Source organism: Phyllostomus discolor, chromosome 2 (assembly GCF_004126475.2).
Source record: "Phyllostomus discolor isolate MPI-MPIP mPhyDis1 chromosome 2, mPhyDis1.pri.v3, whole genome shotgun sequence".
NCBI lineage: Eukaryota > Metazoa > Chordata > Mammalia > Chiroptera > Phyllostomidae > Phyllostomus > Phyllostomus discolor.
Window position 1 is genome coordinate 144,065,180 of NC_040904.2, and position 72,089 is coordinate 144,137,268.

At 40.6% G+C, this 72,089-nt stretch overlaps 1 pseudogene; it reads right to left on the reverse strand.

Moving 5' to 3' along the window:
• Window positions 1–19,528: 19,528 nt before the first annotated feature.
• Window positions 19,529–26,769, reverse strand: LOC114513971 (annotated as a pseudogene).
• Between the last annotated feature and the right edge of the window lie 45,320 nt (window positions 26,770–72,089).

Below are 72,089 nucleotides of genomic sequence, written 5' to 3' on the forward strand. Positions count from 1 at the left end.
ATCAGCCAGGGCTCAAGTCTGTTTGTTAAAATCCACAAATACTCTCTCATTTAATCCTTGCAAAAACTCTATGAGGTATTAAAATCTATGGTTCCTATTTTATATGACTGAACAAAATAAATAAAGTGATGGAGCGATTTACCAAAATGCCTGCCCTGGTAAGTAGTAGAACTGGAATGCAATCTGTCTGTTAGATTCTGGAGCTCAAGTTTTTAACCCTCTATTTTTAATTATCAGGGACCTTTCTCAGTAACCCAGGCAGGACACTGGCAAATACGGCTAAAGTACTTGGTTTATAGCTATGTGTTGAAGTCCTCTATCCACCTATAAAAAATGTACCCCAAGCTACTTTTCCTAATGCTCTGTGTGCCTGAAATCCTTTTAGATGGAGCTGTTAATGTTTACTGAGCACCTTCCATGTGCTGGTTCATTAAGAAAAGTTATTTTTAGCAAGAAGAAAAGATTCTTTTTCCCCGTGGGTCAGTTTCCTAAATGCAGCTTCTACTTCCTTCCATAGGATCCACAGCTTGAGTGAGCTGAAGGCACTGGGGTGGTAAGTTGAATGGGGGCTCTGTGCCAGTGACACCTAAGCCACAACCTCTGATACTCATCTCCAGGATCTCCTAAGAAGAAGAAGACCAGTAGGCCAAGTCACAGCAGGGATATGTGGACCCCAGCAACCAACAGATTGTTCACTGTATTTGAAAAATGGCATTCACCTGTGGGGGAAAATCTCCCTAAAAACAACTCTAAAGGACACATGGATGAAACCAAGGTGGGTTGGAATCAGGCGAAGGAGGTGGGGATGGTTGGGGTGGGGGTAGGGGTTGTAATGGGGGCAAAATGTAGACAATTACTAGAACAACAATTAGGAAAAAAAAAGTTCCTAAAAAAATCTTTTTAGTCTCTCCAGCTGCCAGAATTTACTCAGGTAGTTTTGTTGATTCAAGTCCAGCACTTGTTCCCTTTTACTTAAACTGCCTGTGGTTGCTTTTCATCAGTAAACCTTAGGCTCTATGTAATAACTCTATTGGCAGTGCAGAAGTCCAGAAGCTTTATAGAATGTGTGGTAGTAGTTACCATAGTAAAACATACTTTAGGGGTATTTATTCTCTTCTGTAACAGAAATATGTCTATAAATACTGGAATTTGCTAGAAGAAAAGGGGACTCTTATGGTGGCTGAATTGGAGGATTTTTATGTTTTTATATATCACTATCATTTTAACTTCAGTTTGCAAAGCATTAGAAATAGATGAACATATGCAGCAGAGAAAAAGAAGGAGCTCCTACCCTTTGCGACAGCGTGGATGGAACTGGAGAGCATTATGCTAAGTGAAATAAGCCAGGTGGTGAGGGACAAATACTATATGATCTCACCTTTAACTGGAACATAATCAACAACAACAAAAAAGCAAACAAAATATAACCAGAGACATTGAAATTAAGAACAATAGCCAGAGGGGAGGAGGGAGGGCACTGTTGGGGGAAGAGCTTTCAGGAACTACTATAAAGGACACATGAACAAAACCAAGGGGGAGGGCGGAAGCAAGGGAGGGAGGTGGGTTTGGCTCTGGTGGGGAAGGGAGTGGTGGGGAGAAAATGCAGACAACTGTAATTGAAAAACAGTAAAGTAATTAAAAAAAGAAACAGAAACAAAATTAAGATAAAAAACTTTTCTGTGAGCTAGAGAAGCATTTAGTATTCTAGTTTATTTTTAATTTCTCATCTATAAACTATGAAAGATATATTCTAAAACAAAAAGTACAAATGGCTGATAAACACCAAAAAAAGTGTTCTAATTATTGCAAAAGTTTTAAAAGGTCAATTTCAATTTTCTACCTGTGAATTAAAAATGAGAAAGAGAGAGGGAGACGTCAATGGTTGCAATGGTTTGGTTCCTATGCCATTAGTTAGTTTAATGGCAATTGAAACTATCTTTCTGACAAATTATTTAGCAAATTTTATAAAACTTTTAAAAAGGTTATATTCCCATATTATACCCAAAATATAGCTTCCAAAAATCCTCTCTAAGGAAACAATTGTAAATAGAATCAAAGATTTACCTAACAAATGCACTGAACACAGCCATGTCAGCAGAGGCAGGATCCAGCTGCTCACATCCCTGAGGTGTTTCATTGGTCTATCACCAAGTCCTGTGCTGACAGCCATCTTGCATAGCAGTCTGAAGAATATTTTGGGCATGGAATTAAAAATATATTTGCGGTCAAGTCTTCACTCTAACCCTGTCTACTGCCTGACTCTAGAAAATTACTTTTTTTGCCTCTGTCATTTAACATTTTCAAGTGTAGCATAAAATACTCTTTCAGATCATAGACTTTCAAGCTATATGGTGTTGATTCCCAGCTCTACTATTTAATAGCTAATTAAACTTGGGTAAGCTACTAAACCTTTGTGCTTTGATTTTTGTTTCTGTGAAATAGAGATAGTAATAATTCCCACCTATAGAGTTGTTTTGAGGACTGAGTTATTTAGAGAGCTGGCTTGTCAGTGTGCAGCACTCAGCAAGTACTTTCTTACACTGTGTTAAATGAATTTGCACAATGAGGATGATAACCCCTCTCTTACCACTTGATGGAAGGATTTGCAGGGGATGACATATGTGAAAGTATTCCATAAACTAAAATACGCCATGCCATTATTAATGAGTTAGTTAGAAGTAACTCATTTGTAAGTAACAATTAACTGCATGGAAGAAAATCTTCCCCCTCTACAAATCATATGCGTGGCTGGTAATTGACTTAGCAGACTAGAAGAAATTGAAATTGAAGTCTGCATAGCTCAGACAGCTACCAGTCCAGGCTGGAGAAGGAGGTAAGAGCAATATCATCAAAGAAAATGGGACTGGTAAATCATCAGATGTGTTTGGCCATGTCAGAGAGATTTTACAAACAAAAGATGTGGCAGAAAGGAAATGTAGTATGTCTATAGATCAGATGAGATTTATATTTATGGCCTCAATAATGTAATTATCTAGTGTTAATTGCATTATTACTAATAAATACTAATTTAATCTACTATAGCTTGTATAACTACATTTGAGGTATGGTAAGTATAAAAGCTGTATTTGTGTGTGGGGAGGGAAGGATGGTGAGATAGGGTTCAATTCTCATTTTTCATAATAGAAGGTGTTTGTAGGGTAAATGGAGGCAGCCTGGCTTCCTCACCCAGATGTCTGGACAACTAAGGGAAGCAGTTTCCCATAACCTTGAGATGAGTCCGATAAATGGTTCCCATATCCTTGAGTGGGCTCACGTGTGCAGAATGAAGCTCTGTTGTATAATCTGTTGCCTCTCTGCCAGCTTTATCTGTACTTGGTATATTAAGGGGTTAGGGACTTCCTGCTGGGAGAGAGGGGACAGGTGATATGCAGTGGCACATGCAGGGACATACAGGTTGCAGTGTGGGTGGATTGCCCACCCTTGAATAAAGGCATGTCAAGCAGTCCCATGGCTCCATGCATTTTCTTCCATCTGTCTGAATTCCGTGAACCTGTCTGGACTTGAATGGTTGCAACACAGTGGTTTAGTAAAACTTGGGAGACATATGTAAGAGTCAGACAGATGAAGATCAATGCCTCAGCTTCCCTACTGAGAGACAAGGTTTGGGTCTGGGAAGATTTCAGAGGAAGTGATCCTAGGAAGTACAGTGACAATGTGGGAAAGAGAGATAAGGAAGAGAGAAAAGCCAGTCAAACATGTGTCAATGAGCCCATTCCCCTGGGAGACCTTCTGAGAAACTATATGGAATCCACCTTAGAAATGTCCCACCAGAGAATGGGAAGGCTGGTCCCACTAGTTGAAGCCCTTCTGCTTCTGATTCTCATAGTAAAACTAAGAGCAGCCATGGGGCCCAAGAAATCCCTCATGTGGAGAAACAAAGAGATGTAGGGACAGTTGGCAGGATGGGAGCTGTCACTACCACCACAGGCAGGTGGCTTAAAGGTGGGTGCTAGTATGGAGTGGGGTGTTAACAGCTTCTGTCAAACAGAAGCTGAAGTGAAGCATGGGGAGTGAGTTTCCCAATATTTCAACCATGAGTTTGGCCACCTTAGCCACTCCATCACTGGTCTCAGGCACAGGGCAGACTCTGCCGCAGTACACTCACAGGTTGGAAGAGCAGAGCAGAGGACACCTTGCCTGAGGCAGGTGCTCCCAAGAGAAAAAGCAAGGAGCTGAGGTGAGACTTCTGGCTAGCCAGGTAAACCACTCCTCCCTGAGGAGGAGTGAGGGAGCACAGAGAGAGCAGGAGGGAGGGGTGGGGTTAACTGACATCATCCACATGGAAACAGAAGGGCAGGAAAGTGGATGGCCCCAATGGAAATCACATAAAAGCTAACATTGAAATTTTTAAAAAATAGTGGTATTCATGAGTTAGTTCAGAATATCAAGGTTTAAATACCCCAAATAGCTTAAAATTTTCAAAAGAAGTTACCTGTTGGAGAATCTGGACAAGGAGGAATAGAAGAGGGGCTGCTTTTTGTCATTGTAAAGTTAATCATACTTTGACTATTTAATCTACATACATGTATTACTTTGATAAAAATTTAAACAGTAAGTTTTAAAAAAATATATCACAGACCCACTGTGTTGAGGGGGAAAAAGGTTTTTTTTTTTAAATCTGTGTGACAAAATAATATTAATTTTAAAAATTCTACACACAGTTACTTTTATTATGAGGAAAATGCAAATACATATTAAAATACTTTGAAAAAATAAATAAAGCAGTGATGAGTTGGACTCACTATATATTGCTTCTATGTATTATATACTTATTATCAAATATTTGTTATTATTTCAATAATTAATCCTGAAAAACAACAGTGAAAATAAATTTAAGAATACAAGTACTATGCTAGTTCAAACACCCCACTTTATTAAAATGTCTAGGGCTTATTGGGATGTAAGTTATACTAGTGAGGTACCTATGTGAAATGCAAGAAACTCTGGATTTAGAGTTAAAAAAACTAGATTGGCATTCTGGCCCTGCCACCCACTAATGCTGTGAAGCTAGTTAAATTCCTCAATATCTCTAATCCTGCTTTCCCTCTATAACAAGGGAACTGGCCTCAGAGGATTATTGTGCAGGTGAAGTGAGATATGTATGAAAGCACTGTGAACAGCTATGTAAGCGTAGGTACTTATTTGAAAACTCTTCCTTAAGTATTAGATTTTAAAACCAAAAAGGAAATTACAGATAATCTCTTAAAAGAAAAGTGATAAGGAAACATTTAATAATTAAAATTTCCCAATGAAATACATCTTGACTTAAGGTGTAGCAGAGGATAAATGAACTGTAATTAGGTGCTGGCTAGTACCTTGGTTCATTTAATAGTCTTATGTTTTTCACCTTACAATTTTTTAAATCTGATTATAAAAGTAACACATGCTTATCAGTATGTCCTCAACTATATCTTCCACAGAATAACTTTTAATGGCCACAAAACATTTCATTAATCAGCTGCACAGTAATTTAACATCTCACTACTAAGATTTGTTGTTCCCAACCCTTCTGTGTCATCCTTCACCTGGGTTCAATAAGCCACTACATAAATTCTTGCACCCTGACTCATAAGGGCCTGTTTACTTGTCTGTTTTCCCCACTGGACAGTAAACTTTGTGAGGGACTATTCCTTTTTTCTCCATGTTACTTAGTGTCTAGTATTTGCCTGACACACAACGTCTGCATATATAAATATGTGCTGTGTGAATGAACAAAGGAATGAATTAATGAATACTAGTGTTTTCCCATAGAATTCAAGGGTATTTATTACAGGGGAGCCTAACAAAATGAGATAACCTTTATGAAAGTGCTCTGTGTGTTTTAAACTTTTTCTTTTAATCAGCATTATGCTTTCAGTTTTTATTGTTACCATAAACCAGAACAACAAGAAAGAGACGTTTGAGAGGCAGGTGTGGGTGTTTTGAGGGCATGGTATAGGAGAGAGGGGTGCAACACGCTCTTCCTCTCCTAGATGCTGGCAAGCAGGCCCTGTTCAGAGCCCTTTGTCTGTCTGCCTTGGCAGGGACAAAGCTTCATCTTGATAGAATCCTCTGCTGGCAGGGAAGTAAGTAGCTGTTTCAAAGCAGGAAGGAAAAAAAAAGGAATGGCTGTGTGTGGTGGTGGGAGGGGGGGTATTATGGAAGGAGAACATTTTTCTCAATTTCTACTTAAAGTATGAATGAGTGCTATACAAAGGGGGCTACATGGAAAGCAATGTGCAATGCAGCATTGACTTCCTTTGTATATGCTTGAGGTACATGTCCTCTGCTTGAAGTATGCTCATTAAAATCTGGATGCGGTGTGCTGTGCCAGAGTAGCCCACTGAAATCACTCTCGCAGTTAAAAAGCCTTGGAGGCAAGGTGAATATTTCAGGAATGTTATATTAGGGTAATTTCCGGTTTAAAATTGCATGGTGGTTACAAAGGTGTATACAATTGTTGTAACTTGACAAACTGAACAGTTAAATTTTCTGCATTTTTAAAAATATAAATTATACCTCAACTTAAAATTTTATTCAGGAACAGAGTTTTGTTCTGATTGCAAAAATAGCATGCACTCACTCATTCTAGAGTTTAGAAAACACAGATAAGCACAAAGAAGGAAATAAAATTTACCAGAATTTTACTGCCAGAGAAAATCACCCTTAACACCCGTTGGGCCACTGTTTCCGGTATCCCACCTTCTGGTTGTGAGGCTCCCCAGGAAAGCACTGGTTGTCATAGTATGGACCTATTTACCCAACGACCTGACCGCTTATAAAACTAGTCCCCACCCAAACCCCTCCAGCTTCCATCCCCACCAATCCTGTCAAAGGGCTTGTCAGGCAGCTGTTCCCCGAATGTCGGACGTGACATCCACACATATAATGGGCGATGAAAGTGAAGTAGACTTAATTAAAAAAAAAACAAGTTATCTTTCATAAGCTGAGCGAACAAAATATCAACATTTTTAAAAGTTAGTTCCCAAACATTTTTAAAACTATTTTTATAACACAGCTTTTCAAATACTAGTGTGTGTAGGAATCACCTGGAAATCTTGTTAAAATGTGGAGTGTGATTCATTTATGTTGGAGGAGGGCTCTAGAGTCTGCATTTCTAATAAGCTGATGTAGTCTGTCTTTGGACCTGTCTTTGAATAACGAGATGATAAAATTGTAATTTAGTAGAGTCACTTTAAATGGCCTTCATTCAAAACTAATTATCCTTCAGTATGAGAAATGTCTCTCTATCCTTTCAAATATTTATTTTTATTTTATTTTATTTATTTTTTCATCACCATTTATTCCCCCATATCCTCTTCCACCTCCACCCACCATTTCTAATTTAACTGTCCCATACATTTGTTATAAATAGTTATCAAATTATAAGCAAAAATCTCCTGGAGAGCTTGTTTAAACCCAGCTTCTTAGAACCCACCCCTGAAGTTTCAGTCTTGGTAAATCTGGGATGGTGGGAATTCTAAAATTTCTAGTTAGGAAATTTGCCTTTCTAACTAGATCCCAGGTGGTGCTGACCCTGCTGGTCCTGAGGCCTACCCTGAATCCCTGGCCTACCCGAATTATACATTCTGTAACATTTGCAAAACAAAGAGATGGAAAATAGAAATAGTACAGATCATATGAACAAACCCCAAACATGTAAGTATCTGAATGTTCCTGGTAGTTACTGAACTCCGAGACTCAACTCATTGCTGAGGGGTTCAGCTTTACTTTGTGTGTGTAGGTCAGAGGGTCCAACTGTTTTCCCTGCAAAATTATTTTTATTAATGATTTTCTGTCATTTTGTATATTATTACTTATATTTCCAGAGAGACCAATGAGACTACACATAATGGATTATCCATTGTGGCTGACAAAGGATTCCCTCACTACTTCACAAGTAGTGGCTCTGCCATCATCTTGTCAGTTGTGCTTACATTATTAGAGTCAGCAAATACATACACGTACATGTAACTGTAAACTGCTCACCACATGCAGTTTCTCCACGTGGATCCTTTAGGTAGTCCTCTCACTTTGAGAAGAACGCTTAATTAAAAGCAGATAATAGAACCTGTAAATTTATTCCCTGCATTTGTAACCTGCAAAACAACACAATAGGCAGAAAATGAACAACTAAAGCTTCACTACAAACCCTTTTCCTCTGAGGAATTTCCACTCAGTTTACTGCAAACATAGTCACTACTCTTGGTATTGTTATTCTGCAGACAATGTAGTCACCTAACAGTTCACCCAGCACACAGGTTTGCTGTTGGTCCAGGCTGCTATCCTGGAACTGTGTCAGACGCCTGGGAGGAAGCAGAGCTTGTAGTGGTTAAGCCCTCTGGCTCTGCAGCCAGGTAGTCCAGCTCAGACCCTTGCTCCACCACCCACTGTAAGCTCTGTGGTCTTGAACGAGTGATTCTGTGCTTCAGTTGCCTCATCTGTAAAATGAGAATGATAATAGAACATATTTCACAGTGTCGTTGTGAAACTCAAATAAATTAATATGGGTAAAAGATTTAGAACACAGCTCCTGGCACAAATTAACAATGCAGTAAACATTAGCTATTTTATACTCTAAACACTGAATTGAAAGATAGAAGATCTGGGTTCAAGTTCTGACAAGTTCTTTGTCACTAATTAGTTTTATAATGTTAGATAAGCCAATAAGCCTTTCTGAGCTTCATCGGCCCTCATACTCCCTGACTACCAAACTCATGGAGTTGTGATTTCAAATAAAATAGTGCATGTAAATGTGCTTTGAAAATCTGTAAAGCACTGTAATTTTATTCTCTTATATCTTAATGTACTTATAGAAAATGTTTCATAATATAGAACCATGATCAAAGCAGAAAATATTTTTGGTGAATACTTTCCTTTCTTACACTTTATAGCCAATCATTGGCAAATTTATTTTGATTTTTTTTGGAGATTTAAAATAAAACTTACTGGGTTAAAATTTCTATGGTATTCTTTTCTCCATTAAAAGAAAAAGTGAGCCCTGGCCGATGTGACTCAGTTGGTTGGACCGTTGTCCTATAAGCCAAAAGATCATGGTTCCATCCCTGGTCAGGATACATATGTAGGGTGTGGGTTCAATGCTCAATCAGGGTGCACATGAGAGGCAACCAATTAATGTTTCTCTTTGCATCAATGTTCTTCTCCCTCTCTCGCTCCATTTCCCTCACTCTAAAATCCTTGAGCATGACCTCGGGTAAGGATAAAATGTAAGTAAATAAAAAACTTTTTAAAAATGAAACATCTGGCTATCACTATTCTTCTAGCTGTTTGGTGTGGTATAAAGAGTGTGGGCTTTCAAGTGTCTGTCGGTAGAATGGAACACTAGTTGGCCATAAAAAAGAAGGAAGTCTTACCTTTTGTGACAGCATGGATGGACCTGGAGAACATTATGCTAATTGAGATAAGCCAGTCAGAGAAAGACAAATACCATATGGTATGACTTATATGTAGAATCTAATGAGCAAAATAAATAAACAAATGAACAAAAGAGTGTGGGTGTTGAGACAAAGGACCAACATGAACACTGTGCAATCTGTGTGACCTTATGTAAGTCGCTTAAGTGCAAACAAGGTTAATGGTGGCTGTCCAACTCCCCTTCCTTGCACAGGATGTGGAGAGGACCTAATGAAATACAAATTTTCACAGTTACTATGGATTAGAAATAATGTCCTATGTGTACCTTGTCTAGGAATTGGTGATTTTTTTTTTGGTAAAAGACAAAATAGTAACTATTTTAGGCTTTTCAGTCCATATATCTCTGTCACAACTACCCGACTCTGTCATTGTTTCATGAGTGCAGCCATAGAAAATACATAAATAGGCATGGCTGTGTTCTAATAAAACTTTATTTATGCACACTGAAATTTTATTTTTATATAATTTTCACATGTTATGAATACTCTTTATATTTCTTTTTTTTAAACTAATTAATTTACCATTCTTAGCACAAAAGCAGACAGCAGGCTGAAGTTGGCTTGTGGGTCATAATTTACAGGCCCTGGTCTAGTACAGTGCCTACCATGTTTATAGCAGGTAACAGTAGCTAATGTTAGGTATAAAATTGCTTTATCAACTATAAAAATCATCAGAGATCATCAGTTGGGAACTTTCTTGATCTCCATTATGCCTTAAAGACAATTATCTGTTGTCCCACAATAAGTTCCATCCCCTCTTAGTAACTTAGGATATAATTTGTTAGGAACTGTGGATTTCATATCACCTAAAGTAGAAGTGTCAAACTCACTTTCACCAGGGGCAACATCAGCTTCAAGGTTGCCTTCAAAGGGCTGAAATAATTCTAGGACTGTATAAATGTAACTACTCCTTAACTGTAAAGGAGTTGGAGTTCCATTCGGCCCTTTGAAGGCAACTGCAAGGCTGATATGGCCCCCAGTGAAAATGAGTTTGACACCCCTGATCAAAAGCATTGAGTCGTACTCTTACTAAATTTTTGACACATGTCAAATTTTAATTCTTCATTGTCAATAAAATATTAAGAACTTTTAAAGTAAAAAAAGTACTGCTTCTAAAACTTTTAGCAAATAGATAAAAATGGAGATGATAATAAGGAGGGTCTCATAATCATTATCATCCAAAGCAGTTCCTGCTTAGTTATGTTTTCAACCTCTCATTTTGATGATCATTTTCTTTATTTTAAAAAAAGTAACACAATCTGTCATCTATCAGCATTATATCATTTTCTTTTTCCAAAATTATTTTTTTTCCTGTAGTTGTTTTGTTATTTTCAGTTTCAGCTGGCCCCTCACTGTATCCTTCCTTAGCTTTTTCCTTCATATGTGTTCTTGGTTGTGCAAATCTTCTTGTGTCATTAGTACATATCTCAGTTCTCTTTAGCCACATGTGTTTGTTTAGTATTTTCTTCCTCATCAGCTTGATGTGATTGTAATTTCTTATAACCCATGTTTCCTAGCTTCACCAACCTATGTATAAAATGGAACCATATTAACAGTAATAAGTATACTTCTGATTTTTACTCCAAACATTTATCATGGGACTTCTAGCAAGCTGCAAAGTTTCATCCAGTTGTTTCCAGTAGCTTCTAAAGTGTTATGACACAGATGCTTATAAATGAGTCATTTCAGTCTTCATCTGTGTCTGCCATGATTCTCTCCTACCCCGCCCCCTTTGGTGCTCTCTGCTGCCGAAGCCTCTTGAAGTCATTAGATAATGCCCGACCACTGCCATTACCATAGGTAATGTCCATACTAAGGGTGTTGGCTCCTGAAGCTATGGACTATTAAAATCCTTCCCACTCTTGGAAGAAGTTCCCACGGCTACAGGGTGATGGCGGCTGGCCTCTGTTGCTGCCACATCTGTGAGGGCTGGAATCCATTGCAGACTCATCGAATGTTAAAGTTGAGGGGAGGCAATTTTTAAAATCATTAATACACTGAGGCCAAGCTGCCCCAAAACAGGATCAAGGCTTTTCTCCTTTGTGTGTTAGCATCAGCAGAGGAGTAACAAGTAGGATGTTTTTGTGATCCTAGTATTTTGCACAGTTTATTGAAATAGAGCTTTCATTTCTTGTATTACACTCTCTCTAGGACTGTAACATGGGTTTATAGAGTCTGGGCCAGAGGCTAAATCTGAGAGACAGACATCATGTTCTACTTACTAATTGCCCCTCCCCTTTGTCCAGGTATTGATCTAAACTTCTCTTCCTCAGCATGAATTCTTTCCCAGGAGACTCCTTTTCTCCTTAAGCACAATAATGGAGGGCTCCTGCCGTAACACTAACACCTGCAGGCATGTCTGAATGCCAATGGTGATTAAAAATTTAGATTTAAGGCAGAATCCTCCACTCCATCAGAACTTCACTCCTTGTGCTCTGTCATTCTCCTTAATCTGTTGTTCATTTTTAATAATGTTGGCCATAAAACCATAGTTATCTATACTGTGGGTTTTTAGAAATCTGTTTTTCTAAAATCTCCCATATGTTCTTGTAGTGAGCATCTGTTGTTTTTGCCTGTCTTGTCAAGAACATTACTTCTCAATTCTTCCTTTACTCTTGTACATCAGCACTTTCCCCTCTCCATTGGATCATTCTATCAATATATAAATTGTCCCATTAAAAAAACTTTTCTTGACATCCCTCTTCTAGTTACTGCCCCATTTCTCTGCTTCCTTTTATTGCAAACACACAGAAACAAACTGTGTTGTTGTTAGTTAATATTTGTAGTCTTCAAATTTCCTTCTTCTCACTTTCTCTTGAACAGACTCCAATGGGGTTTTCTTCCCCTTCATACCACTTAAACTGTTCTTGTCAAGGTCTCCACATAGTTAAACCCAAAGATCAGTCCTAATTTTTACTTGACTCTCTTTGTTTGGCAATATCTCAGTCTCTTAGATTGTCTTGTCTCGTTGGCTGATTCTTCTCAGCCTCCAGGCTCCTTTGCTGACTCTGTGACATATGCTGACATGTAAACTCTGAAGAACCTCATTCCTGAACTCTTATCTTCTGTATTCTCTCTCCTTCAACAATTTCATCCAGGCTCATAGCTTTGAATACCACGTACATACTAAGAACTCTCAAGTCAAGGAACCTCACCTGAATTCCAGACTTGCCTATAACGTCTCCACTTTGAGTCATAATAAATAGCTCAAATTTAACATTTCTAAATGGAACTCCTAGTTTTTCCCCTACAAACCAGTTTCTCCCACAGTTTTTTTTCATCTCAGTTAATAGTAACTCCATCCTTCCAATTCAATCATGGTGGTACTACCTTCAAGTCCACTGTTATCACTTTGATCTGAACTATTAACCCCTTACTCTGGGTTGTTGCACTAATCTCTTTCCTAATATTTTTTTTTCTTCAGTATACATCTTTAAATGTCAGCTAGATTAAGCCACTACTCTGCTCAAGTTCTTCAATGGCTTCTCCACTCAGAGTAAAATCAAAGTCAATAGCTGACAAGATGTTTTACACTCTTTGAACTCATCCCCTACTTTCCTCTGGCTCACTGTGCAAGGTACAAACCCACACACATATGCATTGCCATCTCTCCTTCCCCCTTATCCAGATATCTAGAGTTCATTCCCTAATCTCTTTTGGTTCAAATGTCCTCTTCTCCATACAGCCTTCTCTGATAACCTCACATACAATTATAGCACTCCCTCTCCCCAACTGTCTCTGTTTCCCTTTCCTGCTATTTTCTTTCACACCACATATCACCACCTGAAATATTATATATTTCATTAATGTAGCTGCTTATTTTCTCTTTCTCACATCAACTAGAATGCAAGGTCCAGTAGAACAAGGATTTTTGTCTATATTATTCATTGTTACATACCTGGAATCTAAAATAGGCCTACACATAGTAGTTACTCAGTAAGTATTTGTCAATGGAATGAATAAATGAGTAAACCCTCAGTACTTCTAATTCTTATATTAGCCCCTTGATTTTCCTTTGTGGAACTATTCTTTCCTTTTTAGTCCATGTGGTTTGATTACTGTTGACTTTCTCTCCTCAGTTTCAGATATAATATGTTCTTGGTATATTCCTACTCCCATCCCCCATACAGGTCACATAATTGGTTTAGGAATGGGCTCATAATGCAAGCCTGTCAAATGACTCTCAAATCCCAGAGTTTTGCTGAAACTATATAGGGAAGGAGAATCTCTCTTTTTAAATGAGGTTACTAACCTTGTAGAAGGTTACTAACCTTCAAGCTATTGGACGTCATCTTGCCACTGTGAGAGGTGAACCTGTCTTGAGAATGAAGCCAGCACACAGCAACACAATTAATACCAACACAGAACCACTGGCTCCTAATTATTTCATTTTAAAACATGGATCCAACTGTGCCTGAGTCAATTTGAAATTGGATTCCTGCCACTTACAACTGACACAATACTCACAGATACAGACTCTTCTCCCAGTGTTCAACTCTAACATGACACTGCCTCTTTTTCTTGATGTTCCTGTAGCTTTTGTATTCTTCACCAATTAGTGTTTCCTTATTAGTTAGAGTCAAGTCAATCTATAAGTTCTTGTACTTGCTTCCTCAGTCTTCTGAGTGATAAAATCATCAAGGAGACCATAAAGAATTTTTCAAATTCTCTTCTTTCAGTGGAATGGACCCTTTAATAGACATCGGAAGAGTTGCAGTTCCTTCTCAACAGCTTGCCCCTGTGCCAGTTTGGCAACTAGAATTAGAAGAGCAGCATCTAGAACATTTGTCTGCTTAGGTAACAGCATACTCTTGCAATAATGTCACTTCATTTTCCCCTTTTTATCCTGGATGAAATTGTTTTCATTATCTCTATGGTTGGTTTTCTAGATCTCCAAATACATGAACTTCATGAAGTCAAGAAGCATTTTTTGAGTGCGAACTCTGTGCCTGGTATTTTTGTAGGTGCTAGAAATATAAAGATGAAATATTTTGTTACCTAGCATTATCTTGTCACATAGTAGGTGTTCAGTGAACATTTGAATTAGTAAATAAGTGGATATATTGATATGTAGAACTACTTGAATATTCTTTGGATCTGTTTCTTTTGAACAAGTTTTACCTTTCTGTTGACATATTTTAGTCTACTCTAACAAGTCTTAGTGATGATTATTACCACTATGTATGATAATAATATAATTATCCTATCATTATTATTGTTAATAATATATATATTATTATATATGTTATTATTGTTAATAATGCATATGATCATTTGTAAATCAAAATCATTATCATTATTGTTATATATATTATTATCATGATTATATATATAAATTTTATTTGTATCATCACTATTCCAGTCAGTAATCTCTAGGTGGGTAGAAACAAAGACTCATTCAAGCTAACTTAAATAAAAAAGACTTGTAAATAGCAATAAAAGTGTTGTCATATCAATTCAAGAATCTCCATGAGTAAATGCTATAACAGGAAGTGCAGTTTTGGATTCAAGGCATTTCTGAAGACCTAACAGCAGGAATTCATAAACATGACCCTTTAGCTTTATTGTTATTTATTGTGACTGTGTGACGTTCCATATGCCCGTTTCTTTCTTTTATTCTCCCAGCAGTTGGCCACTCCTGGCTCAAGAAGCCTTTAGTCAGAGTCACAAGTGCATGACGTTAACTGGCAGTTGGTATTCAATGCAAAAAAGACTATTGACAGTGGTGAAGATGGGGTGAATTTAAGGAAATTTGTCTTATTTAAATGGAACTACCAATCGTTGTCATGTGGGAATACAGATCTATTTTTGCCACAATATATGACTTTTCACAAGAAGCTGAAAATCTTGTATGATGTGGACCCTGGCTGGCAAGGTCCATGTGTTGTGGCTGCAAAAAACAAATTCACACAGACTACAGATATCCTATGGAGAAAAAGGGATGGTATGGACACTCTCTGAGTGAGAGAGGACCTCAAACCTTGACTGGACAGGCTTTTATTGCTTTTCTGGGCACATTACATGGAGGATGGTCCTCATTTACTATGCACAGGTTCACTTTAGGTGGTTACCTTTTACAGATAACAAAACAGAGGATGCTTCTAATTATATCAGAGAAGAAGCATATTTGCAAATGCAAAGGGGAAAGTGGCTGAACTTGTTACACTTGTCCTTGGAAGGTTTAGCATAGATTTTAGGAAGTTACATTAAAGATATGCAGTAAACATTTGCTGCCTCAATTCAGGGTGAGGGCGTTTTAGCAAAAGCAAGCCTCAAAGCAGCCTAGCTACAATGCAGGCCTGATTCCCCATGGGAGAACCTATCTGTGGTGTGAGTCCTGTGTGCCAGACCTGGATCCCCACTGGCTTTTCTGAGTGGGAGCTGGGCTGCATTTCCCACTGGCACACAGAACGGTGCCCTATACCAAATGAAATGTCTTTATTTTTTTAAAAAAGGATAACAACTAAATAAAATAAATTTTAAAATCTGCATGGGCAAACCTTGTGCAGTCCCATGCAAAACAAACAAAACGAAACAAAACAGTTAACATAGCAGGCCTAACTGCTTATTCTTTTTATAAAATTGAATTCATTGGGATGACACTAGTTAACAAAACTATACAGGCTGCAGGTGCACAACTCTTTAACATCATCTGTAGACTGTATAGTGTCTAACTGCTTATTCTTAAAAAGCCCTTCTTACATGGTCAACCCTTGGCTGGTATCTGGGAACTTGAATTTGGAGAAGGTTCCCACCATTCCCAGAACTGATAAGAGTAACTCACAGGGCCTAAACTCTTTGCACAAACAACATGGTTTATACTGAGAACCTGTTTTCTTCTGGGAGTCTAGAGTTTCAGTATGTGCCAGGCAGAGGCTGCTCACATGGCCAGTCACCAATGAAAACCTGGGTGCTGAGTTTCTAACCAGCTTCTTGGTTGGCAGCATTCCACATATGTTGTCACTATCTATTGCTGGGGCAACTGATTCCACAGGACCCCTGAAAGCTTGCACCTGGTGTACCCTGGACTTTGCCTTATCTGCTTTTTCCTTTGACAATTTGGTTTCTTATCATTGCCAAAATAAATCTTAGCCATGAGTACAACTACATGTGTGGTCCTATAATTCCTCCTCATGAATCATTGAACTTGGGGACCCATGTTCACAGGACCAAACAAAACTTATCTTTGGGCCAAGTCCAGCTCACAGGTATTACTTTTCAACTTCTAATCTAAGAATGGTCATGGGTGGTATAGGCACCACCACCACCCAAAGTGGAACATTTTTGTAAGCCTTATCTTATTTAATCCTCACAACAGCCCTGCAAAATAAACATTTTATTAATCCTATTTTATACAGGAGGAAATTGAGACTCAGAGAGCTAAACTTGCTCAAAGCCATATAACCTGTTCGTGAGAGGCAGGACTCAAACAGAGCTAAGTCCCATTTTATTTCCACATTGCCTCTGTGACATTTATCCCCCACCCCACTATGTTAAAATTGTAGAATCACTTTATTTTCTATTTCTATGCACAGCATTTGTATCTCTGGAGCTAGAATTATTTCTGTTACTCCCCTTCTTTACACTATCTGCTTTTCTCTTATTCCATTCTAATCTTCCCTTTCTGTTAGCCACAAATGAGCCAGTAGTGAAAGAAGGGAATGAAGGCAGAAATGGACAAGGGAAGAATAACCCCACAGCTTGGCCAGATTTTGGTGATCTGGCCAGTAGTCCCAATAACAGGGTCTGTTGTGGGAAATGTAGGGTTAATCTGGGCTGGGGTCAGCATCAAAGAGTGGATGCAATGATTGTGGCCACCTTCCAGACTATAGAAGTGTTTGTCCGAGAGGTGGTGACAGGTGTTCCAGGGAATCAACAGGGTTTGAAGCAGAAGCTTGTCCAGCATCTGAGAGGTAGTAGCAGAGTCCAGGTGTCAGGATAAGAGAGTGAGAAATGGATAAGCAGGTTGTCAAGGTCCAGGACCAAGCTACATTGTTAAGGAAAGTTGACATGAAAACCGGGAAGGTGGACAGCAGCCCAACTGCAAGATCTGAACTTTTAGAGTCAAAATTAGGAAAGCAAAAATGCAGCTTGGTGGCTGAGCAAGTACTCCAGAGTTCCCCTCTAGTTCACTGATTATTAGAATAGCAAGACTAATTCCAGCCTCTCTCTAATTACATCCTGGTCATCTTAGTGACCATCTAGGTCAGGGTTGTCAAACTCATTATCTCTGGGGGCCACATTAGCTTTGAGGTTGCCTTCAAAGGGCCGAATGTAATTTTAGGACTGTATAAACATAACTGCTCCCTGACTGTTAAATAGTTGAAATTCCATTTGGCCCTTTGAAGGCAGTTGCGAGGCTGATGTGGCCCCTGGTGAAAATGAGTTTGACACCCCTGATCTAGGTAATGATAAAATTGAGTTCATAAAGTGGACGGTCTGTATTACCTATTTCTGGTCAGAGCTGAACATGGTAAGGACTAACATTTCCTAACTTTGCAATATTCATACAATACTTCTTTGGAAAAACTCAATGAAGTATACATCTAAATGAAAATCAGAGAGATACCATTTCAATGAGCTCTTGAGGTTTTTAAGGCAAAGAGTTATATCACCAATGTAAATTATTTTTACCTTCCCAATCACTTCTATGAATATTTTAATGCTGCCTAGTCCCTGGGTGATAAATATTAGGCTTGTGAGCATCTCGTCCAATTATGCAGTCACGGGTACCCATTGACATTGCACAAGCTAACTATGTGCATTGTGACCACTGTACCGAATTGTAATGGTTGGCATTTACTGAGCATTTACTCTGTAAGCTGCCTTGTTGGCATTTACTGGGCTGGCCAAAAAGTTTGTTTAGTTTTTTCCAGAAAATAAAATACACATTTTTCATTTCCAACAATAACTTTGATTTGGATACTTTGAGTATATATGCTATCTCCCACGTGTTGTAACATTGATTGTTCTCAATTAATGTCTCAGTTATATCACTATCAATCTCAACTGTTCTACTTGACCATGGGGCATCATCGTCCAGCAAGAAATATCCAGCACAAAACTTTGCAAACCACTTTTGACACCCTCTCTATACACTGCACAAATCTTTATTTGAATTTCAGTTGAGTTTTTACCTTTCTTTTGCAAGAATAAAGCATAATATGCTGAAAATGTTGCATATGAGATTAATGGGGGGAATGGGAACAACTGTAATTGAATAATAATTTAAAAAAAGAAAATGTTGCACATTTTCTTCCATCTTCAATAATAAAATGACTACACAAAAATTTGCCCATTTTGGTAAGTTTTTAAAATATGCACACTGATATGATAGCTGCCACAATACAACCTAACAAAATTGTTTAGAATGAAGTTAAAGACAACTAAGCACTATTAGAGCCATCTTATGGAAGAAACCAAATGAACTTTTTGGCCACCCCAATACATGTATTATTAGCTCATTATTGCTCACAATAACTCTATGAGGTGGGCATCACTACTATAATCATTTCACAGGAAGGAAACTAGGGCACAATAAAGTTGAGTGCAACTTGTACCTGGAAGTGTTTCTCACTTCAAGCAATTAACATTGTAGAAGAGAGATAATATATATTCAAATATAAACAACCACTCTCACCACCACCCCACATACTCACCCAAAGGCTGCCTTTATCCTGAATATTTATTTCCACCCTTTGTTCCATTTGGCATTCAAGCTACTTGAATGCCACCTGTTGACCAGCACAGGGAATGGGATCAGTACATTTGCTATAGTCTTATTTCTCCTTCTAAAGGAATTCTATCCTGCACCCTTTTTTCTCCCAATTTAAAAATGTCCAGTTTATTCCATATAACACTTAACACATATTATGTGTATCTGAAGAAGAGGTGGTTTATGAGATGTATCTAGAATACAACACTTACTCTAAGAAATGTAGTCTATCAATTGTGAATTCTAACAGTTGATTCCATACACATGAAGTATATTTCTTTATTGTACACATGAATATGTTTCTCTGCTATAGAGAATCCAAGTGGAATGAAAAATGGAGATGTGTAAAGGGGTTCTTGAAAAAAAAAAGGATGACACTCTATATACATTTAGTTTTCTGTTCCTTCTGCACCTCACGTTCATCTCCTGCATCGTCTGATGTCTATGATGTTGTTTTCTTTAAGCTACTGCAGGATATGGGTACTGTCATTGTATGAGTCTTCACTCAGTGCACAAAGTTCTGTGGTGGCTTCATCAAAAATGGTTTCAGCCAATGTGCAAGCAAGCTCTGGGTTGTTAAGTATCTCATAGTAAAGTATACAAAAGCTAAGACACAGCCCAAAGTGGACTGGGGGTGTGGGTTGCATCTCTTTCATGTTTATAGCAAATGCTATTTGGGAAGCTCCATGGGAATGATCTACAGTTTGTTTTTGATCATCATCCCATGCAACAAAGGTACCAGAAGTAACCTCCATTTCCAGATAAAATTTTCTGGATTCTTTGCATTGGTTATCCAAAATCTCAGGATGGTGGTGCAGAAAGATCACAGTTTAGACTCTACTTTCTCCAGATAGTTCTTAATCAGATGTAACTTCTTGTTGGAGGTGTTGGTTTTCTGCTTGAAGCTCCAGATGACCCTCCAGGTGACCTGTGGTCCCTGACAATGTTCCTGTAGGCCACCGAGAGCAGACTATGCTCTCATTGGACAACTCTAGTGGGTCTTCATCTTGGTTTCAGCCAGAGCTGTGGTTTCTTCAGGCGTAAAACAATTTCAGCTGGGTGTCCAGCGGTCTCCACACAGAAAGAAGGTTGTGTCCATTTTCATTTACCACACAGCCGTGGCTGTAGCTAGAAATAGGAAAACAGCTCTGCTGTTGCTCACCAGTTGCCAAAGGGGTAACTCTAATGGGGCTGGAATTCCAGCTTCACTCTTTGCCAGTTCCAGGAACAATTACTTTGTTTTTTCTCTCTTTTTAAAAAATATATATTATTCATTATGTTCTTACAGTTGTCCCATTTCCCCCACTTCCTTCCCCTCCACCCTGCACACACCCTCCCACCCACATTCCCCCCTTTAGTTCATGTCCATGTGTCATAAGTTCTTTAGCTTCTACATTTCCCATACTATTCTTACCCTCCTCCTATTTTCTACCTACCATCTATGCTATTTATTCTCCATACCTTTTCCCCCTCTCTCCTCCTCCCACTTCCCTGTTGCTAACCTTCCATGTGATCTCCATTTCTGTGATTCTGTCCCTGTTCTAGTTGTTTACTTAGTTTGGTTTTCTTTTTGTTTTAGGTGCAGTTGTTAATAATTGTGAGTTTGCTGTCATTTTACTGTACATATTTTTAGATCTTTTGCTTAGATAAGTCCCTTTAACATTTCATATAATAAGGGCTTGGTGATGATGAACTCATTCAACTTGACCTTATCTGAGAAGCACTTTATCTGCTCTTCCATTCTAAATGAAAGCTTTGCTGGAAAGAGCAATCTTAGATGTAGGTCCTTGCCTTTCATGACTTGGAATATTTCTTTCCAGCCCCTCCTTGCCTGCAAGGTCTCTTTTGAGAAATCAGCTAACAGCCTGATGGGAACTTCTTTGTAGGTAACTGTCTCCTTATCTCTTGCTGCTTCCAGGATTCTCTCCTTCATTTTAATCTTGGGCAATGTAATTATGGTGTGCCTTGCTGTGTTCCTCCTTGAGTCCAACTTCTTTGGGATTCTCTGAGCTCCCTGAACTTCCTGGAAGTCTATTTCCTTTGCCAGATTGGGGAAGTTCTCCTTTATGATTTGTTCAAATAACTTTTCCACTTGCTCTTCCTCTTGTCTTTCGGGCACCCCTATAATTTGGATGTTAGAACAACTAAAGGTGTCCTGAAAGTTCCAAAACCTCTCCTAATTTTTTTTGAACTCTTGTTTCTTCATTCTTTTCTGTTTGGTTGTTTCTTTCTTCCTTCTGGTCCACTCCATTGATTTCAGTCCCAGTTTCCTTCCCATCACTATTGATTTCCTGTACATTTTCCTTTATTTCACTTAGTGTAGCCTTCATTTCTTCATCTAATTTGTGACGAAATTCAGTCAATTCTGTGAGCATCCTGATCACCAGTGCTTTGAACTGTGCATCTGATAGGTTGGCTATCTCTTCATTGCTTAGTTGTATTTGTTCTGGAGCTTTGATCTGTTCTTCTGTTTGGACCACTTTTTTTCTTGACACGCCTGTTATGTAGTGAGGGGTGGAGCCTTAGGTGTTCACCAGGGTGGGGCAACCCAGTTGCTGGATTGTGATGCTATATGTGGGGCAGCAGTCTGAGAGGGAATACTCGCGCTTGCTCCGCTCTCTCCTGGATTTCAGTCACTTCCCTGGCTTCCCCCAAGGAAACTGGGCCCTTCTGGTGTTGATTCCGGGTGGGTGTGCTTGTATAACTTCTAGGACCCTGTGGGTCTCTCCAGGGAACTCTCCTGTGAGGCTGGGAGTCTCTCCCAGCACCTCACCCCCCACAGGTGTTTTCAATCAGTGTTTTGAGGCTTTATTTCCCCAAGCTGGAGCTCTGGGTTGCACAGTCTGTCTCACTCCCCAGTTTCATTTGATTTATCTGCACATGAATGTGGGACTGCCCGGTCTGCCAGCCTCCTTATGCACCACACCCCTCCACAATCCACCACCTCACTGGGTCTGCCAGCCATCAATTTTTTGGCTGTGATCCCTCTCTGCCCAGCCGCCCAACTTTGCCCCTCCTACTGGTCTGGATGAATATGTCTACTTTAACTCCTTGGTTGTTGGACTTCCATACAGTTCAATTTTCTGTCAGTACTGGTTGTTTTTGTGTTTCTAAATTTTTGTTGTCTTTATTTTGGTTGTACGAGGAGGCACAGTATGTCTACCTATGCCTCCATCTTGGCCAGAAGTCAAGAACAATTATTTTGTTGAGTCATGCCAAAACCCGCAAAACTCTCTTATCCAGACATTTGATGGGGATTAACAATGAGACTGGTTAAGTGCTAGGCTTTTGTGGTCCCAGTTCTCTACTCCTCTGTCACAGTAGGGACACCACGTGAGATAGAAAAGATGGCACAGCTGTCAGCTGCTCTGAGCTTGGAGCTTCAGTGTGTTCTCACTACCACCCTCCAAGTAGTTTTTAAGAAGAAAAAAAAGTTTCTCCTTTACTGAGGGCTATCTTTTCCTGTCCCATTATTTTTGGCAATGGCAGAGCCAAGGCGTACTTAGGGGTTGCTGCCCCAGTAATTTCATCAGTGTTCCCTCCTTAGTTCTTCGATAGTGACCTTTGACATTACCTCCATCTAATGTAAAGTATTTTGCAAAATCAGTGTTATGGCTTCTCTTCTAGCTAGTTTGAAGCCTCTAATCCATCCTAAATAGAATTTCTGGACATGTTCTTATGCCGTAGAGAACTTTAGCAGAAAAATGACTCAAAACAGGGTTTTTTTTTCTAAAGCTCACCCATCCTTTGAAGACTTCATTTCTCTAAAGTGAATAGAATTAGAGATGCCTCAGTCTCATTTCCATGCTTTGCATGCATCCAGGAGCCAGGGAACCCTGTGTCAGAGCCTGGCTTTTCGGTTTGCTTACTTCAAGTGGCGTTCTTTGCTGATGTTCTTCAGAGTGTGTTGTTTGAGGTTAGGGCCTTTCTTAGTTTCAGGATTGAGCTTCCTTCTCTAGTGAGCTTCCTTCAGTTCCTCTTAGTGGGTTTAGGAATGGGAAGGACATTTTTTATAATGTTTTTACCAAACTTTTCCTACTGTTTCCTTTTACACATAAAGAAATTGAGGGCTGGAGAGGTAAATGATGTGGTCAGATCCATACAACAGAGCAGAGGACTGAATGTCAGGCTCCTGTTTCATAAACTAGTGATTTATTTTTCCTGTTTTGTTTAAAAAACAATATTGCAGGCCCTGGCTGGTGTAGCTCAGTGGATTGAGTGTGGACTGCAAACCAAAGCATTGCAGGTTCAATTCCCAGTCAGGGCACATACCTGGGTTACAGGCCATGGCCCCCAGCAACCGCACACTGATGTTTCTCTCTCTCTCTCTCTCTCTCTATCTATCTATCTCTATCTCTCTCTTTCTCCCTCCATTCCCTCTCCAAAAACAAATAAATAAATGATTAATTAAAATCTTAAAAAAACAATATTGCAAGTTTCAAACATTCTTTTCCATTTAAAAATATTTGATATTTAAACTACATTACAGATTCAGTTAATGGCTTCCCCTCAGAAGTAAATTATTATTTAAATCAGGTTTTCTATTAGAAATGCATTTCTAAATACAAATGTTTAATTTCCTTATTGTCTTAGTCAATTTGTAACATTAAAATACCACAGACTGAGTGGCTTAAACAACAGACATTTATTTTTCACTGTTCTGGAAGCTGGGAAGTCTGAGATCAAGGTGCCAGCAGACTTGGCATCTGGTGTGGACCCTCCGATGGGCAGATGGTTATTTTCTTACCACATCCTTATATGGAGATTGAGGGAGGGAAGCTTTCTGGTCTCTTCTTATGAGGGCTCTAATCTCATCATGAGAACCCCACCTCAGGACCTCATCTAAACCTAATTATCTCCCAAAGGACACCTCTCCAAATATCATCACATTGGGGGTTACGCCTTTAACACAGGAATTTTGGAGGGGCACAGACATTCAGTTCATAGCACTTACAAATCCTTGGAATAGCATGTAACACCTTGCAAAGATTTCAGGACAACAGTTGAATATTGTAAAATTCTTACATGGAAACAAAGAAGTTCCAGGCTTTCCTCTGAAGGGATAATGCATGCACAACAGGTGAGGAAATTCAGTGGATGGAGAATAACCTGCTCCAATCTGCCCACAGTTTTTTTGTTTGTCTTTTTCAGTCCATGGTTTTTCTTTCTTTTTTTGTGTGTGCAAACACTTCTACAGTATTTATTTTATTTTTATATTTCTCTCTCTCTTTTTAATTGTTATTCAAGTATAATTGTCTCCATTTTTGCCCCCCCACGCCCCCCCACCACACCCATCCTCACCTCCCACTCTTGAACCCTTTGGCTTTGTCCATGGGTCCTTTACACATGTTCCTTGATGGCCTTACCCTTATTTTCCCCCATTACCCCTCTACCCCATTATCTCTGGTTACTGTCAGTTTGTTCTTAATTTCAATGTCTCCAGTTATATTTTGCTTGCTTGTTTGTTTTGTTGATTAGATGAGATCATATGGTATTTGTCTTTCAGTTATAGGTGAGATCATATGGTATTTGTGTTTCACTGCCTGGCTTATTTCACTTAACATAATGTTCTCCAGTTCCATCCATGCTGTCACGAAGGGCAGGAGCTCCTTCTTTCTTTCTGCTGCATAGTATTCCATGGTGTAAATGTATCATAGTTTTACTGTATCACTCATTTACTGATGGGCACTTAGGTTGCTTCAAGCACTTGGCTATTGTAAATTGTGCTGCTATGAACATTGGGGTGCATAGGTTCTTTCGGATTGGTGTTTCAAGGTTCTTAGGGTATAGTCCCAGCAGTGGGATAGCTGGGTCAAAAGGCAGTTCCATTTTTAGTTTTCTAAGGAAATTTCATACTGTTTTCCATAGTGGCTGCACCAGCCCGCATTCCCACCAACAGTGCACTAGGGTTCCCCTTTCTCCACATCCTCTGCAACACTTGTTGGTTGTTGATTTGTTTATGATGGCCATTCTCACCAGTGTAAAGTGATATCTCATTGTGGTTTTAATTTGCATCTGTCTGATGACTAGTGATATTGAGCATCCTTTCATATGTCTCTGTGCCCTCTGTATGTCCTCCTTGGAGAAGTGTCTGTTCAGGTCCTTTGCCCATTTTTTAAGTGGGTTGTTTGTCTTCCTAGTGTGGAGTCATGTGAGTTCTTTAGATATTTTAGAGATCAAACCCCTGTCTGAGATATAATTTGTAAATATATTTTTCCATGGGGTTGTTTCCCTTTTCATTTTACTGCTGGTTTTTTTTTTGCCATGCAGAAGCTTTTTATTTTGATGAGGTCCCATTTGTTTAATCTTTTATTTATGTCCTTTGCTCAGTGGGATTTATTGGTGAAGATATTGCTGTGTGGAATATCTGAGATTTTCCTGCCTATATTCTCCTCTAGGACTTTTATGGTGTCATGACTTATATTTTAATCTTTTATCTACCTTGAATTTATTTTTGTGTATGGTGTAGGTTGGTGATCAAGTTTCACTTTTTTGTATGTAGCTGTCCAAATCTCCCAGTGCTATTTTTACTCCATCTTACACTTCTGTGCTCTTTGTTAATTGATTGTAGAGACTTGGGTTTATTTCTGGGCTCTCTATTCTGTTCCATTGGTCTATGTGTCTGTTCTTATGCCAGTACCAGACTGTTTTGACTACAGTGGCCTTCTAATACAGTTTGATATAAGGTATTGTGATCCCTCCTACTTTGTTCTTCTTTCTCAAAATGGCTGTGACTATTTGGGGTCCTTTATGGTTCCAGATAAATTCTTGAAATGTTTGTTCTATATCTGTGAAATATGTCATTGGTATTTTAATATGCATTGTGTTGAATCTGTACACTGCTTTAGGTAATATGGACATTTTGATGATGTTAATTCTTCCAATCCATGAATACAGTATATGCTTCCATTTGTTTGTGTCTTTCTTAATTTCTTTCTTCAGTATTGTGTAGTTTTCTGAGTACAGGTCTTTTACCTCCTTGGTAAGGTTTATTCCATGGTACTTTATTTTTCTTGTTGCTATAGCAAATGGGATTTTTTACCTGATTTCTGACTTTGATATTTCACCATTAGTATATAAAAATGCCTTCAACTTCTGAGCATTGACTTTGAATCCTTCTATTTTGCCAAATTCACTTATTAGGTCAAATACTTTTTTTGATGGAATCTATGGGGTTTTCCATGAACACTATCCTATCATCTGCAAACAGTGACAGTTTTATTTCCTCCTTCATATTTGGGTGCCTTTTATTTCCTTCATTGTCTGATTGCTGTGGCTAAGACTTCTAATACTATGTTGAATAGAAGTGGTGAAAGTGGACATCTGTGTCTTGTTTTGATCTTAGTGGGAAAACTTTTAGTTTTTGCCTGTTGAGTATGATTTTGGCTGTAGTTTTCTCATATATGGCCTTTATTATGCTGAGGTATGCTCCTTCTACTCCCACTTTTGCTGAGTGTTTTTATCATATATGGCTGCTGAATTTTATCAAATGCCTTTTCATCATCTATTGATATGATCTTGTGATTTTTGTCTTTCCTATAGTTTATGTGATGTATTACATTTATTGATTTGCAAATATTGTACATCCTTGCACTCCTGGGAAGAATCCCACTTGGTCATGGTGTATGATTTTTTTAATGTATTGCTGGATGCAGTTTGCCAATATTTTGTTGAGGATTTGTCTCTACATTTATCAGTGACATTGGCCTGTAGTTTTCTTTCTTTTTTTGTCTTGATCTGATTTTGTGTTTAGGATGATGTTGGATCATAAAAAGAATTGGGAGTTTTCCTTCTTCTTGGATTTTTTGGAATAGTCTGAGAAGGACAGGGTTTAGCTTTTCCTTAAATGTTTTGTAAAATTCTCCTATGAAATCATCCTGTCCAAGGCTTTTGTGCTGGGAGTGTGCTGGGAGTTTTTTGATTATTGCTTCGATTTTGTCAGCTATTATTGGTCTGTTCAGCGCTTTTCTGCTTCTTCTTCATTCAGTTTTGGGAGATTATATTTTCTAGAAATGTGTCCATTTCACCTTGGTTTTCAAATTGCTTGGCATATAGTTTTTCTTAGTAATTTCTTACAATCCTGTGTATTTTTGTGGTATTAATTGTATTCTCTCCTCCTTTATTTCTAATTGTGTTTATTTGGGTCCTCTCTCCTTTTTTCTTGATGAGTCTACTTAAAGACCTGTTGATTTCATTTATCTTTTTGAATAACCAGCTCTTGGATTTATTGATCCTTTGGATTGTTCTTTTAGTCTCTATTTTAATTAATTCTCTTCTGATCTTGGTTATTTCCTGCCTTCTACTCATCCTGGGCTTTGTTTATTGTTGTTTTTTCAGTTCTTGTAGATGTAGGGTTAGGTTGTGCATTTGAAATGTTTCTGTCTTTTTTAGGTAGACCTGTGCTGCTGCGAACTTCCCTCTCAGGACTGCCTTCACTGTGTCCCATAAGTTTTGGACTGTTGTGTGTTCATTTTCATTTGTTTCCAGAAACTTTTTGATTTCTTCCTTAATCTCATTCTTAACTCATTCATTGTTTAATAGCATGCTGTTCAATCTCCATGAGTTTGAGTGTTTTTGAGTTTTTTCCTTGAGGTTGGTTTGTATTTTCAGGCCCTTGGGGTCCAAGATAATGCTTGATATGATCTCAGTTTTCTTGAATTTTTTGAGGATTATTTTGTGTCTTATCATGTGGTCTATCTTTGAAAATGTTCCATGTGCATTTGAAAAGAATGTGTACTTTGTTTCTTTGGGATAAAACTTTCTGTATATACATGTGAATTCCCTTTGATCTAGGGATTGTTCAGTGCTGCAGTATCCTTGTTGATATTTTATTTGGAAGATCTATCCATTTTTGACAGCGGTGTGTTAAAATTCCATTGTATAAGTGTGTTGCTGTCTAGGTCTTTCTTGAAGTCTTCCAAGATTTTCCTTATATATTTGGGTGCTCCTATTTGGGTGCATATATGTTTACAATGTTTATGTTTTCTTAATGGATGCTTCCCTTGAGTATTATGAAATATCCTTCAGTGTCTCTTTTTATGGCTTTTGTTTTGAAGTCAATTTTGTCAGATGTAAGTATTGCTACCCCAGCTTTTTTTTCCTGTCTGTTTACTTGGAATATTTCTTTCCAACCCCTCACTTTCAGTCTGTGTAGATCTTTTTTTCTACAGTGAGTCTCTTGTGAGCAGCATATGTGCAGGTCATGTTTCCTTATCCATTCGGCTACCTTATGTCTTTTGATTGGAGTATTTAATCCATTGACATTTAAGGCTATGATTGATAGGTACTTATTCATTGCCATTTTACTCCCTTTGTACCTTTGTTCCTTTCTCTCTGACTGTTTTTCTTCCTCTTCCTAAAGCAGTCCCTTTCAATCATCTTGCAGTGCTGGTTTGGTGGAAGTGTATTCTTTTATCCTTCTTTTGTCTGGGAAGCTCCTTTTTTGGCCTTCCATTTTAATTGAGAACCTTGCTCGATAGAGTAATCTTGCTTGCAGGTCTTTGCTTTTCGTTACTTGGAATATTCTTGCCATTGTCTTCTGGATTGTAATGTATTTGTTGAGAAATCAGCTCCTAGCCTTATTAGGGTTCCCTTGTATGTTACTTCTTGTTTTTCCCTTGCTGCTTTTAGGATTTTCTCTTTGTCTTTAAAACTTAGCATTTTAATTATTATGTTTCTTAGAGTGGGCCTCTTTGGGTTCATCTTGTCAGCCCATTGTTTTAGTTCAGCATTCAGATCCATATTCTGAGTAACTCAAATTACTCATTTCATTAATATGCTTTTCTAATCATGCTCTCCTTATTTCTATTTTGTTGTAGCACCTATCTTCTATCAGGAGAGGTATTAAAGTTACAAATAAATTATTGTTCAGTCATTTGATAATATTAAATTATATGAATGCTAATTAATAATAACCAGGACAAAAGTGCACAGGTTGGGAGACATTTGTCCAATGTGATGCTGTGGAGAAGGGGGTGAAGCTCATCTTCAAACACTTGGGGGTTTCCATGGAAATAATAATAAGAGCTACCAAAGCTAACATTTGCCAAGTACTTTCTTTATGCCAGCTACTGCTTTACACCATTTCACAAACATGCTATTTCATCTTCACAATGAGCCTATGAGGTAGGCATAATTTTGCAGGTGAGAAAACAGAATCTGGGAGAGGTTAGCATATTCCTGAGGTCACATAGCTAGTGGGAAGAAGTCCTGGAATTTAAATCCAAGTCAATCCAATGGCACAGCTGGAACATTTAACCATCATCTGTCCTAGAATTTGGTGCTTTCTATTTCCTAAACTTGAGGTCCATATGCTTCCTATTCCTTACAAATCTATTTCTTAGTCTTCTAAGAAATTAGCAATTGGCTACTGGATCACTGCCTCTTCTGCCAACTCAGAGTGATACAGACTTTGGTGTGAGTCACTCCTGTGTTTTCACCCTCAGCCTTTCATGATTTTCTTATTTCCATTCTGAGTCTGGGTCCCGTTGTCCCAGGTCTATGTGAAGTCCATTCTTCATTCCATCTCTCCAACTGAACCACTCACTTAAAGGAAACCTTAAAGACACACCACCCAGCAGAGGTTTCTGACTAACTGTTCCGTAAACCGCTCTTCCCTTCAGCACTTATTCATCAATGGGCCTCTGCTTCATCTTTCCCTTGTGTATTTCACTCCTGTTTCTTTGGAACCATCAATGCCTTGAATATAATTATTATTGTATTACTGGCTTTTTGGGTAGTTTTGGTAAAAACATGTAAGATTATTAAAAATAAAATAAAGTTTAAAACTTGTTAGAATTTACATTTTAAAAAATTGATTGAAATTTGAAAAGAAAGTCAACGTAAATAAGAAACTTATTTTTAGAGATTAATTAGCCATTGTATCAGGGGAGTGGACTATGTGACCTTTAAGTTTTTGTTTTGGGGGGGGTGTTGGTACCTAGTATTCCATCATTACTTTAGTACCAACTGAGAGGCAGAAAACAGTGTGATAGAACATCTGAGCAGGCTTCAGACCAGCTTATAACCAACAGGATACCCCTGAGGCTAAGTCATTAAAGGTGATGCAGCTACTGTTTCCTTGGCTGGAAAGGAAGCCTCTCCCTTACAGCCCTGAGCCACCATGTAAGGTATCTGAATATCCTGAGACCATAATGCTATGAGAACACCCAAACTAACTCATACAGAAAGGCTGCATGAGGAACCCTGAGACTCCAAGAAGAGGGAGAGATGCCCATCCAGCCCCCAGCTGCAGCAGTGCTCCACCCCCTGGCCTGATCTGCTGTTACAGCTTCAGTAAGCCTGATGGTCCCAGGAACCTGACTCATGAAGTAGAAACCATAAGAATATTCAAATGATTGTTGTTGTTTTACTCCACTAAGTTGGAGGTAGTTTTTTGCAGAGCAATTGTAACTGCAATGGTACCTACGTGAGTATTATTAAACAAAATAAGCAAGGACTGGGAAGACCTGGGAAGGAAAGATCTGAAAAGGAGAAAATTTTGTGCTTTGGTAGTTTTTACAGAGCTAATTACAGTGTGTCTCATACAGAAAATGGATTTCTGTGTGTGTGTGTGTGTGTGTGTGTGTGTGCGCGCGCGCGCGCGCGCGCGCGAGCGTGCACGAGTGCACGTGTGCTTGAGAGTGTGCCAAACTGAGGAGGGGTTGCCGATCTGCATGCTCTACTTTGGGAACTTTAGAAAAATAGGTTACCTAGGAATTCTAGTTTTACTAGAACTCAAAGGCCTAGAGGAAGAAAGTGTAAAAACAATTTTGCATTGACATTGAAGTACATAACATACTATGTTTACTACTTACTACAAGACAGTGAGGAAACAAAAACCATATCCATCCTGCCCGTGGTTTTGTTTCGTTTCTTTAAAGCCAGCCTGACTGTATCGCCCACTTGTTACAGGACAGACCCAAGGTGGGGTACCGATATACTATTACCCTCCATAGGTTTGCTATGCCCATCACCAGAGGAAAGATGTCTCCCAATGTCAGATATTTGTGAAAAGGAAGGGAAATATTTATTTAAAGCTATACAGACTAAACTCCTTTAGAATACCCACAGACACACACAGTTCTTCCTTCTCCCTCTGCCCTAATTTGGGGTACCTTATCTCAAGAAAAGAAGTAGACATCCATGATTCAGGCTCCTGACACCATCAGCCGTGTCGCTGCCAGGATCTCCAGTTAGTCTAAAGCCCTGTGCCACCTTCTCAGGGCCCACCAGCAAGACTCCTTTCACCCCTTTTCTTCCAGGCAAAGTCTCTCCTGCTTCCTAAGCCATGTGGCAAAATGGAGCACCCCAAATCCATGTGGTTCTCACTCGCCAAAGCTGTGGGGTCCCCACTCTGCCAAAGTTGTGAAGTTCTCCCCTTGAGTGGCTGCCGCATCTGGGTTTAAATCCTCATGCCAATCTTCCTCTGCAGCCCCATTTCTGACTCCTCCTACAATCAGTTACACCTGCCAGCATTCCCATATCCTTCTACATTTACTGGGCTGCCATAGTGAGTCTGGGCAGGCGTGGCACCATAGTGTGGAGCCAATCACCTCCAAGCTGTCACGCAGGCGCCATAACCAGGGGGCGTTGCCTCCCAGTTACACCTTGGGTGGAAATCACTTCCATCACCCCCCCCCCCCCCCCCCCCCCCCCGCGGCTCAAAGCATGGCCACGGATGTTTAACATATCTATGAAACCAGTTAAAGGTTATAGGTATGTTAAATGACCATTCCTGGGGTTATCTGCAAAACTGTTGGTATGCAAAACAACTCTCAATGGCCCTGCTCCATGTGTCCCATCCCCCAGTTCAGACTTGTGGGGGTGAGGATATTATATATACGTGTGTGTGCACACGCATGTATAATTATATAATATTTCCTGGACAACTTGAGTTCTGCACCCCATTAGAAATCCCTATTTGGGGCCCCCCTTTTGGCTGTACCGTTACACACCCGCTCTCAAAAGCAGCCTTGAACCAGAGTTTGCAACCACTGCGCTGGCACCGCCCTCCCCCACAGGCCTAGGTCTTGTCTCTCCCCAGGCTCCTTCTTTAGAAACACGCCGCAGGGAATAGCAGTACGGCCTCTAGAAAGAGACTTCCTGGTTTTGAACTGTTGCCTCCTCATCTACTATGGATGTGTCCTTGAGGATCCAACAACTGGGAAATTCTTTTTAAAAAGGAAAAATATAAAGAGAATTATCCAGAGCCCACAGGCCCAGGAAAATGAGGAAATGATTAAGAGGAGCTTCAGTGAGTGAGAGAGTAAAAGGATATAAACATACAGGAGCTTACAAGCTGTCATAAAATAAACTTCATTCTGAACCCGCAAGTTAACCTAGAAAAACAATGAAGGAAAGAAATCTCACTTCCTACGAAATCAGGAAAAGAGAGTTCTCTACACGGACTGGAGGAAAATGAAGAAATTAGAGTCTGTGAATCCAATTTTGTGTGTGTAATGCGTGCACCAAGATTCACCCACAGCCATCAGCTTTGTGCCTTAAAAGCCTGGCTGAAATGTGATAGACGGATGACCCAGTATCGGTCAAGGGTAATGAAGAAAAGAGAAGGCAAAGCCCACTTTCTGACAAATATGGCAAAAAAAAAAAGTAAGACTTAAGAAACCCTAGGCAGCTTTAGTGGAAGGGACACGCCGGCCCAAGTTCATCAAAGGCCATGACCTCAGCTCACCAGCAGCGGGTCAGCCCCCTTCTCCACATCGTGTGTCCAGGCCTGGACTGTGTATCCAATGCCCACAGAACCAAGCAGATCTCTCAGATTCAAGAGGTGCCATTCAAGCACACAAGAGAAGATAAATATTACTTGAAAATGCACCCAAAATTGAGCTTGCTTTTCTCACAAATGATTTCACAGGGCATTTTCTGCTTCCCTAAGAGATCACAGAAATCAAATTATTTTTCTTCCACCAGCACTCATGCTTAGGCCCCCAGGATTTTGATAAGCAGTGAGTTTATACTACAGAAATGAAAACCCCCAACTTTTAATACTGTTTGGGAAGCAATAGAAATAAATACCCGTAGAATTAAAATGCTTTTGCCAGTATCAGAGGATCAGTTCATTCAAATACATTGAGTGACAGCAATGAGAATGGGTTTGGGACAGAAAGCAGTGGCAGCCCTGACCGGGCCCTGTCTGTGAAGGAGACAAAAGCTTTTGCCTAGTTGTTTGAATAAAGAAACCAGGAGTGGTGGGTGCGCTATTCACTTGTGTACAAAGCGGGTAAAGAACATTCTAAAATTCTTCTTTGGCTTAACAAAGGAATCTCACAAACAGATAATTGCCTTCTAAAATGTAGATCTGTCAATTTTGATATAATTACTAGAGAATCGCAGACTGTTGTAGGAGCTTTTCAGACTACACAGCAACAATCTCTCCTCCAGTCTGGCTGTTTTTAAGACTCCTTTTTGCAAAGACCTTTCAAAGGGAATTTTGTTGTATAGTAACAGAAAACAATGCAGGTTACAATATTTCTCCAAGCGTATTAAAAATACCTTTACTCTGCTGAACACTCTCTGCTTCTCTGTAAGGGAAAAAGAAAGCCTCCTCTGCTTTTCTGAAAATGTTCAGGGACAGTTAGAAAGAAAAGGGTGGACCTGAGAAGCCTAAGCTTCTAAAGAAAAGCATGCCTGTTAGAACCTTTGGTGGGAATTGATAGAGACCCGACAGAGCCTCATGAAGAGGGAACAAAGGAACTCATTGGGAGGAATGAGACTGCCTCCCAGAACCCAAGGGCAGACATACAGCAGGACCTCGCTAGTCAACTGCAACCAGCTTCTGGAGCACCCCTGGGAAATCAGGAGAAACTCTCCGTCCCGGTCTCTGCTTCCTCTCCAAGTCTCCATTCTTCTCCTCCTTGCACAATGGCTGTCTCTGTTCTCCAGAACTAAGGGTAGAAAATATCCACCACCAAGGAATCACTTTTTAGGTTATCTTTCTCTCTGTTCTAGACTGTTGAAATCTTCTGTCCCTGATTCCAAATCTCCAAGGGAGGAGCATTGTTGGTCCAGCCCGATCCCCAGGTTAAGTGTCTGTCCCTGAAAGAGGGCAAGAGCATCACAGTTTAGGAAAAATGTGCCTCTCTATGGTGTGGGAAAGCAAGCCCCAGATTCTCAGAATATGGAGGAAGAGGACAGTTCCCAGGAAGCTGGAGGGCTGGGCACGGCAGATATCCTATGGATGCCCCTCCAACTCATAGGCAGATTCTTGCAAATTGACTCTCTCGCAGGTGATTACATTTCTACCTTCTATGGGCAAAGTCACCCTAGCACATACATAATATATCTGTATCGAAGCATCTCAGGCTTATCATCAGTACTTATTTGTGATGGTTTAGTTTTTAGCTGAGCATGGACAGCCCCACTCAAATAAATTAATGTTCACATTTCAACTGATTTATTTGGAAAATACAAGTTCATGAACTAATGTGTAATTCTGACCCACATGAACTCTCACTAAAAAATTAAAAGTGTGTTTTCAAGCTGATAAGCACTGGGAGGGAAGGGGCAGGGGAGGAGTGGAGGAGGGAAGGGGAAGAGGACAGAAGAAACACTTAATATTATTGTCTTCAGATCTGACCATCATCCCTAAATTCCTTTCACAATTCCTCTCAAGAGACTTTTACATCTTCAAAATAAAATCCTAGGTTGTGCCTTTAACCTCTTTGAGGTGGACAAGCAGATAATTTCCCTGTGGGAGGTGGATGGTAGATTATGATTTTGAGGGCACTAAGTTTCAACTTATTTTCTGTTGAAAGCATCCCCACTCTGCTAATGAACTAAGTAGCTGTATCCAGTGGGCTAGTGAAGTCTATTGCTTTTCTTTTATCTACTCACATTTGCTAGTTTATTCTGAGACTCTGCCTCAAGAAGTAACATGTTAATTACTTTAAAAATAAAGTCAAAGAAAACCACTGAAGGATTTAAGCAAAAGAATAACATGTTCTGGTTTACATTTTAGAATAATGCTGTTTCTGTGGTGTAGAAAATAGAAGGGCGAGGAGTTGGGAGGCTATGGTGCAATAATCCCAAGGAAAGACGGTAGACAAGAATCAATAGGATCTGATGATGGATGAGCTATGAAAAGTAAGAACAGTAAAATTAAAGATGAGTTCCATGTTTCTGGGACGAGCAGCTGGAAGTAAAGGCTGAACGAGAAGTGGAACTGGAGGGGAGGGAAAGATCAAAAGTTCAGTTGTAGCCATGTTCAAATGCAGATGTTTCCTGATGAAAACGTTGGGAAAGCGCAGTCGGATAAAGCCCTCTAGAACCCCAGAGAGAGGTGTGTGCTGAAGAGGGAACAAAAATGAGAGTGCACTTTTGAGTTGTAACTGTGCTTCTGCCTTTGCTGTTGTTTAACCAGATGTGCTTTTGTTTCCTCCTGCATCTTCAGAAGTCACTGTTCAGCCACAGAACTCCTGTGCTTCATTTAAGGCTGCTGTGGAATGTCTGCCATCTGGTGGACAGTCACGGAGAGCACTATACATTTACCTCATCCAATGGGATAGAAACGTGACTGCCAAGAGGAATAACACAAATCTTTTTAATATCTGCCTTACCAGCAAACACTTACATCTTGATCTATATCTCTCATTAAGGAAAACTGATTGCCACATCAAAATGTGCAGCATTGAGAAGGTTTACAAAAGGAATCTGTACTTTTATAGTTATAAAATCAAATGTAAGTATAATTTGAAAAACTGGATTTTCTGGGAACTACATCAGAGAGGATGCAGCCTTTGGGCTCTTTAACAGGAAACCTCCCCCCACCCGCCGCCCCCAACCACCCCAGCAGCAGCCAGTCTGCCAGGGAACTGGCTCACACTGGCTCATGAGAGCACATCTCCTCCCAAACCTGAGTTCAGTGAGTTCGGGTTGATAGCTTGAAATTGGCCACGGTAGAAGTATTTATACTAAAGCAAATCAACAAAAATTTCAAACTAGAGCTTTTTTGTTCAGAAGATCAGTTTACCAGCACACCATGCATATATCTCTTTTCTCAAAATCCCACCAATTAAAAAAAAAATACATCCCATGAAATACTTGTTTAAAAAATTACTTTACTTAAACACACATTTCAAAATTTAGGATACCATGAAATCTTTTAGGAAAAGCTATTTTAGTTTTCTATATTTTTTCTTTTAATTGGAGGAGCCCAACTGAATTTTAAGATTATTCGTTATTAAAATTAGTACATAAAAGTAAGATATCTCAAATTGTGGCAATTTTAGTAGAACTATTACCAGTCCTGGCATTTGGATTTCTTGTAATGATGATTGTCAGCTAATAGTTTTGAGCAATGATTATACAGCTCCAAAATTAGGACCCAGGAATCTAAAAGCTTTATATATACTTCAATGGAGAAATACATGCTTGGAGACTTTTCTAGTCTGTTTTTAAAGAGGTGGACTGCAGAGATGTAAGTTCTTCTGGTATTTGTCTGATGACTCAGAAATATTTCCTCTGATGATTTTTGAGGGCAGGGTGATCAGCTTACTTTTCCCTTTAGTTACATTGCCATAAAGATGCCTAAAGGATAAATGTGAGGGAATTCATGTTTTAAAATCCAAATCTCTTGTTAACACTGAAGGATAAGTCCTAGACATAAAGCTCTCTACTGTGCCACATTCTAAAACAGGATTTTCAGATGTCATGGGTTCCATAAACCCTCAGATCAAAGAAAATGCAGCCCTCTGCTTTCTGAAACAGGAATGAATTGGCCTGTTTCACATCAGCTGAGGTTCAATATGGCCGAGAAATTCCGTTTAGTGGAAGAATTCACAGGCTCCTTTGATTGGTCTTCAGACCTAAGAAGTGATAGTATTCTGTCATTGGTGCAGGTGGATTGAGATGGGGATTCCAACAGAAAGGGGGTATGAGTTGAATCATGTTAGGAGGTGAAGGAGACACATTATGAGGTATTAAAGGTGACAGCTGGACACGTTTGATGCTAATGTAATACATTACAGCCAGGTAGATTCAACTTGCACTTCTTGAGAATGGCTCTTTTTGTATCTCCTGCACCTAGCATATAATACCTTAAAAATATTTCTTCATTTTTTACAAAGTGATACAGGTAAAAATGAATGCAATTATTTATTTAATGCTTGTTTTCCCCAGGAGACTATAAGTGCATAAAGTCAAGAATTGTGCCTGCCTTATAAATACTATATCCCCAAGTGCCTGGCATAGAGTAGGGGTACATAAATATTTATTCAATGAGCAAGTATAATATAGACATTAGGTATGATATACAGATATTAATAGATATGACCTTTTAAATTTGTTTTGCAGATAGCCTGGCTTACCTAGAATGCCATTCTGTTTTTTATTGGTAATTAAAGGAGACGAAGATGCCTTATTCAATCATCTCATAGTATTCAAGGTTTTGATTTTGTAAGAGTCTGAATTTAGTATATAGTAGGGACATTTTCCTAGTTTCTAGGATTCTTGCCAGACACTAACTGAGGGGAGAACAATTCACCTATACTGCTTAGGGTGTTATTCTCCCTACTCTTCTTTGGAGAACATGAGGTCTATGGTTCTCCTGAGTTACTCCGTCATTGATTCCCCCTGCCTTCCCTTTTCACAGAGTGAAGGAGACTGAAATAAAGGCAGAAGAATATGTCTTAGGCAAGGTTATGTAGCTGTACTTGTAAATAGTTTCTTCCCTTCTTAATAACCGAATGTTTCTTAACTGGGTTATAGTCAAAATTTATCAACTGCTTGCTCAATATCCCCTATTACCTGAACTTTGAGGATCAAGTTAAGCTTATCTCCTTCCTGTTCCCTTCACACTATCAGCAGACTGGTCTCCTTTGTGTGACATAATCCTACCATGTTTTTGCTTTTCTGCATGTCTGATAAATGTTTAAAATTTTTTCCACCTATATGAATGTTGTCAGTTATAGGATCTCTACCTCATGTCTGAGATTTTCCATGAGACTTTCTTGAAAACCTTTGTCAAATTAAACAAGTGGCGTGTGTCTGCAAAACAAAATGTCCCCATTCAACCATGGGGATAAAGAGATTAACAGCAGTGCCCTCAGCTGCTGCAGGAGGGAAATTCAGTGGGATTACAGAGAAAGTGTCACAAATCTTTCCTTCTGTGGGGTCTGCACTTAGTTCAGACTTCAAACAAGAAGACTTTACCTATCACAATGATGTTCTCTTATCATCTCAGCTGGATGTTCATAGAAACACATGGCCAATTTCTACAGGGGTATTGAAGACCCAGAACATTCAGGTTAGAGTGACTGTGCTGCAGAATTATCCAGTCATTCTCAGCCTCCATTAGTAAAGATTCTTATGTACCAATACAATGAGAATGATAACAGTTCATTCTTTGGGATTTTCCATTTAATCTATGTAAGCTAAGCCATTATCTCATACACCTTAAATTTACACAGTGATGTATGCCAATTATATCTCAATAAATCTTGGGGGTGGGGAGGAAAGCTCCAAGCCCAAACTTTTCTTAAGATAGATTTAAGCATCTAAGCAGGCATTAAGTCAATCTCTGAATGCAATCATATAGTAAAGATTAAAGTAAAGTTTACATTAAAAGGAATTCTTACATATAGTAAAGATTAAAGTAAAGTTCACATTAAAAGGAATTCTGCCTTGGCAGTTTTGGCTCAGTGGATTGAGCTCTGGCCCAAGAACTGAAAGGTCACAGGTTCAATTCCCAGTCAGAACACATGCCTAGGTTTTGGGCCAGGTCCCAGTTGGGGATGTGCAAGAGACAATTAATTGATGTCTTTCTTTATTTCTTTCTCCCTCACTTCCCCTCTCTCTAAAATTAAATAAATAAAATCTTTAAAAAATAAAATAAAAGGCATTCTTTCATTTTCAGTCTGTGAAAAGAAAAAGAGAGGAAGGCAAATAAATACTTTAGCCATATAGAGTAGAACAACGACTTTGAAACTAACCTCACAGAATCTGATTTCAAATGCCATTCCATCACTTCCTTTTTGACCTTGGGGAAAGTTGCTTCACCTATTTGCAACTTGATTTTTCTTTTGAAAATCCAGATAATAATTTCTAAAGGCTGTTGTGAGGATTAATTGATGTAAAATTTAGCATAATAAATAACCCAGACAAATCATTCAAAAAATATATATCAATTTATAAGAGCTATACTTGTGATACATGGACCACAGAAAACCTACAGATCCCTGCTAGTTTTGTCCAGAGAGAAACTCTACAGATATTTAAAATACTGACTGCATTTTTCATTTTCTCCTTTGCATTTTATTGTAGAGAAAATACAAAGCCAATCCAGCTATGAGCACAATCTTCTAATATTTGTTAGCTTCTGGTTTTTGTAAGTCCTGCAAAATTAGTTCCTCCTTGGTTATAGACACTTACATGCCTAGCTATGGAGAATTGAATCCACCATCTTGCCTTACTCAAGTCTTTATTTTTTTGACTTCCTAATTTCTTTGAATAGTATCACCAGTCTCCCACTAACTGACACTTGAAACTCAATCATTTTTGACAACCACTTCTCCCTCACCACCACCTACTGACCTTCCTCATTGTTATCATAATCTATCTCCAGGCATCTCCATTTCTAGGGCCACTGCCCTAGTTCACACCTCCAACCTAGTTTTCTTGCCCCAAGTCTTTTTTCTCCTCTAAACTCTTTTCATTTATAGTTGCTAAATAAATATTAAGTTAGTAGTGTTTGATTACTTAGCCTTTTTCACTCAATTACCTTGGCCTCTGCTCAAACATTTCTAGTAGCTCCCCATTGCTCACCAAATGAAATCCAGACATGCAACACCTTCCACAAGGTGGCTCTATATTGCCTTCCTGGCGTTGTCTACCATCTGCAACCCCTTTATCTTTCCCCAAGAAGTTCCCCTTATTGTTTTGAACCCTACAAATCTATTATTATTTCTTATACTTTGAGAAACTGAAACTCTTATTTCATTTGTCCAAATCATGTCACCCTTTAAGGTCAAAAGCAAATGTCATCTCTGTAGAAAATAAAATAGTAGATTTGTAGAAAATTCATTTTAAATTCAATGAACTTATTTATTTCATTGATTAAATGGACTAATCAATGAATGTATGAATGAAATAAAATTCTGCCCTGCCTCCAGGGTGATTGCTTGCGACAAGATCAAGAATTAAAATGGTTGTTTCATTGGTCCAGAGATTGTTCAAATATATATTTTGCTGACATAGCAGAGAATCTGAGAGTCAGATGAAGTTGGATTTACCTGCACCCTCTGGTTTATTGATGTCTGATGCAAACCATAGCTTTATTGGATCAGACTTCTGATGCCCCCTCCTCTAGGTAGCCTCTAGAAGATAGACTGGGGCCTGGGCTTCATAGCAATAGAGTCTCCCAGACTAGTTGCAATGTATATATTTGAGTGCTAAGGGCCTAGTATTGTTCTTCTAACCATATCCTTTCTAGTTAATAAAACTACAAGTATCTTCACTATAGTTAGATATTAGATGGCCTAAACTCACAATCTATATCATTCACCAGAATGGGAGTAAAGAATATGCACTGCAAGAAACTGGGGTGCTTTTTGTTGTTGTTTGTTTTTTGTTTTTGCTTTAGAAGAGGAGACACTGATGAAATATGGGACAGCTGTAGAAAATGGAGAGGAAATGCAGTTTTGTGATCTTGGTGGTGGGAAGGAGGCCCAAGAAGAGACTGGATAATGTTTAGAGCACAGGTGGCAAACACAAGGCCCGCAGGCCGAATTCGGCTCTCCACATTGTTTTATCTGGCCCAGCACCTTGTTTCTACCCAGTGGCAGTGCTGAGCTCCTTGCTCCTAGTTAAGGAGTGTTACATTTACACAATCCTAAAATTACATTTGGCCCTTTGAATGCAACCACAAAGCTGATGTAGTCCCTGGTGAAAATGAGTTTGACACCCCTGGTTTAGATGGTATTAGGAATGAGATATAATAAAGAGCCCCAAATATAGTGTCCTGTCTGCAAGACTTTCCCATATTTCAGTTGGATTAGACCTTAGGGACTGCTTTATTTGATGACTGAGCATTTGTACATCTATAAATTTGAGCATTTATAGACTCCCAAATTAGTCCTGCATGACAAAATGCAGTGAAGGAAGTAAGGACATGTAAAATAAAAAACATAGTCTATGGGAAAGGGAAGTTTGACATTGGAAAGCCCACAGCTCTGTTATTGTTATAAGGGGGTTCAGTAATGAAAAGGAAAAATGGTCTAGTTATTTGTCTTGATGATAGGTGATGGTCCTCTCAATTAGACAAAGTTAATAAAGGAAAAGCAAGTGTTGGCTGATGAAAGAGGTAAAAGGACACCATGAAGAAATGGATTTAAATGGGAAGAAGGAATCAATCTTTCTGAAGAGAAATAAATCAAATTAGGGCTGAGTTGCACCAAATTTCTAGGTGTCAAAAGCATTCTAAGGTCAGACTGTGGTGGTCATTAGCCAATTTGCTGTGAGATCCATTATTCCAAGCCCTTTCCTTGCTTTACTCCGAATCACAGAACAGGTCTAGGTTAAATTATATTTCTCATTATGCTTTGCCAATTGGCTTCTGTTTAGGTTCAGGCAATAGAAAGTACTGGTGGAGACTGGAGGGGAGGATGAAAGGAAAAGCATCCTGCCACTAGGAAGGCACAGTGAACCATCACATACAACACTTTGAGTGACTTGGAAGGCTGCCAGTTTTGACTGAATTCAGAAAAAGATTTTGCTCCTGGGTACAATTACTCTTCATCTCTAGACCTGTGAAAATAAAGAAACAAGTTGTCTGCCTCTGACATATTCGAAATCCAGTGGTGAGACTGATGCAGGATAACAGCTATAGACATTCCAATTCAAAAAGGGGGGAAATGGAGGTAAACCCTGACTAGTGTGGCTCAGGGGGGCTGGGTGCTGTTCCGCTAACTGAAAGGTCAGGGGGTCTATTTTTGGTCAGAGCACGTGCCTGGGTTTCAGATCAGGTTCCCAGTTAGGGGTGTGCAAGAGGCAATCAAATGATGTTTCTCTCCCTCTCTTTCTCCTTCCCTTCCCCCTCTCTAAAAATAAATAAATAAAATCTTTTAAAAATTAAAGTAAAAGGAGTCTCTGGTCCACAACAGTTTTGAAGTACAGTTGGGTGAATGTTGGAAGTTCCATAATTAGTTTCTTTGACTTGGAAATAGAACTCCATTGCTCTTGGCTCTGCCCTCTGGGTTCTTGGCTCAGCCCTGAGTCATGGAGTCATCCTTCCTTTTCATGGAAGGTAGCATGTATTCAAAGATGAGTAGGTTTATCAGCCTGCTTCCTGCGAGTAAAACCGGAGAGTCTGACAGCCTTCTTTTGTTTTGTATCTCTCTGTCCTTCCAATTTCAATTGGCATCATTTCTGCTAATACATTTCTTAAGAACTTTATGTGTCTTCATATAGTTCAACTGGCTCCAGTCCATTAAGAAAAACACACAATCCAACCACTTCCAGCCAAGATGGAGGTGTAGGTAGACACACTGCCTCCTCACACAACCAAAATAAGGATAACTAAAATTTAGAAAAAAAAATAAAACAACCAGTACTGAGAGAAAATTGAAATGTATGGAAGTTTGACAACCAAGGAGTTAATGTAGACATATTCATCCTGACCAGTAGGAGGGGAAGAGTTGCGCAGTCAGGCGGAGAGGAGTTGTGGCAAAAAAACCCTCCAGTGGTGGCTGGAGGACCCAGGGGGCAAGGTGGCAGCAGGTGGACCCAGCGAGGCAGTGGATTATGGATGGGTGCGGTGCTCAAGGTGGCTGGTGGACTCGGCAGTCCCACATTCACGCACCGATAAACTTGGTGAAACTGGGAAGCAAGACAGACTGTGCAACCCAGGGTCCCAGCGAGGGGGAATAAGATTCAAAACACTGATTGAAAACACCTGTGGTCCTTCACACCAGTCAGAATGGCCATCATAAACAAAGCAACAAACAACAAGTGTTGGAGAGGTTGTGGAGAAAAGGGGACCCTAGTGCACTGCTGGTGGGGCTGCAGACTGGTACAACCACTATGGAAAGCAGTATGGAACTTCCTCAGAAAAATAAAAATGGATCTGCCTTTTGACCCAGCAATTCCACTGCTGGGACTCTATCCTAAGAATACTAAAACACCAATTCAAAAGAACCTATGCATCCCAATGTTCATAGCAGCACAATTTACAATAGCTAGATGCTGGAAGCAACCAAGATGCCCATCAGTAAATGAATGGATCAAAAAACTATGGTACATTTACACAATGGAATTCTATGCAGCAGAAAGAAAGAAGGAGCTCCTACCCTTTGCAACAGTGTGGATGGGGCTGGAAAACATTATGCTTAGCGAAACAAGCCAGGCAGTGAAAGACAAATACCATATGATCTCCCCTTTAACAGGAACCTAAATAACAAAACAAAGAAGCAAGCAAAATATAACCAAAGACACTGAAATAGAGGACAGGCTCACGGTGACCAGAGGGGAGAGAAGAGGTAATTTAAGGGGTCAGTGGGAAGGGCTCACAGGAACAAACTTAAAGGGCACATGGTCATAAACTAAGGGGAGGGTGGTAATGGGAGGGAAGTGGGAAGGGTGGGAGAGGGGAATGGATTGGGAGTAAAAAGGAGACAACTGTATTTGAACAATGATTAAAATATAATAAAAAAAGAAAAATTATTGTAAATATAGTAAGATAATGTAGCATTTGTGTATTCAATTAAAAATACTTCCCAATAAAAGAACATAGGTTTATAAAGTATCCTTTTAGATAACTCTGGCTATAAATGGAAATAATTCAGACATACCATTTTTAAATTTAAAAATGAAGGTACTTAAGAGACTCTCCACTAGAAGATTATATACCTACATGATCTTCAAATTCTCATATTGGAAAGAAATAAACCATTGAAAATTTATATGATGGTAATTGATGTCCAAAAATAATTTTCATAAAGAAAAGATGAAATCATACTTTAAGTTTTTTACACTGTAAAATTTTTTAAAGGATTTTCACTTATTTATATTAGACAGAAGGGAAGGGAGGGAGAAAAAAAAAGAAATCTTCAGCACAAAACTTTGCAAAACACTTTCGATATGTTTGATCAGTTACAGCACTTTCCATACACTACACAAATCTTTTTTTTGCATTTTGGTTGTGTTTTTACATTTCTTGAAATAATAAAGCATACTATGCCAAAAATGTTGTGTATTTCCTCTATTTCAGTATTAAAATGGCTATACAAAAATTCACCAATTTTGATAATTTAAAAAAATGTACAGTGATATGACAGCTGTCACAATAAAATCTAAAAAAAATTGTCTCAAATTAAGTTAAGGACAACTAAGTGCTACTGGAACCATCTTATGGAAAAAAAAACTAACTTTTGGCCAACCCAATACAATAATTATAGTATTTGTTTCATAGGAAAGATTAAGAAAGTAATTGTAAAATATTTCACGCAGTATTTCACATAGTGTTTGATAATGTTTAATAAACATCATGTATTCTTATCATCCTTAAAAAAAAAAAAAGAAAGAAAGAAAACACCTGTGGTCATTGAGGTGTCGGGAGAGACTCCCAGCCTCACAGGAGAGTTCCCTGGAGAGACCCACAGGGTCCTAGAAGTTACACAAAGCACCTACATGGGAATCAGCACCAGGAGGGCCCAGTTTGCTTGGGGAAAGCTGGGGAAGTGACTGAAATCCGACAAAGAGCAGAGCAAGCGCCAGTGTTCCCTCTCAGACCCTCCTCCACATACAGTGTCATAACCTAATGATTGGGTTGCCCTGCTCTGGTGAACACCTAAAGCTCCACCCCTCACTACATAACAGGCACATCAAGAAGAAAAGGGGCCCAAACAAAAGAACAGATCAAAGCTCCAGAACAAATACAACTAAGCAATGAAGAGATAGCCAACCTATCAGATGCACACTTCAAACAAAGCACTGGTGATCAGGATGCTCACAGAATTGACTGAATTTCGTCACAAATTAGATGAAGAAATGAAGGCTACACTAAGTGAAATAAAGGAAAATGTACAGGAAATCAATAGTGATGGGAAGGAAACTGGGACTGAAATCAATGGAGTGGACCAGAAGGAAGAAAGAAACAACCAAACAGAAAAGAATGAAGAAACAAGAATTCAAAAAAATGAGGAGAGGTTTTGGAACCTCCAGGACATCTTTAGATATGGGCATCCAAATTTTATGGGTGCCCGAAGGAGAAGAGGAAGAGCAAGTGGTAAAGTTATTTGAACAAATCATAAAGGAGAACTTCCCCAATCTGGCAAAGGAAATAGACTTCCAGGAAGTTCAGGGAGCTCAGAGAATCCCAAAGAAGTTGGACTCAAGGAGGAACACAGCAAGGCACACCATAATTGCATTGCCCAAGATTAAAATGAAGGAGAGAATCCTGGAAGCAGCAAGAGATAAGGAGACAGTTACCTACAAAGAAGTTCCCATCAGTCTGTTAGCTGATTTCTCAAAAGAGACCTTGCAGGCAAGGAGGGGCTGGAAAGAAATATTCCAAGCCATGAAAGGCAAGGACCTACATCCAAGATTGCTCTATCCAGCAAAGCTATCACATAGAATGGAAGGGCAGATAAAGTACTTCTCAGATAAGGTCAAGTTAAAGGAATTCATCATCACCGAGCCCTCACTGTATGAAATGTTAAAGGGACTTATCTACGAAAAAGAAGATGAAAAACATGTACAGTAAAATGACAGCAAACTCACAATTATTAACAACCACACCTAAAACAAAACAAAACAAAAAAAAACTAAGAAAACAGCTAGAACAGAAGCAGAATCACAGAAATGGAGATCACATGGAGGGTTATCAACAGGGGAATGGGAAGAGTAGAGGTGGGGGGAAAGTACAGAGAATAAGTAGCATAGATGATAGGTAGAAAATAGACAGGAGGAGGGTAAGAATAGTATGGGAAATGTAGAAGCTAAAGAACTTATAAGTATGACACATGGACATGAACTAAAGGGGGGGATGTGGGTGGGAGGGGGTGTGCAGGGTGGAGGGGAGTGAAGGGGGGAAAATGGGACAACTGTAATAGCATAATCAATAAAATATTTTTTTAAAAAATACAACACACAATCCACAGATTGTTTTGAAATAATCCAGTCTATATCTTTAGCTCCTGCTGAGAACCTAAAGCTAAGGAAAGCACTTTTAAATTTCTTAGAGGGCCAATGGTTTGGTTGAGAGTATTTGAGGCACATCCTTAATCTCTTGAAATGTCCCTTTGTATAAATAACTAAGCTGCCTGACCTTTGAATCAGTTTTGAATTTTTACAAGAGGTAATGGAGTTAACTCCCTGGACACTTTCTTTAGAGCAGGATTCCTGACAGTGCTCAGAAGCCATCTCCTAGTGTAAGTATTTTTATACTACCTGGGGAAGATGATTTTCAAAACCATAAAGTCCTGATCCCTTTTTTCTTAACAGTTCTTTCCTTAAGTTGTCTCTCTTTTCTTTCATTTCACTATAAGTAGCCAGAATAAACCAGTTATCACCTTCAGCACTTCACTTGGAAATCTCCTTACCTAAATAACCAAGTTCATTACTTAAAAGTTCTACTTTCAATAGAACTGCAGAAGACGTCACTAGGTTTCTGACAGTACATAACAAGAATTGCCTTTCTTCTAGTCCCCAACGAACATGTTCTCCCTTTTCTTTTTGAGTCTTCCATAGCGGTGTCCTCAGTGTCCATCATCCTATTGATGATCTGGGCATGGTGATTTAGGCCTCCTCCATCACACACTTCACCTTCTTCCTGCCCCACCTTCTTCCTGCCCCACCTTCTTCCTGCTCCACTTCCTGCTCCGTTCCATAACCGCAGACACACATTTTAGGTGTTTGTTGTAATAGCACCCCACTTCTAGGTACCAAAACCTGCATTAGTTTTCTATTTCTGTGTGACAAATCCCATAACCATAGCAGCATAAAACAACACACACACTTATTACCTCTGTTTCTGTGGGTAAAGAGTCTGGGTACAGCTTAGTTGGGGTTTCCACTTTTGGACTTCCCCAGGCTACATTAAATGTGTTGGCTGGACTGTGCTCCCATCTGGAGTCTTGACTGAAAGAAGAATCTGCTTCCAGGCTCTTTCAGGTTGTTGGCACAATTAATTTTCTTGCAGTTACGCAGCTGAGAGCTTCAGAGATTTTTGCTGGCTGTCATCCAGATGCTGTCCTCAGCTTCTAGAGGCCATCTGAGTTCCTTGCCCCATGTCTCTCCATAAGCAGTTCACAATACAGTGGCTTGCTTCTTCAAAGCCAGCAGGAAAGTGAAACAGAACAATTCCACCAGCAGGATGGACTTTTAGGTAATGTAGCATAATGATGGGAGTAATGGATCCCACCCCATCAGGCATATAATGTAATGTAATTATGGTAGTAACATCCCATTACTTTTGCTATATTCTGTTGGTTGGAAACAATTCACAGGCTCTACCTATATTCAGGGGTAGAAGCTTAAAGAAAAGCATTAATACCAGGAGGCAGAGATCATTGGGAGTTACCTTAGGGTCTATCTGCCACACCCAGCAATGGGGGATGGAAACAAGTAGATAAATACTCTCTGCCTCTTCACTCAGGCAGACAATTCTAGATGAATTCTAAACAACTAATCGAAGATCTAGAAAACCAAGGCATGGAAGCCTAGAGCAACACCTAGATTGATAATGTACATTTGATAATGCACTAGATTGAATGGCTTTCCTTCCATCCACGTTTTAGTTTCCCAGTTCTCCACTCTTGTTCACTAGGATCCCCTCCCAAAGTCAACTACCTGCACACAAGTTATTGTCTCAGACTCTAATTTCTTGTAGAATTCAGATTAAGATAGTAGGAGTGAATAAACCTGCATAAATGGTATGCTACAAAATAGGAGGGATGGTCAACAGAAAGTTTCCCCGACAAAATGACACCCCCAACCCCATTTCCCATATAAATTCTCTAGACTATTTTTAATGAAGCACACAAAAGCATTCCAAGATATAGTATCTTAACTCTCTCATCCAGAAAGCCAGAACTTTCACTGGACACTAGATTGGACTAGGCTGGCAAGTGGAGCTCACTTAGTTTCTGTTGCAGAGGGAGAACTTTATAAAATATCAATCTGGCAGAACTTGAAAGCTCAAAGAAAGCAACAGAAATATTTAAACATAAAGGAGAAAACCATTAAGGAACATTTATCACAAAACAGCAGTTCCTTCCGTTATCTCTGCCTTCATGTGACCTCAAGTAGTGACTACCATTTATTCTTCTCTGGTGGAGTAATTGTCTTTCACTCTGCTTTGGCCAAGGCATATATCAAATCATAAAGTTGAAATGACAGTCAGATCATATGTTTGGGGGTGGGGTAGGGATGGAAACACAAAGTAAGGAAAACCTGACAATTGGGAAAAGAGTTACGAGGAAAACCATGTGTGGCTAGGAAGGAGAACTAATGGGTGCTTAAGAAAAGGACTTGAGTCAGAGTTATCTGCACAGTGAATCACTTTAATCCTCACATACACCTTCTAAAAGGATTGCCTTAAGATTAAGCTGGCTACATGGTCAGAGTCATCATTTCCTTTTTTTGACATTACACAGGTACTCTTTGAAATGTCTAAAGATAGGCGGCTATCATTTGGTTGAGTGTATTTTATATACAGACCCAGCACTGAGCTAATTGCTTTGCATACAATTTCCCAACATCATTATGAGGATAGATGTTATTATTATCCTTTCCCCTAAGTATGAGGAAACTGTTAACTCCAGTTAGGATGTTGAATAACTTGCTCAAGGTGACACAGCCAGTAAATGACAGAGCCAAGACTAAGTTCATGGCTGCTGACTCTAAAGTTAAGGTCTTTAACTATAGTATTACATTGCTGCCTCAGGCTTCAAGACAAGAAATCTCAAAAAATGTTTTTTATTTTTTATTATTTTTATTTTAAATTTTATTTTAATCATTGTTCAAGTACAGTTTTCTGTCTTTTACTCCCATCCCAGTCCACCCACTCATCCCTCCCCACCTCCCTCCCATTTCTACCCCCCTAGTTTTTGTCCATGTGTCCTTTATACTTGTTCTTGTAAACCCTTCCCCTTTCCCCCTAAAGTTCCCCTGAAATGATTTTTTATTTATTTTATTTTATTTTTTATAATTTTATTTTAATCATTGTTCAAGTAGTTTTCTGTCTTTTACTCACATCCCAGCCCACCCACCCATCCCTCCCCACATTCCTCCCATTTCCACCTCCCCCCCCCAATTTTTGTCCATGTGTCCTTTATACTTGTTCTTGTAAACACTTCCCCTTTCCCCCTGAAATTCCCCTGAAATGTTTTTTAATATTTAAAAAGAATTTAAGTCTTTCCATATCTCAGTCTCTTAAACTAGTTAGCTTAAAATTTATGTTCTCTGTAAATGCAAACTAATTTATAGTGACAGAAAGCACACCAGTGGCTACTTGAGGATAGGAAAAGGTAGGGAGGAGGTGGGGGACAGGATGAAGGAGGAAGAACATGGCACACAAAAACATTAGGGAAAGATAAATATTTTTATGGTCTCGATTGCAGTGATAGTTTCACCATTGTGTATATATGTCAAAACTTATCAAATTATCTTTTACATATGTGCGGTTTATTGAATGTCAATTATACTGAATACTAGAGATGAGGCTATAGTTATCAACAAGTGAAAGTGTCTTGTCCAAGGTTAGCCAGAGAGGTGGCAGCAAAGACAGAATAAAAATATAATTCTAAAGATTTTTAAACATAATTTTTCCCTTCAATTTTATAAATTATTCCCACATGGTTTCAAAAGGATTCAAAGAGACATAAAATATCACAAAGGACTGTTTAAGAACACTTCTGGGTTAATGTATGTCAATTGAGCACTGGAAATCCATTGTGAATCCTTTGATAAAAACGTTCAATTCATCTTTTTAGAAGTTTGTTGTCACATGCAATCTGAGAACTGTGTGTTTTTAGGAATTCTAAAATTGTGTAACCAGTAGGGGGCAACTAAATACTTTAGAAATAGCATCTTGTACAGGACATATTAAAATTGAAGACTTGGCATTCCCAGTTGTGTAGAAGAATTAAATACTTTCTAAAATGGTGATTAATGCCCAGCCACACATTTCACAACACTGAATTTGTGAAGACAATCAGAACACTGTCCTAAGTAGGCATTTTATAAAACCACAGTCTAAGGCGTATATGTGGCAGATTATTTTGGTTGTTTTTTCAGTCTACAAGGGTCTCTGTAAAATTCTATGATTTTGTAACCAATGACTGTTTTGGAAGACTTCTCATATTAAAGAAAATATAATAAACATTGACTTCTTTCTATGGGTTATTCTAGGATTCTGCAATTTCACTCGACATTCTAAGATCAAAGTAAATAGGGTTTACGCGGGATCTTGTTATTAACCTAAAATTTCATAAAGTATCATTTACTAATCTTCTTTTATAGAGACTAATTTTAAGGTTGTTGGATTAGTCATGGTTCTCCAGAAAGAAAAAAAACCCTAAATATATATATAAATTCTTTCCTTTTACTTCAACCTCAAAATGGAGCCAATATCAAAACTTATTCTTTCTCCAAAACATAGCTCCAGTCTAGTTTAGGCCACATTTAGCTCTTGTCTGGACTTTAGCCCTAATATGTGGTCTCTCTGCTTCCCCCTTTACCCTCTTCAAGCCCTTAAGGAAAAGCTACAGTGATCTTTGTTTTTTCATTTTGTGTTTTTTTTTTAAGATTTCATTTATTTATTTTTAGAGAGGGAATGGAGGGAGATAGAGAGAGAGAGAAACATCAATGTGTGATTGCTGGGGGTCATGGCCTGCAACCCAGACATGTATCCTGACTGGGAATCAAACCTGCGCCACTTTGGTTCTCACCCCACGCTCAATCCATGGAGCTACACCAGCCAGGGCTACAGTGATCTTTTTAAAAAGCAAATTTTGTCAGGTTACTTACCTGTTGAACACAACCCAGTGTGCAGTGCACTCTGAATAGAATTAAAACTCTAACCATGCCATGTAGACTCCTGCAGGATCTGGTCTCTATTAAGCTTCAATTTAATTGCCAGCCACGCCTGTTTTACTCAGTATAGCATATGTTCAGTTCCTAGCATAATTTGATTCTCAAAAGTCACTCAATAACTATTGAAAGGAAAATTAATGGGTAGAGTTGATGACTTAAATTTTAGATATTCAATGTATTTGTGATGAAACATCAAACTGGACACTACAATAATTAGTGAGTAAATGTATGGTCCTGTTGCTCAGGAGAAAAGACTAGGCTAGAGACACAGCTGGTAGATTAAAAAGAACACAAGATTCATTTCCCCCTCCTTTTTCTAGGAAGATATACAGAGGAGAAAGAGAAAGGGGCTGAGTATGAAATTTGGAGCAAAAAGAAATAAAGAAAAATAAACTTGCAAAGGAGACTGAGGAGCAGTCAGAAAGGTAAGAGGAAAGCTGAGAGAGTACGATGATAAAAAGAAAATCTTAAATAAAAAGAGAATTTCTGCCCAAAGGCAAACAAGAGGCATACCAAGAAGTTGCCAGTTGGTGACGACTGCTAAACTGTAAAGGCTATGTGGATCTAGCTCTAAGGTAGCTCTTACTGGCCATGGTTAAGATGCAGAGGCAACATAAGTCAGATGGCAAAATGAATCAGAAGGCAAAATAAGTCAGAAGGCTTTGCAGAAGTAATAAGCTTGGCTGGTGCTCTGGCAGCCCCCCATGCTGAAATACAAAGGCTTGTGCTGATAATGCTTCAGAAGCTATATGTAGATTCAGTAGAAAAAAGTGATTTTTTTTCAAAATCACCCTTTGTTATTACAAACATAGTAGTTTTCTATAGGCTTGTAATTTTCTTTCTTTTTTGTCTCGATCTGGTTTTGGGATTAGGATGATGCTGGCATAGACAAAAGAGTTTGGAAGTCCTTTTTTTTTGTTGATTTTTTTTTCGAATAGTCTGAGATGGATAAAGTTTGGCTCTTCCTTAAATGTTTTGTAAAATTCTCCTTTGAAACCATCTAGTCTAGGGCTTTTATGTGCTGGGAGTTTTTGATTACTACTTCAGTTTCACCAGCTCTTATCTCTTGGTTCAGGTTTTGTGCTTCTTCTTCATTCCGTTTTGTAAGATTATATTTTTCTACAAATTTGTCCATTTAACCAGCTTACAACATACACAAAAATAAACTCAAGATGGAAAAAATACTTAAATATAAGTCATGACACCATAAAATTCCTAGAGGAGAACATGGGCTGGAAAATCTCAGATATTCCACACAATAATATTTTCAGTATTTTGTACCCAAAACAAGGGCCATAAAGGAAAGAAGAAACAAATGGGACCTCATAAAATTAAAAATCACCTTCATAGCTAAAGAAAACATCACCAAAATAAAAAGGGAACCAACTGTATGGCAAAATTTTTTTTCGGCGATACCTTGGACAAGGGTTTAAGCTCCAAAATGTATGAGAACTCATGACTCCACTTCAGAAAGACAAACAATCCAATTTTTAAAAAGTGGGCTAGGGACCTGAATAGACACTTTCCCAAGGAGGACATACAGAGGGTCCAGAGATATATGAAAGGGTGCTCAGCATCACTAGCCATTAGAGAGATGCAAATTAAAACCAAAATGAGATACCACTTCACACCAGTCAGAATGGCCATCATAAACAAAGCAACAAACAACAAGTGTTGGTGAGATTGTGCAGAAAAGGGAACCCTAGTGTACTCTTGGTGGGAATGCAGACTGGTACAGTCACTGAGAAAAAACAGTATGGAATTTCCTGAAAAATTAAAAATGGAACTGCCTTTCTATCTGACAATTCCACTGCTGGGATTATACCCTAAAAATCCTGAAAAAAATAAAACCAATTCAAAAGAACCCATGCACCCCAATGTTTACAGCAGCACAATTTACAATAGTCAAGTGTTAGAAGCAACCTAGGTGCCCATCAATAAATGAGTGGGTCAAAAAATTATGGCACATTTACACAATAAAATACTACACAACAGAAAGAAAGAAGGAGCTCCTACCTTTCATGACAGTGTGAATGGAACTAGAGAGCATTATGCTAAGTTTTAAAACCTGTGATACAGTGAAGCCACAACAAGTGAACCATGATATAGTGAGGGATGACTGTATACTTCACTGGTGAGTACCCATATAGAATTTTATATGTTGTTAAAAGTATGTAGGTATCAGAGTGTAGAAAGCGTTTAAGAGCATATGAAGTGTTTATAAGAGTGTGGAAAGGGTTTATAAAGCCTTCAAATATATATACATAATAAAATAAATATAATGCCGCTACTTCGTGGATTTTCACCTATCATGGGAGTCTCTGTAACATAACCCCCACAAAAGGTAAGGGATCACTGTAAGCCAAACAGTGAGGGACAAATACCATATGATATCACCTTTATGTTGAAATGAATCAACAAAACAAACAAGCAAGAAAATATTACCAGAGACATTGAAATAAAGAATAATCTGACAGTAACTAGACAGGGGGTGGGAGGTAGACAATGAGGAGAAAAGGTGGCAGGGCCCTTCTGCAACATGTTAAAGGACCCATGCACAAAGCCAAAGTGGGGATAAGATTGAAGGTTGGACATGTGTGTGGGTCATTTGAGGGAGAGTGGTGAGAGGAACATGGAGACAACTTTACTTGAACAACAATTTTAAAAATGCACTTCCTGAATATGCCACCTCTTCTGTATGCCTGATTTGTCTATTTTCTTGGCTTTCTTTGGATTGAGCTGTTTTTTCAAATCTTTCTATTTTCTTCTTCTACAATTTTAGTAGCTATACATTCTTTTATACTTCCTGTAGTGGTAACTTTAGACTCCAAAATAAGCACAACATACATCATGCTATTTCTTTATTATCTTCTGGCATCTCTTGTTGCAGTAGAGGAATTGGTTGCCAGGTAGATTGTTATTCCTGTGTAGGTTATTTGTATTTTATTGTAGTGTCTCTAGAAGTTTTATTTTTATCTTTAATATTCTGCAGTTTCACTAAAGCATCATTTCATCTTTATCCTGGTAAGTACTTATGATACACTTTCCATATGAGGATTCTTGTCTTTTTCTGAATTCTGAAAATTCTCAATCATCTTTATTACCTTTTCTCCATTCTTCTAGAACTTTTCTCAGTCTATTGACATGTCTATGAATTGTTCTTTTATTAACAATTATTTTATTTTTCTACATTGCATACTAGGTGAATTCCTCAGAACTACTTTCTAATTTATTAATTCTCTCTTTAAGTGTGTTCAGTCTTGACTATATCTTATTTGTTGAGATTTGAAAATTTAATGCCTATTTTAAATGTCCAAGTTTTCCAATTGGTTCTTCTTCATATCTTTCTATAAATTCCTGTATCATTCTGTTTGGTTTAAGTTTGGAGTTGAAAGTACTCAGTTTTTATAGTCCTGCTGACCACTCCCTGCCCCCAACTCTCCATCCAACCATGGGAAGCACTTATTCTCTCAACAGAAAGGAAGTGATTCAGAGGAAAGGATGTGATTCAGAGGAAAGGATGAGATCCTAAAAGTTCATACCTAATACCTAAAAGTTGACAGCACATGTCTCATGTCTTAGGAATCTCATGTTAATTTTTATTATACTAATTTTGCATATGACGAAATAGACACTCCAGAAGTTACATGAATGGGCAAAGGATATATTGCCAGTGAGAGGCAAAAAAAATCTCAGAGCCAAATTTGTCTCTTCTGGTTTTTCACTATTTTGTGCATGTTTTCATCATTCCATGTTACCCAGTTTTGACTAAATACATTCCCATCTCCCACAAGAGAGAAACAGCTTCCCCCTGCTCACCCTCTTTATTCCTTACAGAGATGGCAGGCAGTTCCCTCAAAGACTGTCAAGCAGAAGTCAAAAAAGTATACTGCAAGCACAAACATCAAGGCATTGATGCAAGCAGTCCAATGTGCTGGTTATAGGGAACCTATCTATGTGGCATGGTGAATGTAGACTAGCCCCAGATTCGGAAAGCGAGCTGGCACACAGGAACCAAGCAGATGGATTGGTTTTCCCATGGGGAAATCAGGCCTGCACTGTATCTAGGCCGCTTTGAGGACTGCTTTTTGATAAAACTCCCCCAACCTGAATTGAGGCAGCAAATGCTTACTGCATATTTTAATGCAACTGCCTAAAATCTGTGCTCAACTTCTCAAGTATGGAGTATAACTAGTTCAACCACTTTTACCCCTGATTGCAAACATCGCTTCTTTGAAGTAATTAGCAACATTCCTTCCTTTGTTATCTGTAAAAGGTAACCACCTAAAAAGCAAACCTGTGCATAGTAAATGAGGACCATCCTTGAGGCAATGTGTGAGAAAAGCAATAAAAGTGAGTCCAGGGAGAGGTTGAGGCCCTCTCTCTCACTTAGAGAGTGGCCATGCCATCGCATTTGCTCCACAGGACTTCCACAGTGCATATGAATTTGCTCATCGCAGCCATAACACATGGACTATGTGGGCAGGAGTTCCCATCAACTGATAAGGTGAGGACATCTCAAACATCTTCCTAACTCCAGCCAAGGTAGAACCACCTCCATGGAGGTAGCTGGTTGGGTGTATAGACATTGTGTCAGGAGAGTGACAAGAATTTTCAGTCAGCAGAGCACTACAGCTCCAGGTCAAGTTCCTAGGTCCTTAGTTTGACCCATATCTTCTCCACCTGCCTCAACCCTGGGTCCAGCTTAAGTCCTTACTCTAGATTCACTCCTCCTCCTCCTTTCTCTACCAGGATCATTATTCTCCTTTTTAAAAATCTCCATCCTTCCACCTTCCTTTCTTATTGAGTCCCCTCTCTCCTATAGTTCCTGAAAGAAGAAATATTTTACATACTCCTGTTACTGGTTATCAAGATCATCCATGGGCATCTAGAATATGAAATATGTTTGGAGTTGGTAGATGTCATCATCAACTACCTGAGTACAATGGTGAGGAGCCCATGCCTCTGGGTTGGGGGCTATGGGGGAAGAAAGGATCAAAGGTCTAAACCCAGAAGTTCCTTTCTGGTGAACTAAGTGGCATATGAGATATAAGTACGTAAAGTTTCTAAACAATTTACTAGATCATATATCTGATATCACAAATGTGTCTCAAGGACTGTGACATAAAAGATAAAGTAATGAAGTAAAGGGGTATGGTGGGAGAAATGGGATCAAAGGCACAGAGGGATTTAGGCTTTTGGCTCTGAAGCCTGACCTTGTTCTCCCACTGTGTCCTAAACCTGCTCCTGGAATATCTTAGGCAGTCATCCTTGTTACTGCAAGTCAACTAATTGTCTCAGTCTATTTACTAAGCTACTTCAATCCATCCACTTGTCTGCTAGCCCAACTTTGGACTGAACATTCATAACCTCTACCTATTCATCTATCCACATACTTTTGTACTTAATTTTCCTGACCCTGGGTAAATCTGGTTTCTCATTTTCTTGGTTAACTGCCTACATACAAGGTGTCTTCCAGTTTCTCTGCCTTCCTTGGCATGCCTGCTTTCTGATCAAGACCCCTGACTTAACTTATCAGGGACTTTTCAAAGTTGCTTCTACCATCTAACCACATTTCTGGCAGTTCACTTTCAGCTGCAGGGAAAACTCTGTGCCCTGGATATGCAATTCCCATTCCTACCCCAACAAACAACCCAGAGGCTCTGTGGAGATTTTCCCCTTGCCCTCCACCACGGGGAAGTTGTACATTCAAAGAAGTGGTGCAGTTAGGTGGGTTAGTTTCTACCTTCTAGGTAGAGAGTCACTTATCAACCAAGGATGATTTTCATAAGCTGAGGGATTCATATTGGATATTAACTGTGGAACAGATGCCAGAAGGAAAATTAGAGAAGTTGTGCACTATTGCCTTAAGGGCTCTTGGTTCAAGTGCCCACAAATGGTCTTCAGCAAGCTTTGAGAGAGAAAGTGTGATCCTTTTCTGACCCCAAGGAGCCTCCTGATTGCTGTGGGGGAGCTCGGCTTCTCCCGAGGTATTGCTCACTGTGGTGCAAGAGTTACTCTGAGAAGAGATCAGGGCGAACAGGTGGTCAGGGTGCTGGGCGTTTAGAGTATAGCTTTAACCTCCAGGCATGTGTGTATGTGTAGAGGGGCAGAGGGCAAACTGAGATCCCTGTAGGGTTGATGGGAACTCAGAAGGGAGTTCCTGGAGACTAGGAATGCCACAGGAGGGCATATTAGGACATGGTAGACTGTGGTGCTGGAGATTAGACTCGGAATAATGATGGAGGGAGAAGGCTAAATAAAAAGCCCCCATTCGAGACTGGTGGGTAGGGACAAAAGAGAAGTGAGGGGTGCTTTTCTTGGGAGATCGTGAAGTTTTGAATTTGATTAGAGGTTTGAGAGGTAATAGTATAGTAGGATGAGACAGAGAATCACCATAAAATCTCCAACTGATGGCTGTTGGTGACAGCAGTGGCTCTCTTACGCTTTCCACTCCTGTCCCTCAGTCACAAAGTGTGAAAAAAAATCAACTTTCCAGGCAAATGACACTACATGTCCTTTCTTTACCACTTGGAATTGCATCCAGAGAGAGGTTGGGGGTAGTCAGCTGGCCTTCCGAGCATTAGGTTCAAAAGGACAAGGTTTATGGGTTGGGCTGCATAGCAAGCTTAGAGGACACAGTGACAGAAGCTGGGAATGTGTCTCTTAACCTAACCAGGCCAAATGGTCTCACTCCAGAACAGTGAACAGAGCTTCAGGCAGCACAGGTCTTTGTTTTCTTAAGGGTCCTTGGAAGGGAGTATGCCTGTGTAGGGTGTGTCACTGCCTTACATTTGTATGCTGTGCTAACATCCATCATTGACCTTTATTTCCCCAGCAGCTTTGTGAGGTGGTCATGTTCGGAGCTGTACTCCTATTTAGCAGCTGAGGAAGCTGAAACTAGGATAAATTCAGCAACTTCTTCCGGGTTGTCCAGACTCTCCAGAGGCAGAGCTAGGATCAGAATCCAAGCCTCCTGGCCAGGCATCAATAAGATTTTCCACAGTAAGGCTGGGAGTCTCCTCTCCCTGGGAAAGGGACTTTTTTTTTTTTAAATACTCTCCCTCCCAGGTACAACTCTCTTAATTGGGTGTATATGGCAATGTATTGTGTCTCTTCTGAGCATGGCCCAAGAGGAAGATGACATGCTGGTGATGCGTCACAGTGAGGATCAGGAGGGTCCGGGGAAGGCTTTGCTGGAATCAGGGAGGGAGGAGAGAAGGTCAGGATGGTCTGGGTCCCTCTACATGTGGATCCTGGAAGGCTATGGAAGGGACAGATGATGGCTGAGAGCAGCCCTGGTACGAGTAGATGCTCTCCTTCACATTACCTTTCTTGTGAGAGGGGCCTGCTTTGGGAGAGGGGCAAGCTTCTTAGAGATGCTGTCAGTGTAGACAGGCTACTCTTTCACTCTCCCTGTCCATGCTGGGTGGACTAAATATGGTCTGAAAAGAAAGGTATTTGGGAGGTGGTGGATTGGTTGGTCTTTCTCAGCACAGCACCCAGAAGCCCTGTTAGGGTTGAGGAGGAGAGAACGGCACTTACAGTTGTGTATGCTTCTCTTCGTGGGAAGGGAAAGGTGACAGGCCTCTAACTCCCTGCTCCCCATACAGCACTTTATGGATTCCTGGTTCCCAGGAATATCAGTGCACTATGCTTGAGCAAGTGATGGGCATCTCTGAAAATGAGTTGTCCTTCAGGACCGACCTCAGTTTCCAGGTCATCTTGAACCAATGGTCTTTGAAGAACAAGAACAAGGTGGGAGTGGGACATAGCAGGGTTTGGGCAGATGGGCTGAAGGAGTAAGCCTTGAGCCAAAGGAAAGAACATGAAGGTGTTTTCCCACTTGCCAGTGGAAGGCTGACTCACCAGGCACATTCAGGAGAGCAGGGCGGTTCTCCTCAGGCTCCTTTTCCATTCTCCAAGGAAAGGGTAGTGTCAAAAAAAATTAATTGTCCATTCACTTATTTACAAGTGTGAAGTTTACATCTGCTGATTACTCTTACTGGCCAGGCCCACTGCCAGGTCCTGGTAATACAAAGTTGAATAAGGCACAAGCCCTGAGGGCTTGTCCTGCCTTCATCCCTTTGCTGAGGCGTTTGTTATGTACAGTCCTTGGGCACAGGTTACAGAGCAAGATGTGGTGATATTAGGCAGTTTGTTCTATCTCATGTCACCATCCACACACAGGAACCAAGAGAACTGCTTAACACGTTTGTTAATGACTTTGATGTCCATAAAAATGATGCCTTTCTACATTTCCCAGGTGATTGGGGCACGGGGAAGAAGGAAATTTAACTAGCTCACGCATTTCCTGTTTATTGAGTAGTTAATACTGGAGTTGGCAATGCATGGCCCACAGGCAAAACCCATCCTGAGGCTCGTTTTTTAACTAAGGTTTTAATGGAACTCTACCATGCCCATTCATCGAATTCACCTCATTCTCTGAAACTCTCTGACTTCTCTGTCTCTGACCTCCAGACTCACATTTCAAGAGTTCATGAGATTAGACCAAACCACCTGGATAATCTCCCTATTTTAAAGTCAACTGGTGGGGGACCTTCCTTACATCTGCAAAAAAACCCTTCCCATCAACACTTAGATTAGTGCTTGATTGAAAATCCAGAAGAAGGTGGAGGCACACCAAGGGCCTGGAATTTTGAGGGCCATATCAGAATTCTGCCTGCGATAAAAATGGGATACAAACATTAGATATTTTTATGAGCAAGGGACCAAGAACTAGAACCCAAATTCTCTGACTGTAGTTTCAGCCCTCTTTCCAATTCAGTGGCACATCTCAAACCAAGTTCCCCCAACTTCTAATGGGTTTTCCAGAGAAAGACAATGTGTTATTTAGTAAAATCAATGGAAAGTGCTTATTTTAAAGATTTTATTTATTTACATTTAGAGAGAGGGGACGGGAGGGAGACAGAGAGGGAGAGAAACATTAACATGGGTTTGCCTCTTGTAGGCCCCAGCAGGGACCTGACCAGCAACACAGGCATGTGTCCTCACTGGAAATTGAACCAGCAACCCTTTCCTTCACAGTCTGGTGCTCAGTCCATTGAGCCACACCAGGCAGGGCTCCTATTAATCTTTCTTATATTAATTTTGCATACAAAGAGATAGACTCTCCAGGAGTTAAGTGAATTGCCAAAGGATACATTGCTGGTGAGAGGCAAAGAAATAAATAGTCAGGAGGCAAAATTGTCTCTTTTGATTTTGCACTATTTTTTTTGCATGTTTTCATCATTCCATGTTACCCACTTTTGAAGAAATGCATACCCACCCCCAACAAGAGAGAAATAGCTTCCTCCTGCACACCCTCTTTATTCCTTATGGAGATGTTTAGAGGTACGGTACGTTCCTCAAAGACTGCCAAGTGGAAGTCAAAAAAGCATACCTCAACCACAAACACCAGGGAATTGATAGAAGCAGTCCAACATGCTGACCCAGGTGCTTACATCTCAGACATCTTCCTGGCTCCAGCCAAGGTAGAACCACCTCCATGGAGGTAGCTGTTTGGGTGTATAGACATTGTGTCAGGAGAGTGACAAGAATTTCCAGTCAGCAGAGCACTACAGCTCCAGATCAGGTTTCCTTGACTGGGAAATAAACCTGTGAGCCTTTTCTTTGCAGGCCAGCACCCAGTCCACTGAACCACACCAGCCATGGACCTTTGCCCATTTTTTAATTTGGTTGTTTGTTGACTTTTGTAAGTTTTTATAAACTTCGGATTGTTTGGAGCTGTCCTTCCTGTTTCAAGGACTGTAGCCTCATTAACAGACAAGAAGGGTCCCAGGGCTAGAGCTGAGTATAAAGGCCTTGGGGTCATGAGCCACTAAGGAGACAGAACATTTCCTCCTGACAGGAGTTCAGCCCCTGCCTTACTCACTTCCCCCTGCTTGGCCCCTGGCAGATGGCTTGGTCTTGACCCTAGAAGGCAGGTTAGCCAATGATGGGTAATATCCCTCAAGGGAGGAATGACCTAAGACAGGCACAGTCACAAAGGGACATCAGGGAAAGACTTAGGGGTGTTCAGAGAAGGTGCAGGAAGACCCTCACCCCTTGGCTTTGTCATAGCCTCAGTCCTCAGTCTTTCTGTAAAGTCTCCTAGTCTCTTGGCTGCTTTTCTCTCTCCACCTGACTCAGCCTGGTAACTATGTTAGAGATAGCTCTGACCTTGTACTGGAACATAAGGCTTTCAGGGGGAATCTGGCCAGAGAAAGAATATATATTGTTTCCTTTTAGGTTTGCTCTGCCGTGTTGCTACGAAACAGACACTTGAGCTAAATCCAACCCTGACCAGAAACAATCCCTATGTTTCTTCAACTATTATCTATAAACGATGTCAGTTCTTCATGACTCCAGCTTTTTAGACATTAGTTGATGAGCTTTATGTGCATACCATGTATCTCTGTGAGCTGAACCCAATAAAAATGCAGGAAGAAGGTGTTCAGGACCTTTCTCCATTGAGGGACTGGTCACCTTTCTTCCCCAAGCAGATCATGTGTTGGGCATTTTTATTCTCATCCACGGTGACCCAGGGGATTTCTGGGGGCAGAGCTCCCCATCATTGGATATTACCTCTTATCAAATGTACTGGCAAATATGTTCTTTCATTCTGTGGGTTGCCTTTTTATTTTGTTGATGTTTTCCCAAGATAAGTTTACCTTGGTAAACCCGAGTGGAAGACATCTGCTCTCTGTCATCCTAAGCTGACTACAACCTCTACTGTATCCTCTCAGGGGAAAAACGCAGGGGGAATCTTCTCTTTTCTCCCTCTCCATCTAACCCTCCCCTACACTCTGTCCTGAAAGAGTAAGACCAAAGAAGTTAATTGAGCACCTCATTTCCATTTGGGAATCTGCCCCCAAACATCTAACAATAATCTCTTGGAGCAAAATACCCACACAGGAAATAGTTTTTTTGCATTAGTTTCTCCTCCACTGGTTGAGCCCCATACTGTTACCCAATTCTACCTCTGCTCTGAGACAGGCAGCACAGGGGCTCCTTTGAGCTCAGCTCCCACCATTCCTCTTCTTAGTGTCCATTCTACTACTCCCAGGCCCACTGGACATACATAGCCCCCAGCAGACTTAGGGCAGCAGGAGTTTGGCCCAGAAGGTAGGAAAGTGAGGAGCCTAAAATGCCTTCTGAGTGTCTGTGGGGGTGTGGTCGGGTGTTTTTGTTTCAGAGATGGAAAAGCAAAAACTGGCCTTACAGCAAGAGGAGGACCAGAGTGAATGTAACTCCTTCCACAGAAACACCCCTGAGATTGGTGGTGTTTCTATAGAAGGAGAGGGGGCAGAGCCAGAGACAAAGTGGGGAGAGCCTGAGGCTCTCATTGACCTGATATTAGAGACTCCTGGGTGGGACTTCTTGATACCATCTAGTTTCTCATTCCATTACTAGATGGGAACTTTTCCTTTTGGGAAAATTTTCCTACCACATTATGCTACCACAGTAGCATAAATGCTACTATTTATTCCCCTTGGGCATCATGGGTCCTAATCCTTGTTGACCTGTCTCCCCAGAAGCCTTTGCTTCATGCTAATGATGCTTTGTGAGCAATGTGTAGACACCACCGGTGCCTCAAAAAGATGTCACTGGGCCCCAGCCCTCCTCTCCCCATGCTCTGCCTCTGCGATCACTGACCTGTGAGCTCCACACTTCATCTGAGGCCAGTGTTATGTCCCTTCCATCCCCAAAGACTCTCTGCCAGTGAAAGAGTCTTCTGGACCCAGGCAGACAACATAAGCCTAAGACAAAAGTGTACCATTTTCCCAAGAGAAGCCCTCCCTAAACAGGAGAAATGGCACAGGCTGCCTCAGACAGGGGACACCTGTGTCCAGCCTCATTCCACCCTGTTGCAGGCATTTGCACAGTTCTTCACCCAGCCGCAGCTCACCAACTTGGCACTGATAGCTGTGGAGGAACTGAGCAACAGTGAGGCCCAGTGGTCTCTGGCTTCAGCCCGGTTGTTGAGTGCTGTCATCCAAGAGTGAGGCACAGATTTGCAGAAGGTAACATGGTGCTGCAGCAAGAGCTCTGCCCTGAAAGTCAGGAGCCCTGGGCTCTTCCCCTGGCTCTGTCACCAAGCAGCTGGAAGGCCTTGGCCAAGTCCCTCTCCTCAGCTGGCTTCAATTCACTCACCCCTAAAATCTAGGCTTGAGCTCAATTTTCTCTGTGGTCACAGGGAGCCCTAACATTGTCATTATGAGCTTGTAACTGCAGTGTCTCCCATCTGGGTGGCCAATTCCTCAGATAATAACAACCTCAGTTAATGTGGAGGAGTATAGGCACTGTTGGGGAATTCACCCTGATTCCCTGGGGTGTCAGGGGGCCTAGACCTCTGTGAAAGGAAAGGCTGTGAACTGCAAACAAGCAAGCTCATAAAATATCTGAACTTTGCATAAATTTTTTTAGGCTAACACACACAAATAAAAAGGTTTAGCATTTAAAAGTCTACATTTTCTACTTCACTGAAAAAAATATCCTTCAAAGTGGGGTCACATGGTGCAATTCTCTTGAGTGGCCAGGATTCCACTTATATGTGAATTGCCTAGCCTAGGTACCAGAAATCAAAGGATACCATGAGGGTGTCCTTAAGGAATTAGAATACAATGGGCTTCCCAGGGGACTATATACTAGAGATCGAAGGGCCAGGTGAGAGCTCTCTGGTCCTCCCACATCCAATACCACTGTACCTGCAGTTTCGTGAGTGGACATTGATCTCAGGTGGGAGGGAAATCTCTGAAGTGTCTCTAGAGCTTTTGCCTTCCCTCTGGAGGGTCTTGTGTGTCCTGAGAAACCTGGGAACTTCTTTCTGGACTTCAGGGCTATGGGTAGTCATTGGCTATAGGGGTGTGGACATGAGCTTCTGGAATTGTTTTATGGCCCTTTTTGGTCTGGCCTCTGGCACCCCAGAACTCTGCCTTGAGAAAAGAGTCACTGACAGGACTGTAACTAGGCCCCCTTGAGCTTGAGGAGTTGGCAGACAGGGAGGAGGAGGGAAGAAAGTAAAGGAACAACTGAGGTTCTTCTGGCTCTACCCTATAGGTTGAGGAGATTGTGGAAGGCATCCTGGAACAGCTCAAATCCCAGCTGGAGCCCAGCACAAAGGAGGAGACCCTTCGGGCCATGTGCTTGCTGGCTGGCAACAACACCCACACTGTGGTGCCCCTGCTGCTCAACAAGCCTCTCCCTTGGGGTAGGTATCCTTCTCAAGGCCCTGGAGAACATCCTCCCTCCCCATGAGCCCTCCCCTGCTCCACCCCAAGTCCATGACAAATATCTGTGCACAAGCATGCTTTCTCCTGATGCCAGGCAAACTTCATGTTCTCTGACCAAGTCCTTTTGAGTCCCCCTCCCTCTGGCACCTGAGAACTGGCCTTTCATAGGCCTGAGACCAGACTAGCCCTAGGACCATGGTTGCCAGGGCCCATGACATAGCTGTCTCTGGGTCCTGAAGAACCATTCTGGACGCATAGAAGGTGTTTGGCACCTGGAGAGAGACCACCATCAACATCCTGCAGCTGCTCACAGGTATTCTGGAGAAGCGCTGCACAGGAGAAAAGGGAGAGATAGCCCCCCAGCATGTGTTGGTCAGCATGAGGGAGGAGATGGGGCTGAAGAATCACTGGGACTTGGGAGCAGATCTGAAGATCAAAGGGCACCTGCAGGGTGGGAGCAGGTGTCAGGGAGGAGCAAAGAGGAGAGGGTTAACACTGGTCTTGCTAATACTGCACGGATGTGGACATGGACATCTGGGAACTGCATGATGTAGTAAGGGCAGAGATCAGCCCCATTTCATGGACAGGGAAACTGATGTTCAGAGTTCATCAGCTTTTTTATCTCTTGGTTTGGGGGCACATGCTCATTTCCCTGGAGCCTGGCTGGGGATATGGGGGGCGGGGCAGAGAAAGAGGTTTGATTTCCTGAAATTGTGTTTGACAAATCATGCCCCAAATCATTTTCTATTGAAAATTCAGAGTTGCTTCCCTTTTTGTTTGTATGTTAAGGAATGAAGAGAGAGCAGAGTACATGTGCATGGCTTCTCATTTTCCCAAGGATGAGCTGTGGACTTTCCATCTTTGGGTGTCCTTTGGGCAGTAACAAGTGGGAACACAGCTAGATTCAGTATGTGGGATCATAGAACCATTTTGTCTGGCCTAGTCAGGGCTAGTCAGTTCTGCTTCCCTTCTTCCCATGTGTCTTCCCCAGGCGGCCTGTGCCTTGTATGAGATGCTGTCTGGGTCCCTGTGCCAGGACTCCATTCATGAACTCTTCCCATGGCTCTTGCTGGCTGTTCTGTGTCACCTCCACTGTGTGATTGACAAATATCCTTCCCTGGAGGTTGTCTACATGGAGAACCAGAGCCCAGGGAAGGAGAGCAAGGTCTTTAACCCAGCTGGGTAAGCCTAACCCCATGTGATGAAAGAATGGGACTAGTCAACTCCAGAGGGCCCTGGGCAACTGGATGCTGATCCCCTAGGGATGCTGAGAAGATGTTGTAGCAACTACACCAATACTCTTTTTTTAAAAGAAATATTAGCTTTATTTCTAATAAAAGCTAAATAAATGATGTGCAAACAAGTGGACTTGCTAACAGTTGCTGAAGTATTCAGACTTACCTACCTAGTCATAAGCAGTAAAAAGCAGTTGCAGATCTCAGCCACAAGTACAGAACATATTTAACTATGGCCATGGCTTGGAAGAGGCTGAAAACCAAAAATTCCACACTGATATTCTATCTCTGCTTATTGGTGTGGGTGCTGCAGCCTCATATGCTGGAATGTTCTCACATATTTTTGAGTTTCTCTGTCCTCCTTTTCTCTCATGCACTCTTCTCCTGATTCACTTAGCACTTCACATCTATGTTCCTAACTCTGTATGTGAAAAATTCAATTAGATGGGGAATGACAGCCCTGTGTTACTCTCTTCATGTGGTTGTGGCCATTCAAATCTGGGTAACCTCTGGCTGAACTTTGTCACTAGCTGTGCCATCTTGTGCAAGTCACTACTTCAGTTTTCTGCAGTAAAGTGGGGACTGGGCTCCTAAATAAGTGGTTGCTGTACTCCTTTCTAAAGCCGCAGGGTATTCGATTCAAGTGCAATCTTATATAAAAAGTAAAAACAAATAAAAGGAGTCAGCAGAGGTATTCTGATTGGGTGGCTGTGGAGGTGAAGGCGCATCCTAACCTTTCTATGCCATGGAGAGCAGAATGCGAACACCATGGCTCTAGAACACCTCTGTCGCCTCTTCTGTAAGATTCTGTGGTTGTGTGAGCACTGAGGTTGAAGAGCTGAGTAGGTGAGCGATTGGAGATGGGTTTCAGAGAGCTGTGAATTTTCAGAGCTGCGAAGCAGAACCTAGCTACCAGGTTAGGGAACTGTCTCTTGGTTTGCCAGCATAAGGATGCAAACTAGGGCATAACACCTTATCCATCTGGCTGTCCCTTTCCCTTTCCCCAACCACGTGACACATGGCCTTCAGTTTGCCTTGGAGGTGGTGAAGTTGCTGCTAATGCTGTGTATGATAGTGTCCATCTATGAAGATCAGCATAAGTTTTGGAAACTTCTGTCCTGCCCCAATTTACTACTTAGGGATCATGGAACTGACAAGGTGGGGATCATTTCCCCAGCAAGCCTCATACAACTCTCGCCGCTTGACCCCAATTGTCCAGGGCCAAACATTCAAATTCAATAGCCTTTAACCTTCCGTTCTTCATCCCCAGACCTCAGCACTCATGTTTCCCCTGTTCTGTGCACGCTGTACCCTTGCCCTCTCTTCAAGCTCCTACTGCTCCCCACCTCCCATCAGGCAACTCTTGAGTTCCTCCCTCCCACCCCAGTGGCATAGTGAAGAACTGTGAACCAGTCATTCTGCACCAAGTTCTGTACCTTGCTGAGAACCTCCTCTACAGCCTGAATAATCATCAGAAGATTCCAGCCAGGAGCATGTATGCAGAGGTGAAAGCCTAGGGAGAGGGCCACAGCCCTTGCCTTTCACTTCCTGAAGCAAGTTCTGTACCTTGATGAGAACCTCCTCTACAGCCTGAATAATCATCAGAAGATTCCAGCCAGGAGCATGTATGCAGAGGTGAAAGCCTAGGGAGAGGGCCACAGCCCTTGCCTTTCATTTCCTGAAGCTGAGAATCATTTAACAGAAATGTTAAATGACTCTCCCTAGAAAGTAGAAAGAATAGAATTGAGCCATGTAAAGTGGGGTTTCCTTGTCTGTCACTTCAGGAGCCTGGTTAAAAAAGGCAGAGAAAGCCTGGGGAGTTGGGTCAACAGCTCTAGTTCCCCTAGAGTGATTCTTGGATTCCAGTGTCTGGCCTGAAGTGCAGACTTTATGAGCATCATCTTCCATGGCCTTAGTCTACCCCAGGTGTACAGATCTGCCCCGTTCTCAACTGGTTGGAGCCTTACCTGCCTGTGGGGCCCAAGAGAGAGCTGAGAGGGCTTGAGGTACCCATGACTTTTTCTCTCCTTGCTACCTCATCTCCTCTGTCACTGATCAGTGGCTAAGACTCTAGGGAACGACTTTCTGGGCAGTCTACACAGCTGGATCAAGGAGCCTGACCTTGTCATCAAGGAAAACGTGCTCTGTGGGATCAGTAACCTAGCACTGCACCCACAAAAAGTCAGAATGGGGTGACCCAATGTGAATCAAGTGTCAGTCTCTGAACACTTAACTCCCTTGAATCTCTTAGTTACTCAGGGCTTAGTTCATTCCCCACCCCTCATTCTAGGGCAGCCTACCATCCAGTCTGTAGACTTACACAGCCTGTCCATGAGGCCCACACACCCTGAGCACCAGCCCCTTCCACGTCCTCAGTGCATCCAGCCGCTCGATCCCCTGTGTCTGATTCTCTTAGGCACCATCTCTTTTCTGACATAAATCCTTGTCCCTGAAGTGTTGCATGATCCCCAGGTGGTAAGTGATCTGTGCCTTCTTCCAAATAGTCAGACACTTTGAAGACCCTGGTTCCCTTCTTGGAAGAACTCCTGAAGGATGATGAGTGGTAAGTAAGGGTAGAGGCAGTGAAGGCCCTACAGAACATCACCCACCACGGGAACAGAGAGGACATCAAGCTGGTCATTGGCAGCATCACTGAGCAACGGCATGTACTCCTCAATGATGTACGGGCCTAAGTCCTTGGGAGTAGTTGGGAACAATAGGGGCTGGAGCTGCAGATGAACTGTTCAAGCTGAATTAAGGATTCTGGGGCTGGGCTACGGGACTGTGGTGGAAGGCTGAAATCACTGAGGGGCAGAGAAAAGGAGACGTGGCTACTTGAAGCAGTGCATTGGACAGGCCCCAAATTCATCCCCTATTACATACAGATGTGCCCAGCACACACATCCACCCTCCCTTGTTACTAGTTTCCTGAGGAACCACTGAAGGAAAAAAGTGATACTGATAAGAAATTGGTTGTGACTCCCAGGATCTTCTGCAGACTTGAAAAGTGTGGAGAGACCTCATGACTTCTAGCCTCCTTCCATACAACACAGGGACCCTCGAATGCTAGGAGTCTGGTTGCAAGAACCCAAAGGCTCAGAAACCTGAACTTCCCAGACCAGTACCTATTCTCTCCACATCTTAGCTTCCTTACAGAACATGAAATTTTTGAGTTGAAGGGACTGGACAACAAAAATGTTTGCTTAGAGTGCTCCTGCTGGCATCTATAACTTTTAGTTTTTGAACCTTGGATTTAAATTATTTTTGTGTCACTCTCCTCATCTCTGAGAGCCTGGACACTCACCCAACAATGGCAGGGTCAACATCTGATCCGTATACCTCTTAGTCACAATGACATGAATACTGGGGCACCAAATACCCTAGGACTAAAACAGGTGTTAGTGGTAGGTGCCTGGTAGATCACTTAAGAAGACAGATTTCCTTCTATAGGTCCCTTCTGGGTCTTAAGTTTTTCTCACATAATTCTAAAGTTGAGTCATTAAAAAGTGAGCCTTCACCCCACTTTAGCAAGATGTTTCTGCTGAGGTTGTAACCTTGTCAACAAAACCTAGCCCACTGGGAGTGGGAGCCGACATTGGGGCTCTTCCAGCCATAAGAGTCAGTCTGTTCTTGCTTTGCAGGAACCATTTGACTCTCCTCATGGAACGTGTCCACCTCAAGGAACAAAACACTGGCTCACTCCTACTGAGCTACACAGTACCTCTTCTCCCAGTACCACCTGTGACCCACTAGGGAATTATTCTTATGTGGCTATCAGGCTTACATTCACCTGCCAGCACCCTAACTGGCCCCCAGTGTATTCAGGACAGCTGTTAGAGACATTCAGATGCTTCAAATTACCACCCTGTACAGGGCCACGTTTCCCTGAAAGGCATACTTAGAAACCTCCAAAAGATGAAAGCATAGAGCACTCCATGCACACTCAGAGCTACAGTTCCCATAGTAGGGATCAATACAACTGAGAAAGGTAACCCAAACTGGTCTCTGTCCTAGCAAATGTCACAAACAACAGGTACTTCTGCTCTAGAAATCCAGCAGATTAGTTTAAACTTCATTAGCCAGAGTTGGCTAATCATGGATAATCACACATCCCTGAACTTCTTCTCAGGTAGTCGAAAAGAAAGTTGTATTATAGCAAGCATGTCTTGCTATCCCTATGTCAACACCAGAGCAAGTGGGACAGTTAAAGAGAAAGCTACTTGGATTTGGGAACATGTTTTTATTCTCCGAGTTTTATATCTGGGCCCCTTGGCTTTGAGACCTGTTAGAAGAACTAGTTATCTTTTTTTTTTTTTTTTTTTTTTTTTTAAGTGATTGCCTGTGTTGCAGTTGGTGGATGTATTCTTCCTATTTTTGCCATTCTTCTTCCATCCCCAGTCTCTCCTCAAGGCTCTCAAGTCCACTCTGCCCCTGCTTTGCCAGGGATCTACTGCCTCTGGCTATCTCCTTCAGTTGTTAATCTGGTCACTCTGCACTCAGCTGTCAGGCTTAAGTGCCACAGGGCCAGGGCAGATACCCTCCTGGAGTTGGGGCTATTGGGGCTCAGGAGTGTTCTGCCTGAGCACAATGCCCCTGCCATCTCAGGGATGTCTCAGCACAGGGAACCTGGCATCTACTTTCCAAGTTCTCTCGTCCAAGCTTGAGTCCTTAGTCTCTCCTCTGGTGTCACCAGCCACTCTACCCATGCCTTTGCCAGAGCCCAGGGTAAGTGGCTGCAAATGAAAATTTGTGTGTTGACCCTTAAACAGCTCTTCCATCTCTAGCCCTCTTTCTCTGCAGCCCTGCCACTTTTTGCCACTGGTTGTTATCTGTGTATGTGGGGGCTCTGATGCTCTAGGCTGGGAATCCCAGCTTAGGGTTTAGACACCACTCTTGTGAGGGGGATCCAGCCAGCCACTTAGTTATCCCTCTGGTACTGCCAGCCCTCTTGAGTCTGTGCCCCACTCCTTAACAGACAGGCTGTGCCAAAGCTGATTCTTCTGTCTATACGAAGTTGCATGGCTTCTCTCTGACTATTGCTGTTTTTTGTTCTGGGTGGTTTCTTCACACTTGAGTTATACTTCCAGATTGGCCCTGGGGGCAGGTCAGTGTGACTTCCATCCACTCCTCCACCGTCTTCCCTCCCATATATCTATTTTCACTTGTCTTAAGGTCTCTTTTGATTTTTCATTGATCTCATTGTTAAACCATTCAATATTTAGTAACATGTTATTTAGCCTATGTGTGTTTGTGTGTTTTTCAGTTTTTTTCTTGTAATTGATTTCTAGTTTCATACCATTGTGGTCAGAGAAGATGCTTGATATATTTTCAGTCCTCTTAAATGTATCAAGACTGGCTTTGTGTCCTAATATGTGGTCTATCCTGGAAAATGTTTCATGTGCACTTGAAAGGATGTATAGTCTACTGCTTTGGGGTGAAAAGCTCTGACAATGTCAATTGTAATGGTGTTTAAAATTTTTCTATGATAACTGTATTATTGTCCATCTGTCCTTTATGTTTACACCAAGATTTGCTTTACACAGTTAGGTGTCCCTACGGTGCGCACATCAGTGTTTACAAGAGTTATGTCCTCTTGTTGGATTGATCCCTTTATTATTGTGTAATGTTCTTCTTTGTCTCTTATTGTAGCCTTTGTTTAAAGTCCACTTTGTCTGATACAAGGGTTGCTACCACAGGGTCTTGTTTGTTTGATTCCATTTGCATGATACTTCTTTTCCATATCTTTCAGTCTGTGTGTCTTTCCTTCTGAGGAGGTGCTCTTTAGACAGCATGTTTATGTGTCTTCTTTTCTGATTCGTTCAGCTAACCTGTACCTTTTGACTAGAGCATTTAATCCATTTACATTGAAAGTATTTTTATAAGTATGTGTTTATTGGCATTTAATTCTTTCTAATTCTGCTCCTCTTTTTTTCCTTCCTTCTTCTTACAGAGGTCTCTTTAACATTTCTTATAATACTGGATTGGTGGTAATGAGCTTTTTCTTGTCTGGGAGCTTCTTATTTCTCCTTCAGTTTTAAATGATAGCCTTGCTGGGTAGAGTAGTCTTGGTTTGTATGTTTCTGATTTTCATCACTTTCAATATTTCTTGCCAGTCCCTTCCGGCCTGCAAAGTTTCTATAGATATATCAGCTGTCAGCTCATAGAGAGCTTCCTTGTAGATAACTCACTGCTTTTCTCTTGCTCCTTTTAATATTCTCTATTTGTGCTGACTTGTTAAGAGGACACCTGGGTTTCTGGCAGAATCCCTTCTCTCCCTAGTTAATAAAATCCCTACCGATTTTCACAGCCAGATGTTAGGTGGCTTTCTCTTCCCAGCTCTGCTTCTCTGGGCTGGGGAGCTGATGGAGGGTTGAGACCCCTTGCTCCTGAGAGTGGACCTTTATAGATGAGATACCCTCCA